The sequence below is a fragment of the Castanea sativa genome, chromosome 9 (genome assembly GCF_040712315.1).
Source record: "Castanea sativa cultivar Marrone di Chiusa Pesio chromosome 9, ASM4071231v1".
NCBI lineage: Eukaryota > Viridiplantae > Streptophyta > Magnoliopsida > Fagales > Fagaceae > Castanea > Castanea sativa.
The window spans coordinates 30,706,737-30,778,825 of NC_134021.1; the positions used below are offsets into that span (position 1 = coordinate 30,706,737).

At 34.4% G+C, this 72,089-nt stretch overlaps 3 protein-coding genes across 5 annotated transcripts; 1 reads left to right on the forward strand and 2 right to left on the reverse strand.

Annotated features, from left to right (window-relative positions):
• Nucleotides 1-21,936: 21,936 nt before the first annotated feature.
• Nucleotides 21,937-22,644, reverse strand: LOC142609035 (putative mitochondrial protein AtMg00240). The gene is made up of 2 exons (XM_075780677.1): nt 22,328-22,644; nt 21,937-22,075 (listed from the first exon to the last, which is right to left on the reverse strand). The coding sequence occupies exons 1-2, from the start codon at nt 22,642-22,644 to the stop codon at nt 21,937-21,939; spliced, it is 456 nt and encodes a 151-aa protein (XP_075636792.1).
• Nucleotides 22,645-41,914: 19,270 nt separating this feature from the next.
• LOC142610923 (syntaxin-132-like) lies at nt 41,915-54,382 on the forward strand. 2 transcript variants are annotated; one of them, XM_075782907.1, is made up of 13 exons: nt 41,915-42,171; nt 43,772-43,882; nt 44,066-44,122; nt 45,987-46,035; nt 46,858-46,946; nt 47,035-47,108; nt 49,792-49,834; nt 49,926-49,986; nt 50,097-50,122; nt 50,206-50,283; nt 50,389-50,469; nt 53,777-53,842; nt 53,982-54,382. In XM_075782907.1, exons 1-13 carry the CDS (start codon nt 42,154-42,156, stop codon nt 54,153-54,155), a joined length of 927 nt encoding a protein of 308 aa, XP_075639022.1. In that variant the 5' UTR covers nt 41,915-42,153; the 3' UTR covers nt 54,156-54,382. The 2 variants fall into 2 exon arrangements, with proteins under 2 accessions (XP_075639022.1, XP_075639023.1); XM_075782908.1 differs by having other exon boundaries at nt 41,939-42,171; nt 53,772-53,842.
• A 3,800-nt stretch (nt 54,383-58,182) lies between these two features.
• Nucleotides 58,183-70,653, reverse strand: LOC142610706 (protein EMBRYO SAC DEVELOPMENT ARREST 30). Of its 2 annotated transcripts, XR_012839860.1 has the most exons (12): nt 70,489-70,653; nt 70,119-70,342; nt 69,927-70,017; nt 69,556-69,626; nt 69,391-69,479; nt 69,052-69,295; nt 66,257-66,369; nt 65,875-65,965; nt 65,479-65,607; nt 60,217-60,770; nt 58,705-59,241; nt 58,536-58,605 (listed from the first exon to the last, which is right to left on the reverse strand). XR_012839860.1 is itself a non-coding variant. In XM_075782618.1 (11 exons), the coding sequence occupies exons 2-11, from the start codon at nt 70,293-70,295 to the stop codon at nt 58,797-58,799; spliced, it is 2,004 nt and encodes a 667-aa protein (XP_075638733.1). In that variant the 5' UTR covers nt 70,296-70,342; nt 70,489-70,653; the 3' UTR covers nt 58,183-58,796. The 2 variants fall into 2 exon arrangements, 1 of the variants encoding a protein (XP_075638733.1); XM_075782618.1 differs by having other exon boundaries at nt 58,183-59,241.
• Nucleotides 70,654-72,089: the final 1,436 nt, after the last annotated feature.

Below are 72,089 nucleotides of genomic sequence, written 5' to 3' on the forward strand. Positions count from 1 at the left end.
AATGTAGGAACCAAAATGGTGTTTTTGCCTATAATTTAATCTCAATTGAATTAGAATAAAACGATGGAAACCCATAAAAAATTCACTTTGCATACTAATTCTTAATTTCTCATGAAAATTGGATCCAAAAAGCACATTCTTTCTTGAACTAGACATATTTCTTTGCATCTTCAACAAACGGTTCGCCAAGAGGACACTTAGATTGAGAGATATCGAATTAGCAAAATTGAAAAAAATGGGCAACTATTAACACTGTATTTTGTTCACCCTTGATTTGTGTTTCAAACCCCAAAAATTCCAAAAACAAAAAAAATCACATTTTTACCTAGGAACCATGGGAATGTCCAGGGTGATGTAGTTTTTCCTGTTTAGGTGTCAGATCACTCGAATTGCCGGTCCAAGTCAAAATGACCAAAATTCCCTTTGGTTGACCAAAAGTTGACTGAAAGCCAAATTTGTACATAGTTTCACCAAAATGCCAATTTTTCATCTTTTTATATCAAAACCAATATTTTCAAAAGATTTTATCAACTTTGACTAAGTTTGACTACTGTCAACCTGGACTTAATTGTAGTTTAACCAAATTTGACTGTTAGATTGGGATAAATTCAAGCCCAAATGAAAGAAATTTAGTTCTCATTAAAATGACTACTCATAGGTCGAAATCGAAGCTAAAGCAATCGAGATTTTTACTAAGTGTTTTGACATATTCAGATAGTTATTTTCTAGAAGCCGTAATATCTTGATGTGTAGTCGTTGAACCAAAAAGCAAGTACTTTCTTGGAGATGACACTTTGCTCTACATTCTAGAAGAAAAGGAATCTTGAAAGCATCTTTGGATTGGCAGAAATCAATATGGAAAATTGGGGGAAAAAAGCATCATTGGGTGCAAAAAATGGTGAGCCTGTCTTCTTCCAAGGCTTGTAACTTTTTAGTACATGGCTTGATTCTCATGAATCTGGAAGTTTTAGAAAATAGGAATTCATATCTTTCCGACGCCATTGAAAATCACTCAATTTGGAGCTTGAAAAGCTTTCAACCAAGCACACAAAGTAAGGGCCAAAGAAAACCAAATCTAGAAATGCTAACGACATGAAGCACCTTTAGGCAGGGACGGACCCAGGATTTCAAGTTGGGGGGAGGAGATAAGCGAAAAAAAAAAATTTCAAATATGCATCTATATAGTATTAATAAATTATCAACCAAGACAAATACCCAAAAATCATTGGAATAGTAAAATACGCATCCACATTTCCTAGAATTGGAATAGCAACATTAGTTGTTGGCAATCTCACGTTGACTTCGGAAGAATTTGAATCTTTTCTTCTGCAAAAATCAAGCATTGTAGTTGATTTTTTCATGATCTACAAATAATATAAGAATTATATATATTATCTCACAAACGGTGGTTGTTACTAACTAAAGACAAATACTAGAATCTAGGTAATATGTATGATGCATTTAATTATAAATTTAGTATTTCTAACTTCTTTTCAATTTATAAATTCATCTAATTTAGCATTATGAGTTAACAATAGGCACAAGTGAATCATTGTTATTTTCTTAAATTTGTGTGACAATTTTCTATATTATATGATTTTTTTTTTCTTTTTGTCTTTGGTCTACCTTTATTTATCTCTTTGTCTTTGTGTTGCACTAACCCACTGACCCAATCCCACTACCGACACTATAAATTTGTTCTGCACTATTAACAAAAACTTTTCTTAACTTTTCCTTCTTCTTCTTTTTTTTGTCACTTTTCCCTATTATGCCCAACTTCCAGTCAACAAAGAACAAACACTGTCTACACTAATATATTCTCCGATCTGAGTAATCTCTACAAACTCTACTCTCTCTCTCTCTCTCTCTCTCTCTCTCTCTCTCTCTCATCTATATAATACAAGAGAGAGAGTCACAAACACAGAGTGACAGAGAGTCACAAAGCCAAAAAGCAAAAAAGCCACACAAAAAAAAAAAAGAACGCCACAGGCAGCACAGATTCAATTCACAATCATCAACATCAGTTCATCACTCATCAGTAAAAACACAAACACCAAAAGTCCACAAGCATAGATTGTTAGATTCTGAGATTCACAAACATTTTATTAGGTTTTGAAGGAAAGGATAGATTAAGGGTCCGTCCGTTTGGAGTGAAAATAAAAATGATGGAAAATATAGGGTGGAAAATAGCACTTTCCACTGTTCGTTTGGGGAAGGAAAACAAGGAGGATGGAAAACCCAAGAGAAAATTTTCTCTCCAGGCCCACAATTATTTTCCTCCCAAATTGGGAGGAAAACATGGGAGAGAATAGTGCTACTTTTGCACTTTTACAAAAAAGACCCTATCCCACCAACTCATTCATGACCACTGAATGTTATCTCTTTTTTTTTTTTTTTTTTTCTTCTTCAACGTTACTGAACGTTCTCTCTCTCTTTCTTTCTTTTTTACTTTTTCAACATTACTGAACGTTCTTCTTTTTTTTTTTTCAACATTACCTGAACGTTTTTTTTTTCAACGTGACCTAATCTAATTTTTACATTATAATAATAAAAATAATAATATAAATTTATATATATGATGTGATAAATTTTATATTATGTAATGAATACAAATAAATCTATTTCTTACATATTATGTACTAAGGGTATAATAGTCAATTTATATAAATTACATTTTCCATCCTTCCATTTTTCTCTCTAACCGAATAAAAGAGTTTTCCACCCTTCCACTTTTCCACCCCTCCAACCGAACACACAAGAGGGAAAACTAAATATTTTCCATTTTCCCACTTTTCCATCCTCCCACAATTTTCCATCCTCCCACTTTTCCACTCCTCCAACCGAACGGACCCTAAATACCTGTGAACTGTGAAGGCTGGAGTAGTGGAGCAACGAAGCTAGGCTAGGCTGGGCAGATCGAGCAACCGAAGCGGTGACAAGATGGGTCTCAGCGTCTCGCGTGGCGGCATGGTCAGCTCTCTTAGTCTTGGCATGGGCGTGGACAGCTCGCTGGGCTGAGCAACAGTGTCACGGCGTGGGCAGCGGGCGGCGTCACAGCTCTCTCGCCTCTCACTTTCTCTATCTCGCCTCTCCCTTTCCTTTCTTTTCTTTTTTCTTTTTTTCTTCGTTTTTGGCTTTTTCGTTTAGGCATTTGGTTTTGGAGTCTTCGAGTCAAAGATGGGTTTTAACTTTTCTTCTTTCTTTCTTTCTTTCTTTTTTTTTTAAAAGGTTTTCATAGGCTCTTGCCTTTGGGCTGGCCAGTTGGGTTGAAGTGAGGGGGGCTGAGCTAAAATCCATGGGGGCCCGAGCTAAAAACCAAGGGGGGCCCAAGCCTCCTGCTCTTTTTTTTTTTTGAAAAGTTTACCTACTAAATTTTTTTTTTTTAGGCCCAGGGGGGCTCGGGCCCCTTTAGGCCCCCACCTGGATCTGTCCCTGCCTTTAAGATCTATTTGGTTGGAGAGGTGAAAAAGTGAGAGGATAGAAAATATTTTATTTTCTCCTTTTTGTTTGGTTGGAAGTGGAAAAGTGGAAGGATGGAAAAATGAGTTTGAGTAAATTTACTCATATACCCTTATTAAAAAATGATGTCCAATTAAAACAAAAAAGTAACAAATAACCACAAAAAAAAGGTGCAATTATCCAAATTTATTAAAAAAAATAAAAATCATATCCCAACAAAAAAAAAACACGTCTAGTTAAAAAAAAGCCCTAGAAAATCAAAAGAAAAAAAAGAATAGAATAAGAAGAGGCAATTGCCCAAAAAAAAAAAAAAAAAAAGGAGGCAACTGCCCAGAAAAAAAAAACAAAAACAAAAACAAAAAAACAAAAACAAAAACAAAAACAAAACAAAACAAAAGGGCAATGGTACTGCCCAGTAGAGAAGAAAAATAAATAAATAATGGCAACTTGAAGAATGTGCACATGAGCATTTTTGTCAATCAAGAAAAAATTCATCCTTACTCAGTTTTATCCCCATTTTGGGGAGAAAAAATTTTGGCAGTCCCGGGCAGAAAATATCTATGCCCCACCATTTATTTTCCTTCCTCTCTACCTAACCAAATAGACTCTAAAAAAGTTTTCCTTTCCATTTTCTCTTTAAGGTTTTTCATTCACCATGTTTCACCTCCAAACAAACACACCCTTAGGGTATGCCTAGACGGTCCAAGCTTATCCATTTTTCAGTTTTATTTATTTGCCATAAACTTGTTTTATTCTAATCTTTTAGTTATTATCAGTTTTTATTATCTATTGTCAATATGGGTAGATGTGATCATTTTATTTTGTTAAATTTATATAAAATTTTTAATTTTATGCAATTGTCATTATCTATTTGCTATTGGTTTTTTTATAAATATATTTTAAACTAAATGACAAAATCAACCCACTAGCATTCTATTAATTATTGACTATACCACCAAACTCATCAATACATAAATAATACATCAAATGTCCACTTATCCAATTAAATACTTGAACAATCACAAAATTTACCCATTTTTTTCCTTAAATCATTAACTTTATAACAAAAAAGTTATCATAACATGATAACAATACACATAAATTTAACAATCTCTCTATATTTTCTAATTACTAAATTATATAAAAGTTATATTATATTTCAACTACACACATGTCAAACAGAGAGACACTACCAAAAACTGGGTCTATAGTAGCGTTCGTGAAACGCCACTAAAAGTCCTAAAAACGCTACTATGGGTCCCTTTGGTCTATATTGGCATTTATGAACGTCGCTGCTGTATTGTGACTGTGGATCTATAGTGGCGTTTATAAAACGCTGCTATAGGGTGAATTTATTTTTTAAGTAGGCTATAGCAGCATTTTAAAATGCCACTATAGCTAACAAAAAAAAATGACCTATAACAGCGTTTCAAACACCACCATAGGGTATAGAAGTTCACTATAGCCTTACAAGGATTAAAAAATAATTGACCTATACTGGCGTTTTTAAAATGCTGCTATATATATGCCCATTTCATTTTAAAAAAAATATAGACCCTATTGTGGCATTTGTGAACGCCACTGTATACCATTTCATTTGTGTGTGTGTGTGTGTATGCACAACCTCTGAAGCATTGAGCATTTCTTTCTCTCCAAAAGACACCACATAAGTCTCTCCAAAAGACACCACATAAGGCATAAATATTACTTCAAATAGAGCATTCCTTCAAATAAAATTTAAATAAATAAATATGGAAACATTTTTTTTTTTTGAGGGGATTAAATATGGAAACATAGATACCCTATTTTTAAAATTAAAATAAGAGTTTGAAAAACTATTTAGCCTCAACTATCATTTTGAAGAAAAAACAAAACAATTTTACACTCATAGAAACGTGCACCCCTATGACGTTGTGAAGTTTGAGATGACCCTGGATATGATACCATAGGGAAGGAACTACAAGAAAATAAGCTTGAACTTGGTGCCGATAAAAAGCTTATACTGCTTGTAGTACCAGGGTAGTTAGTTTCGTACCGTACCGGCCGGTACGGCCGATATTTTCCGTTCCAATGCCTGAAACGGTACAAAGACTTCCTCATTTCGTCCTGGTTTAAATACCGGCAGTACCGGGAGCGTTTCGGCTGTACCGGCAAAAATACTGGATTTCGGCCGGAAAATTGATACCGGCCTGAAACAAAAACACAGATTTCTTTGTAATTTTTCACTCACCTAAGATAATTTCTTAACAAATTTCATGATCTGATGCATCTCTCTTGTATCTCGGTCTCTTTTCTGCTTAGCTTTCCATTTTTCTTCGTGGTCTCTGCAATGTTTGTGACTCTGTGTTCCTCTAATCTTCTTCTTCTTCTTCTTTTTCTTGCTATTGATTTCGTCATCAAAATCCATATCTTCTTCATCTTCAAGGTCTCGCATAAGCTCCTCAACATCGATAATGTCAGGCTCTTCCACTGTCACACCTGTCTCTATGCTCTGCTTCTGCTCTGTTTCTTCACAAATTAACTCGGTCTGAGCTTTGATACTCGGACTCTTGGGGAGAAAGTCAGCATACCCATCTGATGCATTTACTTGGAGAACTTGATCTTGTTTTAGATACCCAATGCTTTCTTTATTTTTCTTTTTTATGTCTTGTTGCAGGTGCCCACGTGATGACTGACCAAAGGTAAGGAGTACTAGCCTTTTGAAATTTGAAATGAGACAAGACCCAGTAGAGTTAAACATGTGGAAGAGATAGAATCAAGATAGAAATAAAGAAAAATAAATTGTAAAAGTAAAAGAGAATGAATGGAGGTGAAAAAAAAAGTGAGTTATTAAAAGATATTTGTTGGCAGAGACTAGTGGAAAATTGAGATACGTGTATCTAAAAAAATTCTTTACAATATTTTTTCAACATTTTCACAATAAGTTTTAAGTTTTAGGTTGTTATGGGTTTTTATTGGTGGAGCAAAAAAGTTATTTTAGTGGTAGGTTCAAATTAGAACTAATAAAAAAATAGTCACATATGATTTGTTGTATTAAGTGTTGAGAAAATATTGTGGACGTAGCACATTTATAATTTATATATATTAAATATATAAAATAGCGGTAAACCCGAAACGGTACACAAGTATTGACCGGTACCCGAAATATATCGTACCGCTGGCCAAACCGGTACAGCCTCCGGTACGGTATTGATTTCCTTGTGTAGTACTGCAAAGTGCAAAGAAGTTTGTTTTTTTTTTTTTTTTTTTTTTTTTTGAGGAACCAAAGTGTAAAGAAGTAGATATAAGCACATCAAACATTTCCACAATATATTAGATTTGAAAATGTCAATAACATTTTTCTGACATGTAAATAAAATTTTATTTGGAGAGAAGACTACATGTAATTGGAGATCAAATACTAAGTAAATTTTAAAGTGTATATATATAAACACTCAGATAAAAATATTAGAGAGCATGACAATAATCAATTTCCATCACAATAAGCCACCAATATCTGACACTAAACCCAAACAATAAATCTCCACGAAAATTAAAATCACATCAAATTTAAACAAGATTCTCAAAGAGAGTGAGAGAGAGTAGAGATCAAAACCAGTTTATATTTATAAAACACAAACCGGGATAATCACTCATAGAAAACAAGCTGATCCTCATTCTAACATACAAGCAGTTATCACTCAACAACTCAGCTTCTATTATTATCTCTTCATTGTTGCAGTCAAAACACTCCAAATTTATACAAGTCAAATATATGACTTAAAAATTAAACTTAATAATAAATAAATAAAAATGAGATACCTTTGGAATCTACAAGGAGTCTCAATTGTGACTAAACTAGTCCTTTTGGAGTATATAGAGATGTGGCTAACAAAATTGGGCTAACAAAATGAGTCAAAATGAGGTTCCATATAAAGATGAGAGATGTGGGGTTCTTAATCCCTTCCCCAAACATAACCCAACTCTCGAACTTGTGTCTTCTAGTACAAGAAAAAAATTTGGATTCTAGTTTAGCTTAGGATCCCTAAATATGTTTTTGTTGGAAAACATGGTTTTTGTATCACATAAAAAACAAGCAACGAAAAAATCGTAAGATTTTCTCCATTCATGTAAGATAACATAGAACTTTGAATTCTAGAGCAAGGGTTAGAGAATTGTACCTTGATGTAGTGAAATTAAAAACAAAGATCTTGAGAAGACCTTCAATCTTTACCCCAATTCCACTTTATACCCAAGATATGTGATCTCTCAATCAATTTTACATATGTTCACTTTCTTTCTTGATGAATATATGCTTTTTTTAAAGAACGATTTTTTTTTCTTTTATTTAATCATACATATGTTTAACTGCTTAGACAGTTTTTTTATTTAATAACTCTTATTAAATAATTAATAGATTATCTAATTAGATTGACTGTATGGGCCAACCCAATTAAGCTTTGGTGCATGGCTTGAAATGAGAGCAAAGAGACATATAAAACTCTAGCTCCCATGAGTTATGGGCTTATATGTCAACTCTTGACATAGTAACACAAAGTTATAATATATAACTATTACTTTGAAAATTGTCATCTCTTGATCTCTGAGTATATGGTTTAATTTTTTTAAGTTATTCATACTTTTTTGAAATTTTAATTCATAAAATATAATCTTTAGTAATTTTTTACTAAAGCGGTTAGGCCTAACACTCTGAATTGCTAATCCCATTAAACTTATCTCAAAGGGTTTATTTTATATCTCTAGAAAGAAACTATGGATTACATCTTTAGAATATGTGTGTTCCCCTCATCACTATTTTTGATTTCCCAACGTACTAAGATTTTGGTTGTTAAAATAGATCTAACTCCTAATATATCAAAGAAAGCAAACATTTCATATTTAGGTTTACAATTCCCTCATATTGAAAGTGTTAGGTTCTAAGGTTTTAGGATTTAAATGTTTTTAGAACTTCAATATGTAATGTTGGCAAATCATGATCAAAACTTAGAGTCTAAATTTAGGCTGCTCAAAGTGATGTATGTGTGAAGTTGGAATCGAGTAATTGCAGAAAATTACTATTCAATTTCTGCAAGACTCAATCGATCGAAAATTAGACTCGATCGATTGAAGCTCGTGCAGAATGTTTTTTTCTGCAAAATTTCCAACTCAGCCCAAGCCCATATGACGTGTAGGGTTTTATATTTTATGTCTCATATAAATAGAAAAACCCTAGCCACATTTTGTGGTTGTTGTTTATGTTGTGTGTGTGAATCTCTCGTGAGATCTAGAGGTATTTGCCTTCATACATACTTAGGGTTATCAAGATCGAGATTGATGTCGAGAGCTTGGTGATCATTTCAGCAGCTACATAAAGAGCTTAAAGAATAACAAGTGGTATACTTGTGGATGCTGTGGATCTGAGAAAGAAATAGTCTGTGGACTCGGAGCTGTCACGTGGTCGTGGTAGTAAATTTTCTACTTAAGGTAGCAGTAGGATGTTAGTGGTCTAAGTCGCTATTGTAAAACTTCAATTCTTTCATAGCGGATATGTCTTACCTTGAAGATAGCTAGGTTAAATTCTTCCTAAGTTTTTTACCAGTTTAGTTTTCCTGGGTTATCATATCGTTGTGTTCTTTATATTTCGCATTGTTTACATGATATGATTGTTATTGTTTTAACCTAGATCTGAATAATAAACCTAAGTATTCACTTGGTTAATTAATTAGGTTAAACAACTTGTGGTTTTTTTTTTTTTTTTTATAGGTAAACAACTTGTGTTTTAAGGGGTCTGAAAAACGTACCAAAAGTTGAAAGTCGTAAAATTTATTATTCAGTTAACAATCATTAATAGAATAATTATTCTCATAGTAGTCTATTTTTAATATATCTTACACACTTAAGACACATAAACTGGAAATCTCCACATCTATGACCAAGATAAATCATCTTAGTTTATATGTTATAGTCTTTACAAATGAAAAACTCAATTTCATTATTGATTCTAAACTATAATTTTGAGTTTACAAAGAATTTCTAATTTTAATATTCTATATGCAAATCATATCCCAACACTTAAATCACATATTATGCGTCTCATATACTATAAGATAATGTCCAAATATTTACGTTACCATTATTTTAGAATATAAAACAACTTTTATTAGCTAATACACAATGTCATACATAATACCATACAATAGGATTTTAGGGTATTAATCTTAATAGCTTCTTAGTCTAAATTAGGAATAACATTAATTAGACATAAGTGCCCAATATCCACTTGATAACCCATGCGTGGTGCCGAATCCGTAAAAAATAAAGGGCAAATTATAACTTACCCACTTGTGGTTTGGCCGAAATTTAAGTTGTTTACCTGTGGTTTGAAATTTGACATTTTACCAACCTGAAGTTAGCTTAGTTAGAGTTTCGTAACCCACTTATGTTAAAAACATAGTTAAATATGTCATTTTACTCTACTTTTATGTCTCTATCCTCAAAAAATACAAAAAACATAAAAATACAAGATCAAATAAAATAAAAAAGAATCCAGCGGAATACTTGCATCATGAGATTTCAAATCATAAGTATGCAACTTAAATTTTGGTTAAACCTCAAGTGGGTAAAGTGTCAAATTTCAAACCATAACTTATATTTCAGTTAAACCACAAGTGGATAAATTATAATTTACCCAAAAATAAAAGTAAAAAGATAAAGATGTATAAAACTGCACATCCACACATAACCAACCTAGATTTTAATCGTCCCTGTCCAATGAGAGTGTCGAAAGGGAACCCATGGTGTAGAAACCCAATATTGACATGCATAACCAAGTTTATTTATTCTATTACATTCAAATTAAATATCTCATCATAAATTGCAACAATTTCTTTTTCTTTTTTCCTAAGTTTTCTTATCAATAAACAAAAGTTTTTCAATATTTACTTCCATTATACAATTTAACTAGAAATAAGTTGTATTTTATTGATGAATTTTATGATGATTTGAAAATTTTACATACTCATACATGTCTTTTTTTTTCACATTTTTCAAATAAGTATCTTCTTTCAAAACCTTTTAATTTGGTGTTTTGATCTAATATATTGTGACCATTTGATCATGTCTTCCCATATGTTCATTTGAAACTATTTCACTGATATGATTATCATTGACTTTTAAGCAAATCACTATGTTAAAATAAACATTATTTTAAAACCTTGTGACTTTTAAGCAAATTACTTAAAATTTTTATGAAACCTTTTGAACATAGCCACATAGCATTGCACTTAATTTAAAATGTAAGGAAAAAAAAAAAGAATCATATGCTTCCAAAAGTCACGATTAATTCTTCTTCTTTTTTAATTATGTAAGGAAAAAAATTATTTTTTTAAGAAAACCATTTACTGTTTAGTGTCTTGTTAGTAAATTGTATATATACTTGAAATTATTATGAATCCTTTTGAACATAGCCCAACAACACTACTTAAAGGCACTTAATCTTGAATGGGAAAAACAGTGTCAGACTTCCAAAAGCCACAATTTTATTCTTAAAAAAAAGTTATATAAGGAAAAATATTTTTATAAAATTATTTATTGATTAATGTGTTATCAGTAAATTGTATATAAGATATAAAGGTTTAAGTCCTAATTTCTATCCTAAATTAATCTTCAAAATAAGAAAAATTGTTTATTGAGAGGAAATCAATGGGTAAGGAATTGATGAGAAAAGTTGTGGTGGTAATCATAAATTTGGTTATTCTTATTCTAGTTGAAGTTGAAGTTGAAGCTAATGGCAAAGATTCCCATCCTTCTGGAGGTTATAATGCTGAAAATTTATTTTATGACTGCCTTAAAGAAAACATTGGTGGTTTTGAAGAAAATCGAGAGTTAAAAGTCCATTGGACTCTTTATAGATTGGGTTACTTCGAGTTTGTCGTACTGCAAAATTTTGTTTGCAACAAGTGAAGAGAAAAAATTGTATCACGAGATTCAAAAGGTAATACTTTATTACTTTACTGCATCACACACACAGATGCGAATAAAAGAGCTTATGCAGGTTGTATTTATGGATGATACAAAAGGATTATAGAAAGAAAGGTCTAAGAACTAGGCATTCTTTCCCTTTGCTAGTTTGGATAGAATATATTGTGTCTGATGTAGACGTTTATTTCAGCATATTTTTCAGTTTCTTAAATAATTAATAACAACGGGCTTGGTCCTGTTTCTCAAAAGGTCTGAGACGTCGTCTATACAGAGATTCCAAGAGGTGGTTTTACCATTATTACATACGGTCAGCTCTCTCTCTCTCTCGCCAATATCATTTCATAGCTAGGTTAAAGCTAGCTGCTATTTACTTAGTTTAAACCCATTTGAAGATTACCCACAAGTATATATTAGAGTGCGAGAAGGGATTTATGATTTATCGAATAAACGTTTTATGAACTATAAAAACGAAATTTAACCTCATAGACAAATTAAAAGTATAATCTATATATTACTATCCATGCTATCAGCTATGCTTATTGTTAGACTGTATGTATGAAAGATTCTAGTTGAGAAGTTCCACAAAAAGAGAGTCTACAAATTTAGGAGATAAAAATAATACCCAAGTTGGCATATATATCCAAGTTCTCCTATACGTGTGTGTTTCTCAAAAAAAAAAAAAAAATGTTGGCATATATACACGACCTTTAATTTGGTCCATCTAAGCAGATTCTTGAAGCATGCATGTGGTTTAACTTTTACTTACGGACAACATAATTGTACCAAAAACTCACTCATTCTATATCTAAAAATGTTTAAATTGGAAAACTGTTTCGAAAGGATATATATTTTTATAATTAGATTTTAAATTGGGATCACCAATACACAATTACCTTAACTCACCGCTAGTAGAACCCTTACTCAACCATGGGTGGAGGCATGGGATTCTTCCTCGTTCTACTTGGTGGGACCCACTTACAGACACCTGGCCTCAAACCATCGGTGTTGATACCACTTGTTGGGGGGATGAAAACACTTTGGGGAGACTTTTTGAGTAGGTAATATAACATATAGAGACACCAATGTTGGACTTCACTACTTAACCAACCAGACTACTCACACATGTGAATATTCCAAAACATACATATCCTTTTTAAAAACGCGGTTTCAGCCCATAAATCACAAAACGCAGCCTAAGACCCAAAAAACGCAGCTACAGACTTGGGCTTGGGCTGCGTTCAACCCACGCGGCTATAAATCAGGTGCTGTGGGTGCGTTTCTGAGAAACGCGGCCCAACTAGGATCTTAGGCCGCGTTTTTGCAAACGCGGCTGAAAAAAACGCGGCCTAAGACCTGCGTTTTTTGTAGTGTAGCTATCTTATTGTTCTATAATGTCAACCCTCCGGCTGTTGGGCCAGGCATCTAGCACCCTTTTGTGCCAAGGTCATTACCTAAGACATAAACATATACTTCAGTCATGGGGACCAACCAACTTCTATCCAAGGTGGGCATTTAACCAACAAGGACAAGGTGAACATCTATTCCATGGAAAAACTGGTACCGTTACCTCTAACGAACAAGCATGAAACATACAGTATGGCATACTCAAAACCAAAGCATAGTAAATTCAATTAATTTGCTTTTCAAGAAATCTTCATAAATAGCATTGTATATCCAGAGTTTGTTCATAATATAAGATAAAGCACTTGATAAACTTAGTATAACCTTATTTATTTTTAAAAGTAACATAATAGATTTTTCCCATTTATTTGGTGCAAGAGAATTATTTAAAACTAAAAACATGAACTACAAAATGCTCACATCACTATCCCTTACCTATAGTCAGAAAGCAAAGAGTCTTCAAGCTGGAAATGAATCAACTTCTATCACTATTGTCACCTAAACCATAATATAGCACTTGTCACTAACATGCTAAGTTCTAACTTGATAAAATCATCAACCCTAATTCACTACTAGTCTACTATATGTACTTAATTCCCTCATTACTCTAGTCTTATTAGACTCCCAAAAAATCTTGAGAAAACTATCCCAGAGCATACAAGGACACCCAAGTATATCCAAAAAAAAAGGATACATTCCTCATGCAACGCACATCACATTGTAGAAAGGCACGAACCTAGAAACAATAGTAGCATGATTTATAACCATCCTTTTGAGAACTAAATAGTAGAACAGAGGCATATAAAAACTCAGCCATGTGTGATACATGCGCAGCATCCATTTTTAAAACAAATTCATAGCACCCATAACATCAACACTAAACCTTAATTTCACAATCCCTCTCAAGGTTCATCAATAAAACGCAATTTAATTTAAACAAGGATTTAGACAATTTGCTCCCCCAAGGGAACCACATAACCAACTTAGCCCCTTATTTTTTATTATTCCAATCCTAAAGACTAGAATCTTAACATTAACCACAACCTAGAACCCAATAATGAAATGAGCATTAAATCTAGGCGTAAATGCACTTTTAGTCTCTACATTTTGACGTTTTTTCATTTTAGTCCCTACATTTTAATTTTACTACTTTTAGTCTCTAAACCAATTAACGCATGTTATTTTCATCCTTATCATTAGTCAACCGACGGAAATAGCTGAGGTGGCAGCCAGAGGCATTAAAATATTATTAAAAATGTCACATCAGCATCTAATTTTAAAAAAAAAATTGATCAATTTTAACTAAATAAAAAAAGAAAAAACAGAATTAAAAACAATAAGAACACAAAAACAAACCCAGAACCAACTAGAACCAAACACAAACTCAAATTTAAAAACACAAAGAACACAAAAACAAATAAAAATGAAGGAATTCAAAATCCCAAAATGGCAAAGATCGGAGTCTTCTCTGCCATTTTGGGATTTTGAACACAAAAACAAACAAACAAAGAACCGCACCCACCTTCTCCTTCTCCCCAGTCCCCTCTCACCACATTTCCACCACTTCCCTTTTACACTACTCTCACCTCAACCCTCTCCTCAGAGTCCTCTATTCTAGCCACAACCACAACCGACCCAATTTCATTGTTTTCGGCGGTGTTAGATTCATCGGCAACCTCGTCGACATTGAGGACCGTTTAGCCGTCGAGATGTACAACCCCGATCTCGATTCCTGGGACATCTGTCCTCCCTTACTCCCCTCTCCACTGCCGCACATGTTGCTTTGTCCTCAACCCCTTCGCCATCGTCGACTTCGCCGCCAAGATTTGGATCTGCCCTTTCTGCTTCCAGCGCAACCACTTCCCTCATTACACCACTATCGAGTACTCCCAAGACAACCAAATCGATTAGTCACTGCCGCAACCGCCGCTTCTTTTCTTGTTCGTGATCAATTCCTATCTCATTGAGAAGAGATGGGGTTTCTAAAGTCTCTGATCTACAAGCTAAGAGCATCTTGAACGTCGCTTAATCCACAAAAATGAGATGTGGAGGTTAAATGGCAAAACAGAGGGATTGAGCTGGGTTTGTGTTGGTATGGTTGAGCTGGATTTGTGGTTGAGTAATCGATTATAATATTACAATATCCTAGGTTTGTGTTTGGTTCTGGGTTGGTGGTTGAGTTGTGTTTGTGTTGAGCAATCAAGTTTTATTACAATATTCTTTTATGATTTTTCTATGGTTAAGCTGGGTTTGTGGTTGGTTCTGGGTTTATGTTTGAGCTGGGTCTGTGGTTGAGCTAGGTTTGTGTTGAGCAATCAAGTTTTATTACAATATTCTTTTATGATTTTTCTGTGTTTGATTTCTGGGTTTATAAGATTTTTTTGGGTTTGTGCTCTTGTGTATTTTGCCATTTTGGGATTTTGAATTCCTTCATTTTTTTTTTTTTTTTTTGTTCTTTGTGTTTTTTAATTTGAGTTTGTGTTTGGTTCTAGGTTGGTTCTGGGTTTGTTTTTGTGTTCTTTGTGTTCTTATTGTTTTTAATTCTATTTTTTTATTTAGTTAAAATTGATAATTTTTTTTTTTAAATTAGATGCTGATGTAGCATTTTTAATAATATTTTAATGCCTCTGGCTACTACCTCAGCTATTTCCGTCAGTTGACTGACGAAAAGAACGAAAATAACACGCGTTAATTGGTTTAGGGACTAAAAGTGGTAAAATTAAAATGTAGGGACTAAATGGAAAAACGTTAAAATGTAACGACTAAAAGTGTATTTACGCCTTAAATCTATTAATTCCCCATCAACAAAATTCATACATTATAAGGCATAAGGTGCCTAATATTAAATCAAACATGGGGCCACTTGAACCATCCAATCAAACGTTTTACAAAATGTCTTATGAGTATTCATGGGATAAAAAGTTGCTAATATCATATGTTATTCTTGGCATTCAAAGACCTAATACCCTAACTTGTTAAATAATGAATATTGAATTTTTAAAAAAAATCAAATTTTTCTCATGAAAAGTAACTTGTTCCAAGGACTCATGTCCATGTTCATTAAGAATCACTAAATTCTTCTTTTGAAACATTTTATCAAACAAGTTAAGTGCATATGGAAAGGAACAATATTATGAGAACATTCAATCTAATCAATACTATTATGAGAACATTGATTTGCAATTTGCCCTATTTAGTTTTTGCTACTTTTTAGTTGTGTTGATGGCAAAATTTGTTGAACAACACTTTTTAAGGAAAATATTAGGTGAATAGCATACGGTTGAACTTATTTAGTAAGTTAGATTGTTTTTGGAACTTGAGTTCCAACCCAAAATCGAGTTTAACAAACTTGATTTCCTCTTGATTTAGTTGTTTGGTGTGGATTTTAAAATTTAAAAAAAAAAAAAAAAAACATGTGGAACTCAAGTTTGCTAAACTTGAGTTCCAATTAATTTCAGCAACCATCCCTACTGTCTCAGCTTTCATAACTCACAAATATATATCAGATCACACACACAAATCAAAGCTTTCCCAACTCTCTCCCACACCCAAACTCTCTTTTTTTACTTCAAACCCAACTTTCATTGATCATTTTACAAAATTAAAAGCTTCATTTTTCTTCAATTTGTAGGTAAATATCTAAACCTTTTTCAAAAAAAAATTTGTTAGACCTGGTTAATTAAGTTTTCATCTAGTAGATATATACACACATACCACTTTTATAGTGTTTATGAGTAATGTGTTATTTGTCCTTTGGTAGACCTGATCCTTTCACACTTTCTGCCACCACATCCACATGGTAATTATTTGAATATAAATATAAAATATTTGACATGCATATAAAGAAACTCCTTGCAAAATCTATTCAGGAAAAAAAAATGCATGTCGAATGATCTTTGTAAAAAAAATGTAACTAGTTGGTGCAAATGCCTGAACAAATGTTTACAGCAATAGTTAAAGATGCAGACACTAACAATGGGAAAGGTGAAAATGTTCATAGGAAATGACTCATAAATTTTCCTATGACTTTTTAGTTAAAGTTCAAAAAATAAGCAATTATAAAACTTCCCCCATCCCATTTTATGTGTTTGTTTGTGAAGACACAATTATAAATAAAAATTTAAAAGTTATCTTCCTAAAGTGTCTTAATTTTTGTTGTATACATAGGTATATACAAGGATAAGTTGTAATAATGATATTTGAGTTTGGAGAATATGGTTTCATGAAGTGAAAATTCAAGTTCTCAAATTTTCTAAGTGAAAATTTGAAAATCTAAATTTTCTGGAAATTTTTGCAGAATTTTCTGGTGACTGTTTAAAAAGGTTGAAGAGGTTTCAATCTTTGTTAACCGTTTTATGAAAAAATAACTAACTCTTCATACGTGCCTTTTCATGAAACATAACCCCTATGGGTATAAATAGAGGCTTATGTTCATTTGAAAAAATAACTAACTGTCCATACGTGCCTTTTCATAAAACATAACCCTAGGGTTATAAATTGAGGTTTATGTTCACTTGAAAAAACTAACTAATTCCACAAAATAAAAAACTAAAACTGAAGTAGAAAATCAAAAATATAGGAAAATAAAGATCCTACGAAGCGATAGAGGTGGTAAATATTTTCCTAATGATTTTTCTACATTTTGTGATGTATGTTTTTAGACCCCTTAAAACACAAGTTGTTTAACCTAGTTATTTAGCCAAGTGATTAACTTAGGTAAATTATTCAACTCTAGGTTAACACATGTAAGTCATATCATGCAAAGCAGTGCAGAAAAATAAATAACACACGATATGATAATCCAGGAAAAGCAAACTGGTAAAAAAACCTAGGGAGGATTTAATCTAGCTATCCTCAAGGTAAAACAAAATCCACTATGAAAGAATTGAAATTTTACAATAACGACTTAGACCACTAATATCCTATTTCTACCTCGAGTAAAAAACTTACTACCACGACCATGTGACAGCTCTGAATCCACGGACTACTTCTTTCTCAGATCCACAACATCCACAAGTATACCACTTGTATTTCTTGAAGTTCTTTATGCAGCAACTAAAACGATCACCAAGCTCTCGACATTAATCTCGATTTTGATAACCCTAAGTATGTATGAAAGAAAAAACATCTAGATCTCACAAGAGATTCAAACACACAGTATAAACAACAACCTAAAAACATGGCTAGGGTTTTTTCTTTTATACTTAAGGCAAAACATAAAACCCTACATGTCAAACGGGCTTAGGCTGAGTTAGAAATTCTACAGAAAAACAATTTGCACGAGCTTCGATCGATCAAGTCTAATTTTCGCTCAATCAAGCTAGCCTTACAGAAAGTGAACAGTAATTTTCTACAATTACTCGATTCCAACTTTACATTAAACATACTTTGAGCAGCCTAAATCTAGACTCTAAGTTTTGATCATGGTTTGTCAACATTACACATTGAAGTTCTAATACATTTAGATTCTAAATCTTTAGAACCTAACAAACTCCCCCATTTGGCAATTCGTGACAAAACACAAAATACAAAATGCTCAAAGTTACACAAACAGCCCATTACATTAAAAATTCCCAACCAAAAAACAATTCAACCTAACCACTATCTATCAGTTGCAAGTGTAGACAGCAGCACAACTGAATCAACCTGTAAATTCCTGAAACACTCAACAAACACATAAACGCATGTGTGAAAAATACAAGTAAAACAAAATAAATTCTTGATTTTGCATAACATAAAATAAAAGACATATAACATGAATAACCTCATAATATAAATCAAAAGCTAATGTAGCACAATGTGAAACAAGAAACAGAAAAAATAAATAAAATGTCTCCCCCTAACATATACATCATCATGAGCCAAAAAGGATATACAAGATGAAGCACCTAGATACAATCTAAAGCTCTAAAGCTCCAAAACAAACAAAAATCTCCCCCTATCTCCATCCATATGTACTCCCCCTTTTTGTGACGAATTGCCAAAGGGCAATCAAGACTCATCATCAAAAGGAGGTGGTGGAGGTGACCGTCTAAAGTTCGTCAACTCTGCACATAAAGCCTGAAGCTCTGTGAGGACATACACCAAAAGCTTACCATGAGCCGCCTGAACGGTCATGACAGTGTTCAACATACAACGAATGCTAGAATCATCCAAAGTAAAAGGTGGAGGATAAGCAGTCGGATCAACAAACGCATCAGCAGCTGGATCACCTGAAGAAGAAGAAGAAGGAGGAGGAGCAACACTCGAAGAAGACTCAACTCTAGGGCATTTAGTGCTAGCTCTCATCTGAGCAGCCTTCTGCTTAAGGAAGGTGGCACCTATAGGAGCTATAATGTGTACAGGCTCAAAAGCAAGAAACTCATCTAAACCTAGATGCAACAAAATTCGATGTATAAACACGGGAAAGAAAAGAGCATGAGCAAAAGAACTACTCCTATGCACCTCAACCAAAGATGAAATGAAAAGATGAGGAAAACTCATAGGAGCATCTATGACAAGGGCATACAAAAATGCACATCTCTCGATAGGAATGGTGTACAAATGTGAGATGGGCTAGATAGAATGGCAAGAAATCCAGAAAAAGAGATAATGAATCTCGGTCAACTCATGAGCAGTGATTCGAGGATCAAAACCCCACTGGATAGAAGTACCAGTGAGATATGACATAATGTCATCGAGTGGAGGAGACTCATCGTAAGGATATACAAGATGCTGGACAGTAGGCACTCCAAGAGCCGAAGACACTACTGAAGGAGTAATGGTAAACTCTTCTCCCCTTATCCAATTCTTCACAAACTGAATGTTGGATGAAGTAGAGTGAACAGAGAGATTCAAGTAGAACTCTCTAATCAAGGAAGCCGGAGGAAGGTGATCTATATCCAACAAAGGTAACCAACCCCTATGCTCAAATTTTCTCCAAATCTCACCATCAAGCTCATCTAAGACAACTTTTCTCTCAGCCCACACAAATCTAACGATGCTCAACTTCTCATAGGTCTCCTGGTGTTTCTCACTTAGAAACCTCTCACTATCAAAAGCTAGAGTAGAGGTGGAGGTGGGTTTCCTATTGGCTCTAGTCTTCCTGGTCATGATGCTAAGGTTGGAAAGGGCAGACAGAAAAGAACCAAAGAGAGAAAACAGAACAAGAAAACCCAAGGACAGACTACATTAGACACAGTTAGAGCAAAAAAATTATAGAAAATAACAATCTATATGATGCATGAACAATATTAACACATGATGCATGCACTAATGTAGTGAGAATAGTTCAATTTCACTTTTAAAAAAATCACAAAATTGGCTTGAACATAGAGTTTATACCAAAATCCCAAATTTTGAAAAACCCACTTTCAATCCCAACAAATTGATCAATTTATCATTACACAAGTTAAATACCAGTATATAATGACAAAATGAATCAACAACACAAGCCAATTTCATCAATTTATGCTAAATTGAACAAAATCCTCAATTCGGGTAGTTTCAAGCCCTAGAAATTTCAATTCTTCCCAATTCATCAAATTGATTAATATCATCCAACAACAAAAACCCATTGATCAATTTTGAAAGAAATCATTGAAAACACCAAAAACCCCAAAATTCAATAGGTTCAAATTTTTCCCTAAAATGCATGAAAAATGCATAAAAAGTGAAATAAAACCAAAAAAATAAAGGGTAAAAGGGTCTTACTGGTGCTAAAAGAAAAAAACCTTGAAGAAAGTCTGAGGGAAAATGACAAAATTTGCTTGAGTTGGATCGATCGACGAGAGAAAGCCAAACAGTTTTTGAAAAAAAATTGAAATAGTTAAGAACATGTGAAAAACTTATGTTTTTTTTATAAAAAAAAAAATTCTCTGAACGAATTTTGATCAGTCGAAAAATAAGTTCGATCGATCAAAAATCTCATCTGATTGATCTAGCATCAATCGAGCAGCGATCGAGCCAGACAGATTCAAACCAAATTTTTAATCGCAATTTCGATCAGTCGAGCAACAGATTCGATCGATTGAAAATCTTGAAAAATCAAATTTTTGAAAAACAAAGCAATTTTATACAGAAGCTCCTCAAAGCATTGTATTTTATGAATGAAATGCATGAGTATGAAATGAAAATTTTTTCAAAAACCCTTGAATTTGACCCACATCATTCAAAAATTCGATTTTCAACCAATTTATCCTCAAAAACACAAACTTTAAACACATTTTGCATCAAAATCAAGGTACTTTCAATCTTGGATGGCCACAACAAGATCACACACAATAATATGTACCAAGTTCAGCAAAGAGTAACTTGTGAAGTATGTGCAACTAGCAAGAGCTTGAGAGACATGTGAGATGATAAGTAAATTGTAAGCAATCACAATTTCTACAAAATTCATCACATAAGTTTGAAAGTGACTATCACCTAAAGAGTTACATCAAATAACTCCTACATCTCCTAGAATAAAAGCTTGCAATCATATAAGTTTCTTCAATTTGCCTCATAATGTACACACCAATTTTATTTGATTTGAAACTTATTAAAATAGTCAGAATAATGTGCACACCAATTTTATTTAATTTGAATTTAATTATAAGCCGATGCTACACCTTATGTTCTTTTTGTACAAGTGTTACACTTTCTCGAGTATAAAATCTTATGATATGCACTAAGGTGTTCATGATTGGTTAGTAATCAGTGGTGAAATGGTTATTTATGCATTTCTCTTAGGATTTTTTAGTCCTTACAATCAAATACATTTGACTTCAAGATCAAGATCATGTGATCAAAAACTATAAACAACTCCCACACAATATGCACTACAAAACTCGCACTAGCAAAGTACAATAGAATAAGCTCATCCAAGCTAAACAAAGTATATAAACAAGTTATGTAAAGATAATATGGCCAACCTTGATTTCAAAACCAAAATAAATAATGCAAAACACATTTTTCTTCCCTTGTTTTTTTTTTTTAAATAACAAAAACAACCTAGCATGAAATGCATAAATGATATGCAATGCAAATCCTAAAAATTAAAAAAAAAATTTTAAAAAAGAAATCCAAAACAACAAAAAAAGAATGGTCACAAAGAATAGAGAGATAAAGCACAAAGACCATGAAAGCCAAAGATGATCAGGGACACAGGATCACACCAATTACTTGATGGAGTGTCTCAAACTTACTTCTATCAAGAGGTTTGGTAAAGATGTCAGCATTCTGACATTCAGTAGGGATATACTCAAGAACCACAATCTTTCTTTCAACAAGATCCCTGATAAAGTAATATCTAATCTCTGTGTTTAGTGTTAGAATGTTGCACAAGGTTTTTAGAGATATCGATAACACTAGAATTATCACAATAAACAACCATGGTGTCTTGCGTTATCCCATAATCACTCAAAAGCTTTTTCATCCAGAGAAGTTGTGAACAACAACTTCCAGCAGCAATATATTCTTCTTCTGCAGGAGACAGAGAGACAGAATTTTGCTTTTTACTCATCTAAGCAACAAGATTAGCTCCTACATAAAAACACCCACCAATGGTGCTTCATCGGCATTGCCGGCCCAATCTGAATCAGAAAATCCAAGAGACAAATTTGACTCTTTTCTATAGAATAAACCATAATCACAAGTTCCACTAACATATTTTATGATTCTTTTAACAGCATTCAAATGTGAAACTTTAGGATTCAAATGCAATCTAGAGCATACACCAACACTAAAAGCAATGTCTGGACGACTTGCAGTTAAATACAAAAGGCAACCGATCATGCTTCTATATAATGTATGATCAACAGACTCACCTAAAGGGTCATTGGTTAGCTTTGCATTAGCAGCCATTGGTGTTCAAGCATGTGCAGCTTTGTCAAGTCCAAATCTCTTGACTAGATTTCTAGCATATTTTGCTTGGTTAATATAAATTCCTGAATCCGTTTGCTTTACCTACAATCCCAAGAAACAAGTTAGTTCACCGACCATACTCATTTCAAACATCTTCTTCATTTAATCTGTAAAATATTAAGCAAGAGAATCATTAGTAGCACCAAAAACAATATCATTAACATAAATTTGAACTACTACAAAATAATTCTTATCCTTTCGTATGAAGAGAGTAGTATCAGTAAATCCTCTTTTGAATTCATGCTCAATGAGATAAGCAGTTAACCTATCATATCATACCCTGAGAGCTTGTTTCAAACTATAGAGAGCTCTCTTCAACTTGAAGATATCATCCAGTCTATGAGGATCAACAAAACCCTTTGGTTATTCAATATATACCTCTTTTTACAACATCCCATTCAAGAATGCACTCTTGACATCCATTTGATACAACTTGAAGTTCAAATGACTTGCTATGGCCAACAGTATCCTAATAGATTCCAGTCTTGCTACCGGTGCAAAAGTCTCATCAAAATCAACCCCTTCCACTTGTGTGTAACCTTGAGCAACAAGTTTTGATTTATTTCGAATAACAGTACCATGTTCATCTGACTTGTTCTTGAAAATCCACTTAGTTACAATCACATTTACTCCTTTTGGTCTAGGAACTAATTCTCACACATCATTCCGAACAAATTGATGAAGTTCTTCATGCATAGAATTAACCCAATTAGCATCTTAAATTGTTTCATCCACCTTTTTCAATTCAAATTAGGATAGATAGCATGATTAAGTAATAACATTCAACGCTTTAGATCTCAATCTCATGTTATCATTCAAACTACCCAATATGTTTGTGGTAGGGTGATTTAACTTTACTCTTGAAGATGGACCTTTGACCAGAGATGTGGAGGTACCTTTTTGTTCTAATGAAGGACTAGACTCACTTTGTTTTTGTTGAGTTCATGAACTGGGGTAGATGGTTCTGAACTTGATGATATTGAAACAGCATCGTTCAACAATAGTAGCTCTTCATCATTGTGCTTCCCAATATAATCATTAAGAATAGAATCATCAATTTCCATAGTCTTTTCTTGAATCGGAGGAATGTTTTCTGACTGAGTTTTTGCAAACATATCATCATTGATCATCACATTTGAAGACTCCATGATTGTTTTAGTTCTCAGGTTTTATACTCTGTAAGCTCTACTAGTAGAGGAGTATCCCAAAATGTATCCCTTGTCGCTCTTTGCATCAAACTTTTCTAGGTTCTCCCTATCACGCAGAATATAACAGTCACTGCCAAATATCCGGAAGTATTTGACAACCGGCTTTTTCCCTTTCCAGAATTCATAAGGAGTTTTCTTGGAATGAGGTCTGAAATACACCCGGTTAAATGTATGACAAGCAGTGTTAACTGCTTCTCCCTAGAAGGACTTGGGCATCTTTTTGTTATGTAGCATGACACAAGCCATCTCTTAAACAACCCTATTCTTCCATTCCACTACCATTTTGTTATGGTGTCTTGGGTGAAGAGAACTCTTGATGTGTGCCTTGATCATTATAGAAGGTAGCCAGCTTTGTGTTTTTAAATTCCCTTCCATGATCGCTTCTAATTCTGGCTATCATTGTTCCTTTCTCAACTTGCAACTTCTTGCACAGATGTATCATCTTTTTAGAAGCTTCAGCTTTATCTCTCAAAAGTACAACCCAAGTATATCTAGTGAAATCATCCACAACAACTAGAATATACTTCTTTCCACCTAAACTCTGAACTCTAGCAGGACCCATGAGATCAATGTGCAACAACTTTAGAGGTCTTGAAGTTTGAACTTCAGTCACAGACAGATGTTTGGACTTCACTTGTTTACCCATTTGACATGGTCCACATATGCACTTTTTTATCTTTTCAAACTTGGGCAAACCAATAACTACATCACACTTGGAGATCTTCTTTAATTGCTTATGACTTGCATGTCCCAACTGTTGATGCCATAGGTCTACTTGATTGATCTTTGCACTAAAGCACTTGTTGCTTATACTTGGAGTTATACCATAACAGTTGTCAGTTGTTCTAACATCAACACACATGCAGTCACCTCCTCCATCAAGTATCTCACATTCATACTTGGTGAAGAGAACATTCTATCCATTATCACAAATCTGACTGATGCTGAGTAAATTAACCTTCAGCCCATCAACATACCAGACATCTTCAAACACCCTGGAATGTCCACAGTTCCAATGCCTCTGTTCACAGATTTGCTTCCATCTCCAAAGGTGACTGTCCCAATCTTTCCTTTAAAGAATGTCTTGAATAGATCTTTATTTCCTGTCATATGCCTGGAACAACCACTATCCAAATACCAAAAACAAGAATCACGTGTCTTTAAGGAGGTTAAAGCAGTATAACACACATAATTATCATCACTTGTAATTATACCAAGATACTCAAGGAAAGACTTAACAAAAGTAACAAGAGACACAAACCAAAAGTAGACAAATTGAAACTTTAGCAATAAGAACTTCCAAGTATCCATGACAACAAGGGTCAAGGATCAACTCTTAGATCAACGAATCTAAACACTAGAGCTAACTTGTTTTGATACCACTTGTACGTTTTTAGACCCTTTAAAACACAAGTTGTTTAACCTAGTTATTTAGCTAAGTGATTAACTTAGGTAAATTATGCAAATTTAGGTTAACACATGTAAATCATATCATGCAAAGCAATGTGAAAAAATAAATAACACACAATATGATAACCCAGGAAAACCAAACCGGTAAAAAAAACCTGGAAATGATTTAACCTAACTATCCTCAAGGTAAAACAAGATCTACTATGAAAGAATTGAAATTTTACAATAGCGACTTAGACCACTAACATCCTATTACTACCTCGAGTAGAAACTTACTACCACGACCACGTGATAGCTCCGAGTCCACAGACTACTTCTTTCTCAAATCCACAACATCCACAAGTATACCACTTGTATTTCTTGAAGTTCTTTATGCAGCAACTGAAATGATCACCAAGCTCTCGATATCAATCTCGATCTTGATAACCCTAAGTATGTATGAAGGCAAACACCTCTAGATCTCACAAGAGATTCACACACACAGCATAAACAACAACCTAAAAACGTGGCTTGGATTTTTGCTTTTATACCTATGGCAAAACATAAAACCCTACATATCAAACGGGTTTGGACTGAGTTGGAAATTCTACAAAAAAAAAAAAAAAATCTGCACGAGCTTCGATCAATTGAGTCTAATTTTCGATCGATCAAGCCTTGCAGAAAATGAACAGTAATTTTTTGCAATTACTCAATTCCAACTTTACATTAAACATAGTTTGAGCAGCCTAAATCTAGACTCTAAATTTTGATCATGGTTTGCCAGCATTACACATTGAAGTTCTAATATATTTAAATCCTAAATCCTTAGAACCTACTTAACATGTGAGGAACATGGTATAATACACCAAAGTTCAGCCCCATATACACCCCAACAAAATGGTTTGGCTGAAAGGAAAAATAAAACTCTTGTAGACATGGTAAATGCCATGATCTTAAGTGCAGAGCTCCCATTTAATTTATGGGTTGAGGCATTGCTTACAGCATGTCATGTGCACAATAGAGTACCTTCCAAGAAAATTAAAGTATCTCCATATGAGTTATGGAATGAAAGGAAACCAAACCTTGATTATATCAAAGTATAAGGGTGTTTAGCCTTTTATGGAGTGGTTAATCCTAAAAGAACAAAATTAGGACCAACAGTTATGAAAAGTGTGTCTGTAGGTTATGCTAAAAATTCAAAGGCATATAGATTATTAGACTTAAGCTCTAATACAGTGGTGGAATCAAGAGATGTTGAGTTTATTGAGGATAAATACAATAAAGATTTCATGGATGCCTTGATACTTACTCAAACACATCAAGGTGACTCTAATCCTAATACTACTTTGAGTGGTACTAAAAGGATTAAAAGTGGTTCACCAAGTGAACAAAGACAGAATCAAAGGATAAGAAAAGTAAAAGACTTTGGTTTAAATTTCATTTCTTATCAAGCTCAATTGCACCTAATTGAAGGTAATAGACAAATGGTCCTAAATAAAATAATCATAGTGTACCCTAAAACATTTGAGGAAGCTATGGCTTCTAGAGATTCAGCTTTTTGGAAAGAAGCTGTAAATGATGAGATAGACTCAATATTATCCAATAATACTTGGGTCCTAGCAGATCTACCTACTGGTTCTAAACCAATTGGTTATAATTGGATATTTAAAAGAAAATATAATACTAATGGATCAATACAAACCTTTAAAGCAAGGTTAGTGGCAAAAGGCTTTAAACAAAGGGAAGGAGTAAACTATTTTGATACCTATGCACCAGTGGTTAGGATCACGTCTATTCGCGTGTTGTAAGCACTTGCATCCATATATAAGTTGATTGTACATCAAATGGATATTAAGACAACTTTCCTAAATGGTGATCTTGATGAGAAAGTTTACATGCAACAACCTGAGGTTTTTGTACTTCCTAGAAATGAAAAGAAAGTTTGCAAGTTAGTCAAGTCTTTGTATGGCTTGAAACAAGCCCCAAAACAATGGCATGAGAAGTTTGACTCACCAATTTTGTTGGATGGCTTTGTGCATAATAGTTCCGACAAATGTATGTATTCCAAATTCACAAAGGAATATGGAGTCATTTTATGCCTTTATGTGGATGATATGCTCATATTTGGTACAAATATGAAAGGTGTATGTGAAACCAAAAAATATCTTTCTTCTATGTTTCAAATGAAAGATTTAAATGAAGTAAATACTATTTTGGGAATCAAAATTAAAAGACATAGTGAGGGTTTTGCACTATGTCAATCTCATTATGTTGAGAAAGTACTTCAAAGATTTGAACATCTTAATATAAAGGAAGCAAATACACCTTTTGATTGAAGCATAAAGTTAGGTGAAAATACTGGAAAAGCAATTGCACAGCTTGAGTATGTTAGTGTTATTGGTAGCATGATGTATGCTATGCATTGTACAAGACCAGACATATCACTTTCATTGTGCAAACTTTCTAGATTTACAAGTAATCCAAGTGTGGATCACTGGAAAGCAATTGGTAGAGTTATTGGTTATTTAAAGAAAACCATAAGTTTGAGACTCTTTTATTCTGAATTTCTAGCTGTGTTGCAAGGTTATTCAGATACTAGTTGGATTACTAGTGTGAGTGATAACAAATCCACGTCTGGTTGGATATTCACTTTGGTGGGGGTGTCATCTCTTGGGCATCAAAGAAACAAACGTGTATTTCTCACTCCACCATGAAATCAGAATTTATAGCCTTAGCGGTAGCAGACAAGAAAGCGGAATGGCTAAAAAATATGTTGTTAGACATAGAGTTGTGGCCACATAATACCAGCCATTTCGGTATACTGCGATAGTGAAGCCACCTTGGGTAAAGCATATAGTAAAATGTATAATGGTAAGTCTAGACATATAGGTCTAAGACATGATTACATAAGACAATTAATAAAATCTGGTACCATTTCAATTGTCTATGTAAGGTCAAATAATAATTTGGCAGACCCTTTAACCAAAGTAGTGTCTCGCTATATGGTTAGGTAACATCCATTGGAATGGGGCTAAAACCCTTCTTTTAAGAGAATCACCAATAGTGGGAACCCAACCTCAAATTGATTTAATCTAAAGAGGTTTAAAGGGTAACAACAAGCTATTGATACGTGGTTAGTAAGAGCACTAGTTTTGTGTCTCATTTAGGATGGATTAGTGCAGATTTTTACGATGTAATTGAGGATGAGTTTTACACTCTTAATGAAGTTCATAAAGAATAAATGTCTGCGTAACAAGGACATAAGAAGGAACTTCACCTTTGTGAATATAGAAGTGGTGCTGCTTCTAGCAAGAGTAAAGGGTTTTCTCTTGTAAATGTTCACTAATAGTGCCATAATAGTGCTAACAACAGTGGATTTCTAAATGTGTTGTGGGTGTTCTCATGTGTGCATTATTTCCGATTTTAACACATAAGAGTTTTGGTCTAAGCACCAAGCCACGATTAACCCTGTTAATTTCTTGAGCAATTACACTAAAGAGAGGTTTAAGTTGAAAGACACCTTCCCTTATGCATGATAGGATATCAATCAAGTAAGACATATATTATTACAACTAGTGGGGGATGTTTGTATATATAGGAATATATAAGGATAGGTTGTAATAATGATGTTTGAGTTTGGAGAATATGATTTCATAAAGTGAAAATTCAAGTTCTAGAATTTTCTAAGTGAAAATTCGAAAATCTAAATTTTCTGCAAAATTTTCTAGTAACTGTTCAAAAAGGTTGAAGAGGTTTCAACCTTTTCATATGTGCATTTTCATGAAACATAACCATATGGGTATAAATAGAGGCTTATGTTCAATTTAAAAAATAATAAGTTTGAGAGAAACACAAGAAATCCTGTGGTCATTCTCCAGAATTGTTATCTATAGAACCCAATATCTTGGTTTATTTCCTAGAGACAAATTTGTGATAACCCTTTAGCAACAAAAGTGTTGGGGGGCAAATATTGTCTAAGGAAAATGATATAATGCCTCCAACCAAGTTATCTATTTTTTGTTTGTCTTTTATGTTAATCTTGTTCTTTCATTATTACTTTGTGTAATATCCCCCAACAGTTTCTTATTTAATATGACAAGGGAATTTCTAGTCCAAACTGCTCATTTTATTGTGCTTGAATTGGGAGGACAGTGAAGAGACCAAATTATGCATTACACTTCACAGAAGAAGTCCTTATGGATTCAGATTCAACGAATCTAGCATAAGCAATTGCTTGACTTTGCAAATTAATCGAACCTAAGGTTTTAAAACTATGATCCTGAGAAACATCAAATAAGACAGATAAAGTAAACACATGACAGCTACAAATTGTAATATCAGATAGAAATTAAAAAAATAAACGAGCATTTTAAAAACTGAAAGTATCATTTCAAATCAATCAAGTCAATATTTTAAAACACATACTTTTTCAATGATAAAGATAATATTTCACTATGAAAAAACATGAATAGACAGCAACTACAAAACGATCCAATAACCAAGTAGGTCCAAACGTAAAAGAGAAAATATTGTACCAATCCAAAGCCATAGTTATTCACTAAATTCCTCAAAGAACTTGTAGGCCCTTACGTCAAAATTAACAAATAAACAAACAATAGCAAAGCCTCATAATTCAGCCTTTAAATGCCTCATTCAAAAAATAAGAGCAATGACTAAAATCCTATTGCAACAGCTAAAGCATGACACTTCTACTGCCAATCTCATTTTACTAACCTTTGTTTTTCTTCTAAGGCTGTGTTTGTTTCGAGTGTAAATAGAATTCAGAAAATATTTTCCACCACCAGAGGTGTTTGGTTTGGCCAAAAAACTAAGTCAAACGGAAAATCATTTCCGTTGACTGTAAATTATGAAGGCTTGAAGTGTAAAATAGATTACACTTCTATTTTACCTTCAAACCATTTTCAGGAAAAAAAAGAACCAAACCGAACCGAACCGAGAAAGAGAGAGAGTGAGAGAGAGCCACCCACCTTTAGAAAGAGAGAGAGGCCAGTCACCTGAACTTGAGATCGACTCCACCGTCGTCTGGGCCGTGCCTCTCACTGCTGATCAAGCGAAACTCGACTCCACCGCCGATCTGCCCTGTTTCTCTCTTCCTCCCTCTTCCTTCCTTGCTCGACTCCACCGCTGATCTACCCTTTTCTCTTTACCTCCCTCTTCCTTCCTCGCTCAACTCCACCACCGATCTACCCTTTTTCTCTCTACCCATGTCGAGCAGACCACCGCAAGACAAGTGACCCACCATGCAATCTTGCCTCCGCCGCCTCTAGATCGAACCCAGTTGCCTATCTCTCTTCCTTCTTCTCTCTCAATTTGACCAGATTTGATGAATTTTTTGGTTTGGTTTTGTTTGTATTGTGTTTATCTATTGAGAAATGATATTATATATTTGTTTGGAAGCTGAGAAAATGTGAGCATCAAGTAAAAAATGTGTTTTCTATAGTATTTTCAAGAACACAACCAAACACTAAGAAATATTTTTCAAAGTATTTTTTAAAATGCCACCAAACACCTGAAAATATTTTCTTTTCCAAAAAATATTTTCACCTGAAAATATATTACACTTGGAAAACATTTTACATAGAACCAAACATAGCCTAAGTAAGTGCCAAGAGGCACAACAAGCTCCTTATCTAATATATAGAAAGAATAGGGCAACCTATCCTCCTGAAACAAGCCATAAATATAGATAGTCATTGTTGTTTGATTCATAGAAACACAAACACAGCCTCTCAACATTTTTCAATTACTAAGGCCACCATTTATAATAAGTTGATCAATTTACCATCCTTGCTATCATATTACAGAATTATAGGAGAATAAGGACTAGCAGTTTTAGTCCCTCAACTTCCTAAATTCAAAGACCTAGAATTTCCATTATCCACAACCCCATAAGGATCCCACTCGAGCAACAAGGATGGTAAATTTCCATGGATATTGCACCCAATACATTTGGTTAGTTGGCAAATAAGGAACAAGATTCAAAAGATTTAGTGGGCTAGTACATTCAATATTCAAACAACAAACAGAAAAGAGAAAACCAACTCAACTTTACCAAATCAAGGAAAAGGCAAAAACCACACATTTTCAAAAAATATCTTCTTTAGGCTGCACCCTCCCCGCGTTTACTTCTTCCAGGTCACATCTATTGTACTATTTGGTTTAGGGTAGCATTTCTATCAATTGGAACTACAACCTGTTCTAATGACTCATTTGGAGCTGTACCTGCTCATAAAACTATTTGTAAGCTTATACAAACAAACAAATTCATACACATAGAACCACAAAAAATAGATGAAATTAAAAAAAACAATAAAGCACTTGGAATACCATGTGGGAACCTGTACCGCATCTCTTTGGTTGGATGGTGCGAGTCGATTTCCATTTAGGTGGAGCGTGATCGTTTGCATCGTGTGGCTACTCAGCTTGATCACGTTGCCCCTGCTCAATGTGTCCATCATGTGGTTACGTCGCTTATGCAACATGTATCAAGGGAGAGGCGGAGGTAGGAGGCAATTGTGTATGACTCGGGCTGGTAGACATGAGCTCAACTTGGGGTGTTTGAAGGCTAGGGGTGGGTATAATTGTCTAGGGGGAGCTATAGGACGGGGTCATGGGTGAGTTGTGGTCAATGGAGGTGGTGTGTGGGGAAGACTCGAATTCAACATGGGTAAACCACAAGGGAGATTCGGTGTCAATGGGAGGGATGGGTGGTATGGGGGGGCCAGTTATGTCATGAGGGGTGAACAAGGGTGGATTAGGGGTCTTAGTGGCAAGATAAGGAGTGGAGGCACATGGACAACGTGTATGCACTGGGGTAGCTAAGCTTGTACTGGGCCCTACATCTGGTGTTTTAGTGTGGTTTACTGCTTCATCATTGGCTGGCACATCTATGCGATCAACCTCATCCACATCCTTAAGGGCTTTCTTAATGAACTTATATTCTTCAGAGTCTTCATTGAACCAGCTAAGGACAGCCAGTTGGTTGGCAATCTGTCATTAAACCACCAGCATTATTAAGTAGGACAAAGGCATGACATCAAACACAACTTGCAATATAAAATAAATTTGTGCACATTATCAAAATTTCCATTTTAGCACTATCGCGATCGATATATAGTCGAGTGATCCTACGGTACCACACCATATGGATGATGACGTGACATCACCTCCTCTATCCTCTCTGCATGACAGATGTACTAGGACTGATCATTCCATTTCTGAATATGGATTGCATGTTCCACCCTACAATTTTTCTCTACCTTGCCCCTCGCATCTATTTTATGCAATTTGCGATCAGTATCAACATCTTCGGGTTGTTCCTGCTTTAGCCCAAATTGTCGGAGGACATGATTAGGTAGGGGGAACTCTATAAGCCAAAAACATATAGTGAGATTTTCGACCGCATATGGCTTCTACTTAACCTACAGTAGCCACCAATAAAAGCAACCACATTAAGCAATTTTCTTATAATTTGCATAACTAGTACAATAGTGGGCAATGAAATACTCTTTTATGATCTTGATTCTGATGGGTGTAAGGGTGTAATTTTGAAGACATAAATTGATATAAACATTGTATATAAACAAGTATTATACCTAGTCAAGCTATGTCGTGGCAATTTGATTGCGATATGCGGAAAGCACGTGTGTTGGAGTGTTCTTTGTACACTTAGCCCCTGCCTACCTACAAGCACGTAACATAGCATGGTCACTAGTCGTTTACGTAAAACTCGAACGATAAAATGATTGTGGCATAATACATCTAATGATAGCACAGTAATTGTGCAATATATACTTACTTCATAGAAAAAGGAATTGGTGGTGGTGGTGGACCATAAACACCATCAAGTGAGAGCACCTTCTGTGGGGACATATGTGGGAACTTAGCATATATCCACAATTGGACCAAAATCAATGCTCTACCAATTTGCTTTGCCGTCTTTTTGGTTGCCTTGCACAATTTTTTGTATGACCATGATAGGGCTGCACTACCCTAATTATAATTGGGTGGATTACGAAGGTTCTACATAAACTCCAACCACATGAGATGGACTTTATCTCCAGACTTGTCAACAAATACCATATCCCCTAGCAAGGCTATTACATAGCAGTGAGCATACTGATGAACCTGCATCTCATTGGCATCCAGAGGCAGCGGTTGTGCCATCTGATCAACAGGCACTTTTATTTGAATCCTTTGACCATATAGCAAGGTTTTATTTTCAGCTGGAATTTGAATTCCAAGCATCTCATCACACAGTTTTCCAAGTTCTTTTATTGAACCCAACCATTGCCTCACCCTCGATGGGTATCCCTATTATAACTTCCACATCTTGCAATGTGATCGTCATCTCACCATGTGGAAAGTGGAAAGAATGGGTCTTTGTGTGCCATCGCTCTACAAATGCAGTGATCAATGTATGATCAAGCTTTATAGATGGGACCATGTGCAGACGCTCTAAACCAAGCAACCTCACTATGGCAATCACACACTCATCTACCATAGGATCTTGACGTGTCAACTCTTCATGGCGACATCGACAATTTAGCATGCCAGAAGGATCTTGCAAATGTTATAACAATAGATAAATATCTTATACTTCGATCAAGTACATAATATGCCATTAAAGGACAACTCAACATCCAAAAGTAATAGTATAATCTATAATTTATTTTCGAATCAATTTTAGTTAAAATCCCGAGTGCCAAACAAAATAGCAAAACAATGTAAAAATAATTTCAAAGTCATAAAGAAAATAAAATTAAATATCCCATGAGTTATCCATATTAGGTTTCTTCTATCACTTCACAAAAAAGTTAATAAATCACCAAATACCATTATGCGAAAAAATTTTACCTGGCCTCCATGGTTCCAAAGTAACTTAGATCGATGATTCACTTGTTCCGTCAAAACGCTACGATCAATGGGTCCCGGATCTACCGTCATGCTGCAAAAAGTTTTTTATGTCATATCAAATAAAAATAAAAGAGAGGAAAAAGAGAAGACACAAGATATATGCATAAATGAGCCAAGTATAAAAGGAAAAAGAGAAGACATAGGATTTAATTTAAACCATACAATATAAAATATCGACTAAAATCCTTTAAATTTACAACATTCAATAATCAAAATAATAATAATAAATAATGCATATGGCTGACATTGCATAATCTTTTAAGAATCCATAGCCGATCCAACAAAAGAAAAAGAAATGGAAGATGTAGTACAAGAACCCCACAAGCCTATATGCTACAATCCTAGACTTATTCTCTGTGTTGTATTTGGGCTATTCTGATGATACCTGTGTAGTGGGTCCTCCATAACTACTATAAGTGATGCTATATAATGACACTTTCAATTAGAATTGTAAGCATCATTTTTTTTATATAAATATAATTCATGTTTGGGTGGCCACCACAAAAAAATTGATCATAGTCTAGATATCACATAAGCAAAAGATAATGAACATGGTCAATTGCAATACAACAACAAATAAATAGAAAAGGAATAAACAATCTGAAGACCTCAAAATCAAAACTAGGAGAAATTCTATTTTTTATATCTATGTAGAAAGTTTGATTCTAGCAAAAGATATACTGCAATGAACCTAATACAACCATTTCTCACATTCTTTTCTATAAAATCAAAAAGGAAGCAAGGTAAAAAACAAAAAGATCTAAACTTTCCTTTTAGGATTTGCGTACATTTTCTCTACAACCCTAACAAAAGTAAATAAATTTAACCCCCAAAATAAAAATAAAAAGGAAAAAGTAGCAATCTTTTTCACATTTTGCTCTATTTGAAGTAATGGGTTTTGTTTTCTTGACCATTTGAAACGATCCAGAATATCTTGAAGACATAGCAAATAGGCCAATAACACTAAAAAGTAAAGAAAAAAAATTCCTAGATAAGAAAAATAGAAAAGTGAGAATGAGACAAACCTTGTAGGCACGACCAAGGTTAGGAACGTGAAATTGGGTCAAAATTGGTGTATTTAAACGAGGGACTGAGGAAGACGTTGTACTGTTGTGAACATAAGGGGGGAGTTGTCACCTAGTTTTTGCAATGGTCTAGGAACTATATATAGCGTCCCTTCGAGAAATGACCTTTTGATCTTACTACCAGAGTATGAGTTCAGAGTTTAGGTATGTTCTTGGGAAGGTGTTAGGCACCCAAGATCGCCCAACCCTAAGGTTGGCCTCCCCTCGTTGTGTCTTAAACCTTAACCTTATTAAAAACAAATACAACACTTGTGTTCTAAACTCGCACACACACTAATCATGCATCTAACAAACACTATGACATTTTTGTCCCTAAACAAACATACTTATCGATCCACAAAGCGAAAAGAGAGCCAAACAACACATAAGAAAACCCTAGCATTCATCTAACATGGCATCAAAGCATATTCAAGGCAACAACATATATAATCAAATCAAGGCAAAAGCATAAGCATAAGGAAAGATTCAAGAAACGTGTGATTCATCCAAACATTCATATTCATCCCCAATTCCAAAACAAGATCATATCACAAATGCATGAACATTTTCAATGCATGACTTACCTTTTTCTTATCTTGCAGCAACTCAGCACCTATGGCATTCATGCGTGAGCATGTGAATGCGTGTTCATGTCATCAAAAGAAGGAAAACACTAAACAAATCCTAACTCTAATATGTGATAGTAAACCAAGCAATTAAACATGTGAAACATGGGCATTGAAAGCATAAAAGTATGGAAGAGAGACTAAACAAAAAAAACATGGGAAAGTAGAAACAAAACAAAAAAACAAAAATTAGGGTTTCTGGGCAACAGCATCACGCACGCTAGAATAGGCTTGCATGCGCAGGTAAGATTATGTGTACGCGAGTCCTTGCCCAAAAAAACCTAAAAACACAAAAATAGAGCAGAACCTAAAACGAAAATCTAACAATCTAACATGCATAAAACATGAAAAGAACTATAAAACTAACCTAAACAAACATGTTATAACAAAAACAAAACAAGAAATAAGATAAAAAACACAAAAAGAAAAGCAAAAAAGAAAAAGAAAATGTTGGACTCAATACCTAAAACAAAAGCCTTAAAATTTTGATTTTGACCGTTCCCATCAGTCAAGTCTATTCACAAACCAATAAGAAAGTGATTAGCAACGTTAAAATAAAAGGATTGGGGCTAGAAAATGTCCCAATCAAATAAAAAAAGACTTAAGGGTGTTTTGCGAAAAAAAAAAAAAAAAATCCTTTTTGATTCACTATTTTCCAGTGAATCTTAGATTTTTCCCATGGGATTTCTGTGTGTTTTGAAAATGTACCATGTAAGGCTTTTTATAGTTGAAAAAATAGGTTTGGAGCAGCTCCCAGACGATGTGGGATACATTCCAAACCTTAGCCATTATTGCAGAAAACTTGTCTTTCTTATGCATCTGAAACCCTAGCTGCGTGAGTGGGAATGTGCCTACGTATGCATGTTTTGGCCCGCGTACGCAGGCCGCGACCCACTTACTCAGGCCGAGGGCCACTTTGGTTATTTTATTTCTAAACATAGATTTTTACTCATTTAAAATGTCATATTTTCCATTTTAACACTCATCAAATCAATTTGATATCTGATTAGGCTCTAAATTGGCCTTAGGCCTTAGAGTTCGAGCATCATTAGGAAATGGGGGCTCGAGTCGTAAGGGGTACAAAATGCAGTGTCTACAACTTCGTGACTGAGAGAGAGGGATGCTCGGACTTGGGAAAAATCACAAAATTGCAAGATTTATACTACCCTAAAACTTGAGTTTACTACACTCGGTTTCCATTATAAAAAAATATTGGAACTCGAGTTTAGTAAACTTGAGTTCCATTTGGAGAAATTTTTTTAACGGCATGGAACTGGAGTTTACTAAACTCGAGTTCCACATGGTTTTTTTTTTTTTTTTTTAATTCCACATCAGAGTTAAACTAGTTGGACCTCAATTTAGTAAAGTCAATTTTGGGTTGGAATTCGAGTTCCAAAAACAGTCTAACTAACTAAATAACTTCAAATGCATGCTATTCAACTAATATTTTCCTAAAAATGTGTTGTTCAGCAAATTTTGCTTGTGTTGATAGATATTTGTGTATTAAAGCATTCAAAGCTTTTAGTTTTATCAACTCTCCTTTAAATTTAATACTATTTTTATATTTTTTGTTAGATTTAAATTTGATTATAGTGGTTTACTATTTGTTTACTTCAATAGTGGTTTTAGTAAATCAACTATGTTTTTTTTCTTATAATGAGGAAAACCAACTATGATTTTGTTATATGTTCATTTATTTTAGCTAATTTTTCTATTGTTATTAATTTAAAATATTTATTTTATATTTTAGTTATCACGGTTCGGCCCTTATCTAACATCAACCTATCACGGTTCAAACAACAGTTTTCAGTGTTTGGTAGCTATATTTTGTTATGGGTGTTTGAGTTACTCTTCTCAAATTAGAGTATTTAAAACATATATTTTTGTAAAAATCGTAAGGCTCATTGACAAGACCAATAGCTTAAAAATTGTGGGGCCCATTGACAAGATCAAACCTTTTTTTTTAATCTTTTTCTTTCATGGGCCCACCCCTTTGTCCTTTTCTCTTCCTTTCTTTTTTATATATAATTTTCTCTCTTCTTGTATAAAATAGTATTATTTATACAGTATTGCTTAAAAAAAACACATACATAGCTAAAGGCCTTGTAGCTGAATTAACATCTCCTCATATACAAAGTGCTTGGGGGTCTGGAAGAAAAGGATTTGAGCTGCGGGGTTAGCAGCATGTTATAATTATCTCTAAAAAAAAACACATACACATGCCAAATACATAAATATCTTATTTGAAATATGCTACCAAACATATTTTTTGCATTATGAATACTTTAAACACATGTTTTCATGTGGGTTCCAGCTAGCTCAACTGGTAAAGTTTCTGATAGTTGCATAAGAGATCTGGGGTTCAATCTTCGCCTACACCAAAAGTTGTGAAACTCTCTCTAAAAAGAAAACACATGTTTTTACAACACTTTTTAAACCACGTTTTTCACATCAATACTTAAATACTACTACCAAGCAGGCCCTAACGTGTCCACTCATCTTATCTCATGAGTCAGAGGGAGCCTTGATTAATTTAAAATTTTGAAAGTAGAAATCTCAGTCCCCAAAAATATAAAAACATCATGCTTGTCTAGAATGCAAGTTCAAACAATCTTTTTTTTTTTTTTAGAAATAATTACAACATGCTGCTAACCCCACAGCTCAAACCCTTTCCCTCCTAGACTCCCAAGTACTTTGTACATGGGGAGGTGTCAATTTAGCTACAAGGCCTTTGACATCGTTTTTAGTATTTAAATATTGAAAACTGTGAGGCAAAAAAAAAAAGTGTTTGGTAGGATTTTTTTTTTTTTAATCAGAGGGCCTTTTGAGTTACAGTTCTCTATTTAGTGTTTAAACACTGTATTTTGAGAACACCTCTAAAGTAGTTTTTAGTTTTTATGTAACAATACTAGATAATATTGTTGTAAATATATTTGAAAAACATGAAACCTGCAACACATAAACCGTTTCTCTCTCTCTTTCATTCTTTCACACTTCTCTTTCTCTCTTTAACAAAGATACAAACTTAGATCTTTCTCTCACTCAGTTCTCTCTCTCTCACTCGGTTCTCTCTCTCTTCACTCAGATCTCTCTCTCACTCAGTTCTCTCTCTCGTTGTTCCTTGATGCATCGCTAATGGTTTTAGTCGCTGGTTCTAGTCATCTCTCTCTGTTCTTCTTTCTTCGTGATTGCCAGCAATGATATTGTTGACATTGTCAAAGCCAACATCTCCCTTGATTCTTTTTTATTTTTTTTCATCTTTTTGGCATGGGTTGATAATTTCATGGCTAGATTTGATATTGTAGTATATATTTGATTTAATTTCTTATGTTGATCTTATTTCTTTTTCCTTTTCCCGATAACCAAGAGAGGGTAGATTTGATTTTGCGGATGGATATAGGTCTATCAAATTGAAGGAGAAAAAGAATAGTTTGGCTAGAAAATTGAGGTTGAGGGTATGGAATGAGAAAACCTGTGAATTTTTCTGTCACTTGATAATGAAGGTGGATGGGATTGGGTTGGTGGAAAAAAAATAATGGTATGGACGGATAGACATGTTTCATTTAAGTAGATAGTGAATTTGGCTTAAAGTGGTTGAGTGGAAATAATGATGGTGTGATTTGAGTAAAACAAAGTTTCTCTCCAAACTAATTTGGAGATAAACGGTTCAAACTTCTCATATGTCTCTTTTTTGTGAGAACTTTGAAAATCTAACCATTAAATTTCATGTTCCTTATATTCTTAACATGCATATCAAATTTTATTCAAATCGGATGTTATTTACTCTTCGATCAATAAACTAATTTTTTTATACACAATTTTAGATTACAAAAACTTGAAATTTTAACATTTATTTAATGACATAATAATTGATCTTTGATCTTCTTGAAATTTTGCAAGCATAAAGAATATAATAAGAACATGCAATTCAACAATTAGATTTTCAAATTTTTCACTCAATAGAAAGATACACGAGGAGTTTGTAAAATTTTCCTCCAAACTAGTTTAGAAAGAAACTTTGTTCATTTGGGTATGTGAATAACCATTTTGCTGCGATTTCTTTGTAAAATTTGTGGGTCTTTTAATGATTTCTAAGAAGAGACGGGGAGAAAAGAGAGAGGCCAAGAAGAGACCCAAAAAGAAGAGAAAAAATAGAGTGCAACAACAACAAGAGAGAATTTCTCTCATAAAATGAAGTAATAGTTCTTTTAAAAATAAAATACTAGTAAATATATTGTTTATACCAGATAAGAACTCAAGTAAAAAAACATAATTATGTGTATATATACTCATACAAAACACAATTATATTTTTTTACTTTTGAAAATATGTTATTAGAAACATTGTACCAAACATATTTTAGGCATTATTAGTATTTTAAACATGTGTTTCAGAATACTTTTTAAATCATCACATCATTTTGAAAACTATTATTTGAACTTAAATTCCAAACCGGAAAAAATTGGAAACTAATACCAAGCCCCAAACAATTTTGTTAGTTAGTAACGTTTCCAAACTATTTAGGAAACTAACATCTCGAGGCTTAGAGACTCAATTTTGCCTTTTGAACTCAAGCCTCAAAGCCTCGAGTTTCATGGTGGAACTCAAATATGAAATAGTTGAGTTCCATATTAAAACGACAAAGAAGAACAAGGCAGCAAAGAAGCCAGAGAACAAAGAAATTCAAAGAAGAAAGAACACAACAAAGAAGGCAAAGATTAACTAAAAAAAGAAGAAGCAAATGTAGATCAACAAAGAAGACGAAGGTAGATCAAAAACAACAAACCCAAACCCCTAACAGAAACAAGGAACCCAGATCTACCTAACCACCCTCGAACCCAAATTGCCCTCGGCTTGGCCCACTATGGATGGCAATTTTGCCCCGCCCTGCTTAATCCACCCCTCCCTACTTCGTCCCATACGGGTTTTTAGTCCCACACCGCGAGGCGAGACAGGGACAAATTTAGACTTTTTAGACCCACCCCGCCCCGCGTTGCTAAGGGTTATCATTGTAATTTTTCCATACCTTAAAACCCTATTATTTAAACAAACATATCAATATTAGCTTATTTTATTCTACCTAATGTGGTTCTCTGCCTTTATTTTGTTATGTGTTATACTATAAGTTTTTTTTTTTTTTTTGTGATTTTCTTGTTAAACACTTGGATATATTATTCAATTTTTTCTAAAAATTAATTTGATTTGATAGGATAAATTTAATTGTAATTTCAAGTATATTTTTATTAATGAAATAGGTTTCATTAAAAAAATTGTATTAACTATTGGGCAAATTAACAAAAAGTAGCGTTTTACGTGGTGGGGCGGGGCTTCGCAGGGTCCTAAGGGGCGAGGATGAGGTGAGAAAGTTTTTCCTGTCATACAGGGCGGAGCGTGAATAGGACAAGACAAAACAATGCGGGGCGGGGACGAAGAACCCATCCTTCAACCCCACCCCCGCTCCATTGCCATCCCTATCGCCCATGAACCTAGATCTCCTTAACCACCCTTCAGCTCAAATTGAATCCAAGCGACAACAACCAGCTCGGACTGAACGGCAAAGGCTCCAAGTAGCGGCGACAAGGGCGACAAGCGAAGGATTTGTTGCAAAGCTTTTCTTCTTCCTCATTTGTTTAGTTTTCCTCTATCTCTTTTTTCTTTAAATTTGCAAAGCAAGAACTCAAGTGTTTCATACTCGAGTTCCACTCATAAAACTCGAGACTTTGTGGCTCAAGTTCGAAGAGCAAAATCGAGTCTCTTATATTTGAGATGTTAGTTTTCTAAATAGTTTAAAAACGTTGCTAATTAACGAAATTGTTTGGGACTTGGTGTTATTTTCCAATTTTTCTCTTCCAAATATGCTCTATACCTCTTTCAAGGTTGTTTATGACACCAAAAAAAAAAAACCATGTTTAAAATGTATTTATGACACAAATACCCTCTATTTCATTCAAAATTTATTATAAACTTGAAACTTCGTTATTAAAGCAATAAATAAAAGACAAAAAATTGCAAGCAAAGCCTGCCTTCACGGTTTGTCACTGATCTGTTCTGTTGGCAACTTTCTCATATACATACATTAATCTCCTTCTCTCTTTCTCTCTCTTCCAAACCCTTCAGACCTGGCTTTTTCTTAAACCAGGTCTTAACCTCACCTAGCTCCGTTTTACTTTTTATTTATTTATTAATTAATTTTCCAGTTTCAAATTTCTCAGCTCCACTTCGACAATGAACGACCTCTTAACGGTAATACTTTTTTTTTTTTAAAATTTTAATTCCGAATTTAATTATTTGACGAAATCTGTGTGATTTGGTTGGCTAGTTTGTTTAAACGTGTTTGGGAGCTTCTTGTTTCATTGGATCGTGTTTTAATTAATGGAATATAATATTTTCTGTTTGCTTGGATTCAAATCTTCAATGAGCTTGTTTAGCGTGACTGAAGAATTCTTGTACTTTCTTTTTCATTTTTCTCACCAACCAAATGGGGATCATTTTTTTTTTTTCCAGTTTGAATTAAGTTTGAGTTTGATAATTGAATTCAATAAAATTATTAATAAATAAAAGATGAGTCAGATACTGAGAATTACTATAACATTTTTTTTTTTTGAATAATTATGTGAAACATTTTCATGGATCTTGTTTTTGTTGGTAATGTGGTGAGATATAAAATAATATTGATTAAGATATATGAATGTTTTGTTTCTGAAAATTTTAGGGCATTTAAAAAGAATATGAATCATATATTTTATGTTATTGTAAGGTAAAGAAAGAAAGAAAAAGGAGATGATTTACCTAACTAAGCTAATTACTTGTATTAGGCTCAGTTAAAGTGAAGATCTTAGTTTCATGGGGTCCTTAAATTTGAAGATCTAGAGCTCTTAAGTTTCGCACTTCCCTAACGTTCTCTCAGCAGTTGCCGCGGGGGGGTTGTTTGGGATTTGATAGGTTTTAAAAAATATTAACATACTTGTGATTTCATTGAAATCCTAGTGTGGTTATTTATTTATTTATTTTTCTGTTAATATTTTTAGTTTATTTTCGGGTCTCAAATGTCTAGCAGCGTCCAATTAATGTACATGTAAGTGTTGTTGCTCCATTTAGCTTGGTTGTGAAATGTACTTCATTTCCAAATATTTTCAACATTCAGGAGTAACCAAAAAAAAAAAAAAGTTGGTGTAATTAAGTGTGTGCTACAGGTTAAAAAATAAACAAAGAAATAGAAAATAAAAAATGAAGAGGTGAAGTCACTTCAAATTTTTGTCACCATACTTTTTTGGTAAGTTTGTCTGTCACTCTCATCTTTTCATAAATCAGCTAAATGCTTGGAAATCATTCTTAGAGCAATGGATGTAGCTACCTTCCTATATTTAGATTTTAGTTCTCTCACCTTGATGTCAGTTTCCTGTATCTAAGGAGCAAATTGGTAAAGCATTCACATAAATATTTTCTATTTAGGTTTACAAGATTGAATCTTTTCAGCATGGTTTCCTCACAAGGACCAAATTACCATTTTAATTTGGAATCCTGTGTGTATATGAGAATAATAGATGAGTCCAGTACTTCTTTTAGGTACTACAAATTTAGAATCTAATAAATGCATGGATAGGCTGAAAAGAACACATTTCCTCCCCTAGCACGGTTACAAACTTCAAATTTTTGTCAATGTCTTTTTATTTATATATTTATTTTTGTATTTTTTTCTTCAGTCTAGACCATTTTCATGTATTTCCTTTCAATGGTTCTGAATGGTTTAAAAGAAAAAGAAAAAAAAAAAAGAAGCATTTATGTAGCTGACTGAAGTTTCAGGATTATGGCTTTTTGAGTTTCTGTTGACTTGATGTTGCAGGACTCATTTGAGATCCCCCGGGGTCAAGCTTCTAGAGGTGGAGATATAGAGCTAGGTGCACAGGCTTCAATGAATTCAGGAGAGCTGGGTTTGGAGAGTTTCTTTAAGCAGGTGCTTTGGCTAGATTTTTGTTTACCCTGAACTTCCTGGGAAGATAAAAGATCAATGTCATTTTCTTCTTTCTCTTTTTATATTTATCTTATAATCCATCTGTATATGGACTTTGTCAAACTCATATCCATGGTATTACCATCTTAAGTCTATGACTTTCATACTATATCTTGGTGTCTCCAGGCTACAGAGATTGAGAAACAATATGGGAAGCTGGACAATCTACTAAAAAAGCTCCAGGTAAGGATTTACATATTCCACATTCTGAGCTGGCCAAGGTTATTATGTCGTTTACCAGCCTGCATTAACTGTTTAGCAAACCATGTTTTTAAGATCTATACTACTATAGAATTGGATAATTTGAATTTCTATTTGAGTCAATTTTACACAGCCTCTAAAATCTCAAAGTTACCTATCTAGTCGCTTGGAACTTATTTTTCTAGATATACCTATCTCAAGATTTCTCAAGTCATGCTTGACTCTCCTGGCCTAACTGCCATGTCAACACCAATATTTATACCGGAAAATATTCTCATGTGTCATTGTTGAGTTGTGTTGAAACGACCACAATGCACCATTGCAAGGTTCACCACAGCACAAATCTATCGGTCTCATCAATCGCTCTTCAGGTAGTGTTTTGGCAGCTGCCTTGCTCGCCATAGCCTTTAATTTCCACCTTTGGAACTTTGCTGATTCAAGCATAGCTTGTATTGAGGTCCATCGCGAAGGACCTGTGACTGTCACATCAACACTGATCTTCTGCTGCTTGATTTATTTTAAACAATAATAAATAAATAAATAACAAATAGGAAGGCCCAAAGGCACAACTGGACTACAAGTGATCTTGGTATGCCCATATGACATTCTGTACACACAACCCATTATTTTGACATGTGTTTGCCCAAGAAGCCCAATCACAAGATGATTAGTCCAGCAGGCACCTTTGCTTGATGGTTATGGATTTTCAACATTTGGTTACATGAGATGGACCAATTCTTTAAACAAATAGATTTATCAAATAACAAGAGGATTAGGTTTGCCAAAATAAAACGCAATGGATTACCGGAATGAGATTGAGAACCTTTGCCTTTTGGACAAGCCTGCTCTTACTTATCGGGAAGAAATAACTGAAAAACTTAAAGTGGAATATCTACCAGTCTTATCAAATGAAATATACTCCCAATCTCATCTTTTTTAGATAAAAGAAACTGTCAGAGACAAGGGAACAAATAGTTAGTAGCACAATTTGAATAAGACAAAATCAGTGTTTGCATAGTTTCTAGTTCTAAGTCTTAGTCTACCATGGAACCAACCCTAAGGAATCTACTAAAGCTGTCCAAGACTTGTCTGCAAAAATCCTCCCGTAGGATGATAGGTAACAATGAAATTACTGATTCCCACACAGGAGACAACTCTGGTAATGATAACTTGGTGATGAAGGAACATCAAGTGCATACCACCAAAACATAAGCTGGAGAAGTACGCATGCTGACAGATGTTTCTGTAATGCTTTAGCAACATAAAGAGTGTACCACAAAGTCTAAAACAACAAGATGGGATATTTGAATTGTGTGTAGTGGACATAGCCTATTGGGGAGTCACTACTTGATGAAAAGAAATTTATACGAGAGAGCAAACAATTAAAGGATACACATGATGTGAAAATTGAGTTTGATGCATATGCTACTAACCAATCCTCCATGGGCCATGAGGAAGAAAAGAGGAAGAAAAGTTTGATATGATGGTGCTTTCTGTGTATGTCTGTATTCTTTTATAAAAGACAATGCAGGTATTCAAAAGTAAACAAAATCTTGTATTGCATTGTCATTTCCTCTTCACATAATAGAAAATTGTATGCAGTTTAACTGAGCCTAATGTTTAAAATAGTAAATTATCATTTTATAGTTTTATAGCACATGATAATAGAAGTTACATAGGGGTAGGGCATTATTGAGAAATTTTGAATCAGCATTAGTTGTAATATCTGATGGGCATCGTATCTTATCCAAAAGAATGTGTAGATGATTAGATGGTGCTACATTCTAAAAATGATGTCAGGTAAAATGTGCTTATGCTCTTATATTCTTGCAAAACTTGTTTGCAGGGTGCACATGAAGAGTCCAAGGCTGTGACTAAGGCTCCTGCGATGAAAGGTAATCTCTACTTGTTGCATTTCTGTTGATATTCATGCAAAGTTTGAGTTTTTCATAATTAGGTATGCGTTGTTTTATTTTTACTTGCTACATCTATGCTATACCCCAAAGGACTAGTCGTGATTAGGATTTTTGATACCTAATGGACTTGTCATGCTTTGAGGACTCTGAATTGTTGATCCTTGATATAAAGTATTTTTTCTTCCATACTCTCCTTGAATGGAGCTTATTCTTACCTTCTTGCTATTCCTTATCCCTCCCTGTTCTAGTTGATCATTGTAATTTGGGTCCTTAATTTTTGCCACTATAGTACATTTCCAATGTACTTGGGTTGGCTATTCTTTGATAAAAAGTTTTTACGTTATTTATCAAAAAAAAGGAAAAAAAAAAGATACTAGAGTGAGAGTATAGTGAGTCTATTTGATATTTACCTTAATCCTAGGGGATCTTTTTGTGTTTTTCCCTTGTTGCTTAAAATAAGCTATGTTTGGATACATTTATTGTGGTTAGCACAAAGCCCAAGTTAATTGATAAACTAGCAATGTGAAGCCAGGTTTGTGGTGTGCGTTGATTTTACTTATCAGAAAGATCATTTTTTCATTATTTTATTAATGATTTTCAAGCAGTATCTACTATATTTTTTGAAGTTAAGGCGGAAATTATTTGAAGTTAGCGATTCTTAGTTTTGAGGAAATATGGAATAATTGATTTACTTATAGAAAGGGGATTATTGTTTTTGAGAAACCATTTTTTCCTTAACTTATCTTTTATTTTTGTTTTTCTTAACGCAATAATTATGATGGTTCCTGTCCTTATGTATAGCAATCAAGCAGCGAATGGAGAAAGATATTGATGAAGTTGGAAAAGTTTCCCGTTACATAAAATCAAAAATTGAAGGACTCGACAAAGAGGTTACACTGTTTGTTGCTTTCATTGGTTTTAAGTGCATGGGTTGCTCATGTGATGTCTCCTCACGCCTCATCTTTCTTTGTGGTCCAGAATTTAACAAATAGGCAGAAGCCTGGTTGTGGAAAAGGAACAGCTGTAGACCGAACAAGAATGGCAACAACTATGTAAGTTACACTCAAATTTAGCCTCTCTCTCTCTCTCTCTCTTCTTTTTCTTTGTGAGCTATGCTATGATGAGACTTGTCAAAAAGGGAAAACAATTTTGAACTGCATTATTAGGAGATCACCAATGATTTGCCCCCAAAACATGCTTGGTAGAGACAGTTATGTTTAATTGCCTTTTTTTTTCATTATTTTTATATTATGCAAGGTGCAGGTCTTGCAACTTTATGACACCTGCAGGTAGTTGAAACCATCTGATTGTTAGGTTATTCTTGGGGATCTCTCAAGTCTCAACCGATAAAATTTCTTAATTTTCAATTATTTCACTAAGGACATAGGTTTTGCTTATTCTGTTTGTGAAGCGTTTTTGGTTTTGTTAAATCTGTTGTATGAACTTAACCCCCCACCCCCCCACCCCCCCTCCTCTCCAAAAAAACAAATCCTTTTAGTTAAATTGGATGTCCATACCAAGATTCTTATTCTATGGTTGGATCTCCTTACTTTCTGCAGTTTTTATTGAAAATAAAAAAGTGTTTTTAGTTTCGATAGAATTTTGCTCTGAAGTTTGAACAGGTCTGGGGGAAAGTTCTTACAATGCACTGTGTGTCAAATCAAACGGGCATTCACATAAGCTGTTAATCACATGACCTATTTAATAGTTATGTTACTTCTTTAAATGATTTAATAAGTCATGTGATTAAAATACATGTGGATGGTCTTATGAACTGCCATGATTGGTTGGAAGAGATACTGCCAACCTGATTTGGAGAAAAACTGTCCTTTTTGTTTCTATTTGTTGTAGCTTAAAATGCCGACTTATTTATACTGCCAGCTTATGAACAACTTTTTTATGCTTAACTTGTTCTAGGCATTGTTGTGCTTTTACACAACTTTTTTTTTTAATTATAAGGGTGGCAAACTTACTTTGTTAAAGAGTACTCTTTCAAGCCTTCCTACCTACTTGTTATCCTTGTTCGCTATTCCTCAAGCAGTGGCCGCTAGATTGGAAAGGATTCAGAAGAATTTACTTTGGGGGACTACTAAGGAAATTTTTAAACATTCTTTAGTTGCGTGGGACAAGGTTTGTTTACCGGTAGAGGTAGTTGGCTTGGGGATATGGAGGGTTGGGTTGTTTAACAAAGCCTTGCTCTGTAAGTGGATATGGCGTTTTGGGAAGGAAGTTAGTAGGTTATGGCGTCAGGTTATAGCAACCAAATATGGAGTGGGTTGTGGGGGCTAGTGTACTAGGGATGTTAGAGGAACCCATGGTTGTGGTATGTGGAAGAATATTAGAGCAGGTGTTGAGAGTTTCTTTGGCAGGTGGAATATGTAGTGGGGAACGGTCATCATATTCGTTTTAGGTACAACCCCTAGAGTGGGCCTGCTCTAACAGATCTCTATCCAGATCTTTTTGCCTGCTTTGTCTAAAGAAGCTTGGATTTTTGATTTGGTTGTTTCTGCTACAGAAGGGGGTAATAGGAGCTAGAATTTACAATTCCACTGAGCTTTTCACAATTGGGAGTTGGAGGGAGTGTGTTCTTTTTTTGAGCATCTTTACTCCAATATGCCAGGGGGTGACGGAGATGATACCTTGACTTGGAAGTTGAATTGGTTTGGTGTTTTTTTTTGTCCGTTGTTTTCATAATTTTTTGTCTATTCTGTCTGGCCCTCCTATTGTTTCTTTCCTTTGGAAGAGCATTTGGAGTATAAAGGTACCTAATAGGGTGTTTTTTTTTTCTTTTTCTTTTTCTTTTTCTTTTTCTTTTTCTTTTTAATGGACGGTTGCTTGGGGTAGAATTCTTACCATTGATAATCTTGTTCTAAGAGGTCTTTCTCTAGCTAATTGGTGTTGCTTGTGTCATTGTGATGAGGAAATTGTGGATCATCTTTTGCTCCATTGTAAGTATGCTTCTGCTTTATGGTGTGAAGTTTTTTTGATGTTTGGGATCCAATGGTTGATATCGAAGATAGTAGCCTCTCTTATTTTTGGATGGAGGAATTGGCTGGGGAAGCACTTTTCTAAAATTTGGAATATGGTTTCAGCTTGTCTTATGTGGTTAATTTGACAAGAACAGAATACTCGTACTTTTGAAGTTACTGGGAGATCTGCAGATGTTTTGAAGTCTTTGCTAATTGAGACTTCGTTTCAGCGGTCTAGAATTTGGGGTTTTACACAATGTATTTCCATTTCTGAATTTCTACTTCTGTTCGTATCTCTTGTATTTATTATAAGCACAAAGTGTTCACCATCGTGAACATGTTGTTCTGTTTATGCAATAAAACTTTGATTACCTATCAAAAAAAAAAAACTAATAAAATTAATCTCATCCAAACACATTGTGATCAATAAAACAAAAGTAACAAGATAATTATTAGAGTTTGACTAGTAAATTTGATTCATAAATATTGAAAAAGAACATTCCCAATGTGAATCCCTAAATTGATTCCAATAGGACCACCCTATAGATGATATGAATAAAATAATGTGCAACTGTTGGATAAGTCAATGAAAGAGTCATTTGTTGTCTTTCTGTCTGAATTTTATCTCTGTTTGAATTTTACATGATTTATTTTCATGGGGTTGGAATCTTTTTATTCACCATCTTTGATATAATTTCTTGTCTCAATGGATTTTATTGATCAAGACAACCAAATATGACTTCTTGTCTGTGATATTTTGTTACAGTTCCTTGAAAAAGAAGTTGAAGGATAAGATGGCTGAATTTCAGGTTGGTGATCAGACATTTTCGTTGGATGGTATGTTTCCCTTTCATTGTTCTTATGCAATCTCAAATTTACAGTTCTTAAAAATGTATGCAGACTTTACGGGAAGCTATCCATAAAGAATATTGCGAGGTTGTTGAGAGGCGTGTCTTTACAGGTTTGAACCTTCATTTGTTACTAATCAATGGCTATATATCTGCTGTTTGATTTGCATCTTCCATGAAAAGGAGTTAACCTCTTTGAATCTCTTGGTGTCATGATTGTCAGTAACGGGCACAAGAGCTGATGAAGAGGTGACATTTGTTCCATTCTTGAAAATTCCTAGTAAACCTATAACCTTTTAAGGTCTTTTTCTGATTACTTGAACAATGATCAGACAATTGAGAGATTGATTGAGACTGGAGACAGTGAACAAATTTTCCAGAAGGCAATTCAGGAACAAGGGCGAGGCCAGGTTAGTCACTCCTTTTACTTCAAATTTAACAGTAAGTTTCAATGTGAAGATAAATTCATTTAAATTGGCCACACCTTGTTTTGTACACTTTGGTTGTGTTTGCAGATAATGGCCACAGTGGCAGAAATTCATGAGCGCCATGATGCAGTTAGAGAAGTGGAGAGGAAGCTTCTCGATTTACAACAGGTATTATTCATTTTTTGCATTGATCTGTATCAACGTATTAATTTATATTATTCCACTGCCATGCAGCCCAGATTTCAATGCTGATATGGTAATGGAAAGGTTTTTGTGACCTAAATAACATTTTACTTTTTGAATTTTGCTTTATGGGCTTCTCTACCATCTCCACATTGTCAATGATGAGTTTCTTATGCTTATGCAAACCTGAGTTTAGTCAAAGTAGCTCTTGAGCTTAGTGTTTTGCCATGTTGTCATCAAGCCTTACTTGGTGGTCAAAAACAGTTATATAGCCTTATCTGACTTGCCAGTCAAAATAGATTGTGAAGCCAAAGTGTTGTAGAGGCTCTTTAGGCAAAGTTAGTGGCCTAAAACAATCAATCAGGATGTACAGTCATTAAAGAGACTTTTTTTTTTTTTTTGGTGATAAACACACTGAAATATTATTAAAACATCAAGAACCAAGTACATCATGGATAAGAGCTTGTTGAATACAACATGGAATCTCTTCAATCCAAATTACATCATTGACAAGGCTTTGAGCTTGTTGTGCTAGAATATGGGCTGGTTTATTACCGGTCTGTCTGACATGAGAATAATCAACAACCCCAACATCTGGACTCAAAACATGAATTCCTTCCACAATAGCTGCAACCAAAGTAGGGGGCTGTGAAACCTGCTTGAGAGCATTAGAAATTATCAAGGAATCTCCTTCCAATACTCCATTCTTCAGCCCCAAATGTCTTGCCAACAATACACCAGCTTCATATGCCTTTGCTTCAACTTCAAGGACCCCCAATTGAGCTCTAATTTTTCTGCATAATGCAACCAACAATCTGCCATGCTGATCTCTAATGACTACACCTACATCAGCCAACTTCTTTGTGGGGAAAAGAGCACCATCAACATTTATTTTGCATAAACCCGAAGAAGGAGGAATCCAGCCCAAGTGTTTAACATCTTCCTGCCTGTCACCGAAGTGCTGAACCAGATCAGAGGCAGTGGGACTGTGCTTCTCTACTGCAGACCAAAACTCCTGAAGATAACAGGCTGCATACCGAGCCACTTCCGGACCAGATTTGGCTTTACCTCCATGATAAATTTCATTCCTATTACACCATAGTGTCGAAGCAATCATAACCAATTGTGAACATTTCACATCCCCATCATCATTAGTGATCCGTTCGTGCCATAACAGATCCTGGAAAGAAATAATATTAGCATCAGGAGGTAACAGACTTATCTTTGAAGCAGCCCAAGCCGCCTGCGCTGTGGGACAACCCCAAAAAAGATGACCATTTGTTTCAGCACTATCCAGACAGCACACACACAGAGTTTCAGTAGTAGCATTGCGCCTCATCAATTTGACTTTTGTTGGTAAAGTGCCGCGACAAGCACGCCAACAAAAGTGACGCACCTTATGAGGAATAGTCAAGGACCACACTTTCTTCCAAAATCTTCTTAGTAGACTACCATCAGACAAAGTTAACTTCCTCCACCGAGTAGATAATTCCTCCATTGAACAGTGAAAAATGACAAAGAATAATGAGAAACAGGACTAAACTGAACAAAATCCGAAACACACCAGGACTCTAAATAACTAAACTGACTACTGTACGAAAAGCACCAAGTCTCTAAGTAAATAAGTATACTAGAGAACCCACCATCCTTCACGCAAAGAAGGGAAACCACATACTACAAGGAAGGGAGTAAACTACCCTTACTTGAGAACCAAGTGGGCCTCTCTGTTTGATAATAAAAGAGTCAGTCATTAAAGAGACTTGAGTTGATTAAAGACATACTACATTTTAAATTCCATTGCCCAAGTGATAGCCAGCAAGAGCAAAGGCTTGTGGGTGTCCCCCCCAGTCTAGAATTAAGGCCTCAGAATCATTAGCTAATAGGCTTTGTCTCATGCCTTTATTCATTCATGATTCGATGGTCTGGTGTCTTAGGCATAAAAGATATACACCAATCTTTTTGCCAATACACTCAAGGGCCATAGGTATGGACACAATTAAGGTTCTAGCTCTTCCAGAGTGGTTTCTCATTGATGGCTCAGGTCCCCCTGGTAGGAGAAGAGTCAAACAAGGTGGTGCAGACAATAAGAGTTTGAAAAAACACAAGATTAAATACCAAAATATTTAAGAATTGTGGTCTAATTTCAATATGATACTTTTTGGCACATTTCATAAGCTATGTTAGTTGTTATTGAATCTTAGTATTAAGAGTTATTTTTTTTGGAAGCAAAGATAAGTTGGGTCTTTGTTGATAACTATCAATGTTTGCGGGTATATCACCTTGAAACCAAGGGGTGAAAAAACCCAGGATTTCCTTGAGCCACACTATCATATCATCTAATTTTTTTGCATGTCTAGGCAGGGCTTGGGCCGTCCTATTTCTGGTTCATAGTACATGTTGAATACTCCATCTGTGTAATGACTGCCTAGTGTCACTTTTATCTTTATTTCACATTCCATTTATCGTTTTAACACCAAAAAACCCATCAAATATATTCAAGATTCAATCTTTTCTTTACCTAAACCCTTAAACATCAAACCTTATTCAAACTCCTCAAGATCTCATCAACAAATCTAATTTAGTGCTGAATCCCTAAAGATCCTTCATCACAAGACCACCAGCGAGAGAGAGAGAGGAACAAAACAAAAGGCATGTGTACTTTAGCTGTCTAGGTTAGTAATGACTGAGTCAAAGAGTCAATAATAAAGTTGCGCAAGCTTATAGTCACATGGGGAATGTGCATAACAGTATTGTTACACATCTCTACTTGCTTATGAAATAGGAGACTGGAGTCCAAATTCATTCTCAGTCTTGTCAAGGAATCATATAGCTTACTAAAACACAAATTATGTTTTTGTATTGAAGTCATCTGGCAAAGGCTGAGGTTTCGCTGCTTTCTTGGGTATTTTGTAGTATGAGATCTGCTGTGTAATGGATAATGAGCTTTTGTCCAAGTCCAAGAGTAGTGATCCTTTTTAGCACTACTCAATCTTCTTCAAAGTTTATGTTAATTTATTCCTTTCTTTGTTGGCAACTTAAGTTTTTTTTAATCAAATGGGAGGTAACTCAAGTTTTATGATTAGTTTGGGAAAAAAAGAAAAAAAAAAACAAAAAAGAGGAAAGATTATTGCTAGTTTTTAAATATAAGTAGATATGGACCATTTTTTGAAATGCAATAAAATGTAGAAAATCTGTCTATTTGTGTTTATGTTGGGCTTAGCGATTATGGTTTACATTTGTGGTTTGTAGCAGAATTTTGGATGATAGGTTTATTGAATTCTGTGAAGTGCAGATATTTCTGGATATGGCGGTCTTGGTGGATGCACAAGGGGAAATGCTTGACAACATAGAATCACAGGTAATTGAATTACTCTCTCAAACAATTATTCTTCCATGAATTTCTTTGAAGAGTTGACAGTTTAAAGCAACATGGAGTGACATTGTATGGGTAGATAACATAATTAACCATGTATGTATGTCTGCACCCTCCTTTGCAGGTCTCAAGTGCAGTAGATCATGTGCAGCAAGGGAATACTGCCCTCCAAAAGGCGAAGAAGCTACAGAAGAACTCCAGGAAATGGATGTGCATTGCAATTATTATCCTTCTTATCATTGTTGCAATTATTGTTGTGGCCGTAATCAAGCCGTGGAGTAGCAGCAAGGGTGCTTAGTGCTTTATCATTTGAATGTATAAATGTATGAGTTGCATACCATAGATAACATTTTGAAGAGCACCCAAGTGACCCAACATTTTCATCTAATTATTTGCAGTCCATGCTTCAAACCCTGCTTCTTGTCATCCATCTATTTTATGATTGATCAAGTGTGTATTAGTTTTAATTGAAAATGTAAAATGTTATGCCCTATATATATATAGTATTGATTTTTATTGTGAAAAGATGACTTTCCTAAGGTCAAAAAGGTTATTTGCCCAGTGAAAGGTATTGCGTTGTTTCAATTTGGCATGACAACAGAAATACAATTCCTGCCAGTTACGTGACAATACTAGGATGATCACTAGCTTCAGGGCAAGAGAACTGAGTAAGGGCTAAGACGAATTTCGCTGGCTGAATTATGACCTTAAAAACCAAAAATTGGAGATATTTTTGCCTTTGAATTTATGGAAAAAAAAAATTGTTTATTTATCTTTAATGGAGAATTGGTGTCATATATTTTAACACTACCAAGTCTCTAATTCTTTGCGTAGTTGGTGAGATCAACAACTTACGGGCTTCTTTTGGGTACGACCAAAAGCAATGGCAAGTGTGTTTCACCAAAAGCCTTGGTAAGTGTTTTTCGCCAAAAGCAACATGTAAGTTTGAGTTTGGGAATCAACATTTTCAATAAATTATGGGTAAGATTGTATATCATTACCTCTCTTAGACTTTGCAAAATTTGAAATTTTGTGCACTAAGTACGACCACCAAGTCCTTGTTGTGGGGTGCGCCCTCATCTCCTTTTTATTTTATTGTGTGTAAAACTGTAAATACTTACTGCCATTCCGAAATCTTATTAAATAATTGGTTGTGCTGCTTTATTATGGTATACTTGGATGAAATAAGCTGAATCAACAAATAGGATATGTTCTATCACTTCAATATCCCCAAACTTTAATCACAAGTTTGGCGGAGAACTTCCCTACATGGGACCTGAGTTCTGTAACTTCTCCAACATACCACAAACCTAATTGACAATGCATTGCAATGCAACTTGACATCTTTGAATCCGCTGATTGGTGAGCCTTGATAACGGACATATATAGTAGCAATTTTCTTCAAGATTACTAGTTTTATGCCTGCTAGATGTACAAAGTGATTTAAAGTATATTATAAATATAATTGTCAAGGATCTTATAGCTTAATTGGAACTTTTGGTTCAAATCAAATCACCCTTCCCCAATGTAACAATCAAATAAAAAATAATAATTAATGTAAATTAAGAAATTATTTTACTAAAATCATGGAAACTTAGAATAAATTAACAATCGTAATAATTAATAAACCACGGGATAAAATTATATAATTGTTTGATCCAATATAAAAGTATAATAGTAGATGGTATAATTGTTTGATTTGGATTACAACTGAATTTGTGTTTATTGTTTAAGAATGATGCTATATACACCACAATTTTTATTTATCTAGTCAGACATTTTCTAGCTCAAGAGTATCTATCAATTCTTGGTCTTTTATACTACGCAATGGTACATATCCTCCTTGTAGCTCACTTCTCAATGGGAAAACTCTTTTTTATTCGATTTAGACAATCACTCACTCTATAATTTGCATCTTTAGTTAAATTCTTGGGTGCAATGTTGTAAATAAGTGGCTCCAAAAGAAAGAAAATTTATTTTAACAAAGGCTATTCAAATTAGCCTAAATTACAGATAAAAAGTCTGGTGGTACGTCTTCCATCCAGACATATATAGAAGAGGAAACTAGTGCTCTTCTCGCAAGAGAATGAGCAACTTGATTACAATGTCGTCTAACACAAACAACATTAAAACATGAAAAATGCGAAGTAAGACAAAATTTGTCGTTGACAATCTGTCCAAAAGGCGCCAAAGAGTAGCTGCTGTTCTTCAAAACCTTGATTAAAATTTTTGAATCTCCCTCGAGGACAATGTTATCAAACCCCAGCTCCAACTAATGCTTCTACTTCAATGACCGTGGATAGTAGCTGAATGAGCTCAGATAGTGATGCCATCACCAATCCTTCATGGTTAAATAGGAAGATGATCAGTGAAAAGAGCCAACTTTCTTTATTTATAGCATAGTATTGCACTAAACAAGCCAACTATTGTGGAACTAGCAATGATGAAAACTTGATATCTATAGCATAAGAAATTTTTTTTATTATATATATAATTTAAAAATATATAAATAAATCCAACGCTCAAATGAAGAAAAAATTGACAATAGTAAATCGATTTAAAATCTATCTAAAAAAGCAACAAATGACATACCATTCCGTAAAATAAAAAAAAATAAAAAATGACATGCCAACATACATAAATACCATTTTTTTTTTTCATTTTGTAGTCACACTAAAATGGTACCCAAAACAGTATTGATTACTTTACATTATACTATTAAAGAAGAAGACCACTTAGCATCCCGGACCTGCTCCTCAAATACACTTAATAATTTCTTGCATTTTGACATTTACAACCTATATTTTCAAGGAGATAGAAAAATTCTACCACATATTAAATAGGATTACAAGAAATAATAACGAATAGTTCCCTAAATAATAATTAATATTATTTTTTTAAATAATTAATATTTTATATTACTGTTTACTTATAATATTTACAAAATTTATAAATAAAAATAAAAAACCGTGCAACTAGTAAAGGAAAAAGATTGATAAGTACAAAAGATATGTTTTATTGAACAAAATCTATTGATGTTTACCGATCAAACAATGCATTTGCACTATCATTTATTTAGATTGTCATGTCGCAAATTCTAAATTTTCATAACATGGAATGGCTTTTAGTCGTTGTTGCAATACTTTCCTAAAAAATTCTCTTATATTGGATTATCACTTAGATTTGCAAAAGTAATAGGTATGGTTGTCTTTTTGCATTCTTTTTTGTGAATTATAGGGCTTTAATTTTTCAACAAAAGAACCTTTTGATCACTTAAAAGTATAAACTAAAAATAATAGAAATAAACTAAATTATAGACACCCAATTTTATAACTTACATTTAACTTCAAATGGGACAAAATGGTTTTTTCGAAATGAAATCTACCTTGATCTTATTGTTTTTTTTTTTTTAATGAAAATCTACCTTGCACTTACAAACATATCTTTTAAAGATCAAATAAAAGTAATAGATGGTTGGGCTCATTCCTTATCCATTTTAGTGTCCAATTTTAAAAATCCTTGGACAAAAGAAACACTATTACATTGCAGCTACCCTTCTGGAAAAAAGAAAAAAAAAACCTAATTTAGTGTCTAATTTTCTTGGATTTGATGAATTCTAATAGAATTACAAAAATCATCAAATAAAAATTTATGGTTATATTGGACAGCCGCTAATTTATGCTAGGTCCATATGGAGACACATTTACTACTCACAACTTGCCATATAGTAAATTGTAACAAAAATTATGTCATTTATATGTCCCTAGCATTACTGCAAGACATAACTCTCTCCCCCCCCCCCCCCCCCCCCTCTCTCCCTTCTTTTTTTCCCTTTGTTTTCCTGTTTCTTCTTTTTTTCCCTTTATTTTCTTGTTTCTTCAATCGCTAAATTATAGTAGGGTCAAAGTCAAGAATTATCTTCCTATTAATCCGAAACTCTTCTTTGTTCCTTTTATTCTTCTTCCAGCTAAATGCAATTAAATGCAATTGTACAGTGTAATTCACCCTAACCCCCTCACAATTTTTTTCTTTTTGACTTTTACTCATTTTGTTATATTTAATGGTTAAGATTTAAAGTTGCTTTTTGTAACTTTAAATCTCAAACATTCATACCAATTGCATCAAGTGCAACAGTCCTCCCTCAAATAATTCAGAACACAGCTTGGCCAAAACTGTTATATTACTGTTGATTGGATTTTATTCTGTTTCTGTTTTTACAGTATCTACTTTCTAGGGATGTAAATTTCGTACTTGAAAAAGTTATGCTACAAATACAAGTTATACATTGAACCTGGACTACTTGCCGAGCAATGGGAGCTTTATACTGTTGTAAATTGTCATGCCATAAAAAAACAGTAATGAAATTTCAATACAATAAATACACAACGTTACTTTCAGATAAAACTGACTGGACATAATCCCATATCAGCACAACTGAGAGAGAGAGAGAGAGAGAGAGAGAGTGTGTGTGTGTGTGTGTGTCTGTGTCTGTGTAACAACTGGAATAAGAAAATCTGTATGCTGTTTTCCTTTCTGTTCTGTGCTTCAAAAATTATTACAGAAGTAGCCAACCCCCCAAACTTCCCCTGTGAAGATCTTCAGAAGTAACACATTTTTTTGTGCTACAAATTGTTATCAGCTTGCCCTAACTTCACCAATCCTTCCCCCAATCATCAACTTTGAAATATTTTTAATGTATAAAGGTATGCATATATTTTTGTTTTCATGTTGCAGGAGATCCATTGAATCTACATAAAAGAATAATTTGAATGCTAATTTCCCTCAAAAGTTTATATCTGGAATAGTGAGATGAAAAAAAAAAATCACTTTTGCATGTTAACCTCTACCTCCAAAACTTATATCCAAAAGAAATCGCCGGAAACTGAATGGCATCAGAAATGGTAAAAAGGAAGATTAAATCATCTGAATGTCCAATTTTTTAGTCATTTGGATCCATTTCCTCATCTTGATCCCAGGCCAGAGTTACATTAATTTTGCCACCACTTTCATAAGATTCTGGTTGTTTATCTAGATCATCTTCATATTCCATGGATTCACTTTCATCCAATTTACCTCCTTCCTCAGCTGACTCAAGGGAAACAGTTTTTTCACGCATCCATTTGGGGCACTCATCTTCCCCTCCATACAGAATTCGACCATCACTGCCTTTTACATGAGTTGGAACCTCAGCAGAAGATATTCTACAAGAGCATTCCGGGAGTGGGTGTGAGAGGAATAATGTTGGTTTAGACAAGGAGGACTGCCTTATGAGACCTTCCTCACCCAAGCTTTTGTTAAGATGTTCCTGCACTAGGCGTGTCCAATTATGCTTGGGATGGTACATATTGTCACGTGTAATGTTGAAAAGTTCTGCAAGAACTTTCCTGTTTCACAAACCAGATAGTGTCAATAATAATTATCGATAAAAACACAGACGAATCTAACCACTTTTCTTGTATAGAAATCTAAATAATTGAAAAGATACAAAAACCAAAAGCAAAAAACAGCTTCATAAAGTTTAGATAGCTTGAAAGCCAATTGGTTTACACAAAGAATAGTAACTACATATTGGCAAAAGAAACACAAATTTCTCATATGTAGAGAGTTAAGATTAAAACTGCTAAGCCTTTTCTCACAGATAGCTAATAGCTAAGACTTTTTGCCCAGACAAAATGAACTTTCTTTCTAAAAGAAAATACTATATATAATTTCCCATGCCAATCTGAAGAGGAAGATTTATTAACAGAGAAGTCCTACAGGTAAAAGACCCAAACACCCTATGAAAGAAATATAATTGAAAAAAATAGTGATGTAGAGTTGCAGACAACCCATGAAATTTGATAACAAAATTTACGAGTCCATGTTTATGTGCACACATATATTATATTATATGCAATGCAAAACACTATAAATAGGAGCACAGATTTGCATATAACCTTATCATCAATTATGGAAATATTATTTTCAAAGCAGATACCATATTGGCAAACAGATAAACATTAGTCAAATCTCAATTGAATACTGAAGTTACAACACAAAAACCTACAGGAGTCCATGGCATTTAGAGTGTATTGCAATTTTCCTGTTAAAAGGTGGGTGACCCCAGAACATTAAAAACCAGGAAATGACACCAATGGACGTTCAATATTTGAACAAGTCAATTTTATGCTAACTCAGGCCTTTTGCCAACTTGCCTTATGGCTTAATGGCACAATCCATCTCCCATAGGAACCTGGGTTCAAATCCCCCCTCCACTTCTTGTAAAAAATATAAATGGGCTTTTAAAAAATCTCAATGTTGTTTTAGGTCACATGTGCACCCATTAACCAAATCACGATATTAGTTCATGTGCATCTTACCTGTCTGGTCTGTATGTTCTAGAAGAAGCAGTCTCGTACAATCGCTGTCCCATGACTAAGCTTGAGAAATCTGGCAATCCACTGCCATCATTGTTAAAACCAGGAAAGAATGCATCTGCTTCCACAGAGACCATATAATCAAGAGCATCCCATAGTAACCTGTGTGCCTGCAGTCTCAGATCCATGGGTGAAGGGTCTGGCTCTGTGTCAGTCTCTGTTATCCAACCATACCAGCCTTCTTTTTCATGTCGATAGATAGGTCTATCAGGAGGTGGAGGAAGGGGCCGAGGCCTGGGACCGGCCTTTTTCCATTCTTCTTTAAGTTGTTTCTCACTTTTGGCTGGAGGCATTTGGAAAAGATTTAGAGGAAGAGGTGTTTCAGGTCCAATCAAGTCAGATAACTCTTTCTTGCTGCAAAGGGACGTACGATCCACTAAGTTGGCAAACATGCCATGCAGAGGGATCAGAACACGCTGACCACCAAAAGTTTCAGAACCTGCCAGGTATATTATTGTTTTAGGAGGGTAGCCCATTGCACGAAGGAGAACTCCAACCTGCAAAGGTTTTGTCAACATATTAAAGCGCTTTAACAAACCCTACTTAAATTATGATAAGCAAAGAGAATGTGTATGTTTGAAATAACATGGGGAGCAATGATACTCTATTACTCTGTTACTTTTGAAGAATTGAAAACCATGAAAGCCACAATTTATGTATAATATAGATTTATTCTCACCACCTTCCAACAAAGTGATAAGTTGCAAGTTCAAGTCTAGGAATCAGCCACTCCGCGAAAGTGGAAGCTTTGTGCACTGGGTACGACTTTTTAATAGATTATTCAACCCACCAGCCTACAAAAATTGTTGCAATCGTTGGCTTTTCTGAGTCTTGTACTTTTACATGTTCAGTATAAAATAGATAAACCAACCACTCTCCCTCCCTCTCTCTCTCTCTCTCTCTCTCTTTCTAGCCATCAAAACCAATGGTAGACCATAACTTTGTTTATCTAGAAAGAATTTATGACAAATACCTACACCTGTTTGTTCCTTCTAAAAGATTTTATTAAAGTGGAGTCCTCCATTTGTCTCAATTTCCATTTCATTTTTGGGTGCAGTTTTGGGTCTGCACTTAAGGGTGTTAGTTTGTGCTTAATATACATTGCCAGGGCCCTTCTTGACAGCTAAAGCTTGTCAGACAATTGGTTAACCAACAAATTCAAAAGAAAATTTGTGCCTGCAATCTACATATTTGAACAACAGATTGTATTAAAAGATTTGAATACAACTGGATATTGAAGCCGGCGAAAAAGGAAGCTTTATAATTATCAGAAGGGAGAATGGGGGTAAATAAAGGACTTCTTTCTCTATGACTTCAATTGAGAAAAAAAAAATCATTTGATTAATGTAGTTCCACTCTCTAAACTGAAAGAACAAAACGAATCACACCTAAATTGACAACTGCAGGAACATTCACTTCGTAACATTATAAAGAGATTTTTCCTTTTTTTCTAGAATATGGAGAAAGCTTGAATACTGGCATCCATAACACCACCTATAACCACCATCTTCCCACATTTTGGCATCAGATTTTTTTTATTGCCTAGATCTTTTAGAGTAGTGTTAAGGTGTAAGGGTAATATTGTCTGGTCCTTCTCATTTAGGTCTTTTATGTAAAGTACTAAGTGTCTGATCTTTCTTCTTTAGGTTCTTTCAGGTAAATTCCTTGTCCACAAGTTTCTAATAGCCACTAAATGCATGCAAGCAAGAGCGTAATGTAACAAACCATTCTCAGGATTGTTATTACCAAAGGGGAGATATTGACATAAGTGTTGAAATTCTTTTTATATAACATTTAAATGAGCTTGTTGATTGATGTCAACATAAGTGAGGACACCGAGTACTTTAACGAGTAAATCATACCAACTTAACCATTTTAATATTAGTGATTACGGGATTGACTCCACTATTTTATTTTCTTCTGTCAAAATGCAACATGAAGCACAATTGGATGATTTTATTGTTTTAAATAAGAAATAATATTTATTGAAAACAGAGGAGAGGCTTAGTACACCCAGGATGTATACACTAAACTCTCCTATAGGATTTAAATGAAAGGAGTTCACTCTCTAAAACAAAGAGAATCTAAGAAATACAACACCAAATGCGCATTACTACATCTAAGAGTACGAGACCATTCAGATAAAGATCTCAAAATGGAGATTTAAGCTCAATGGTTGAAGTCTCCACGTTTCGATGTAAAATGTTTTACGTCGGATATAGAGGGAAATTGCCTCAAACCACAAGAACTTTCAAAAAAACCTGCCGGGGATCCATTCACAAGAACTAAAAAGCAAACGGTAGATATGCAAGCCTTAATCCACCCCCTCCACTTCAACCCAAAACCCATCCTATTCAACAAATAGAATAAGGCATCCCAATTTACATGATCATAGGCTTTTTCTATGTCCAACTTACAAACTACACCTAGTGAATGACACTTCAATTTGCTGTCAAGGCACTCATTTGCAATAAGCACTGAATCCAAAATTTGACTCCCACCAACAAAGGAATTTTGAGACTCCGAGATCAGATTGTCTAACACCACCCTTAACCTATTTGCCAACACCTTAGACAACAACTTGTAAACATTGCCCACCAAGCTCATAGGCCAAAAATCCTTGATATTTATATCATTATTTTTCTTGGGAATTAAAGAGAGAAAAGAAGCATTTAAAGACCGTTCAAACACAGAGTACCTGTGAAAGTACTTAAATACAACCATAACATCAACCCTCCAACATTTGTGAAAAAAAGCCATGATAAAACCATCCAGACCATGGGCTTTATCCCCCTCCATCTCTGTCAAAACCTGTCTAACTTCTTCTTTCAAGAACTCCCTCCCTCTCACGGGACAACCTTTCATCCTCCCCAATACAAGCAAAATCCAACCCATTTGTCTTTTTCCCCTCTTCTTTTCCTTTTGATTATGGAAGTATTAAGTCGGATTTTGAAGAAAACTGAGGATAGTGTTCTGCTTCATGGTTTTCATGTGGGACCAGTTAACTCTATTGGGGTATGCATATCACATTTGTTGTTTGCAGATGATACCATTTTGTTTTGTGATGCTTCTAGAGAACATATGTTGTCCATTAGGATGGCTTTGTCTTGCTTTCAAGCTATTACTGGCTTGAAAGTCAATGTGGGGGAAGAGTGAGATTGTGTCCCAGTTGGGGAGGTTGGTAATATAGGTGCTTTGGCTAACATTCTTCGTTGTAGGGTGGGTAGCCTACCTATGAAATATTTGGGAATGCCGTTGGGTACTCCTCATAAGACAGCATCCATCTAGAATCCTATTTTGGAGAAGATGGAGAAGAAACTATCAGGTTGGAAGTGTCTGTATTTGTCTAAGGGTGGTAGACTTACTCTTTTGAAAAGTACCATTTCTAGTCTTTCTACATACTACCTATCCTTATTTACCATCCCTATAGTTGTGGCTGATAGGTTGGAACGTATTCAAAGAAATTTTTTATGGGGGTCTTCAGAGGAGTGTTTTAAACATTCTTTGGTGGCTTGGGAGAAGGTGTGTTCACCTTTAGAGATGGGTGTTTTGGGGATTACGAAGTTAGTGCATTTCAATCAAGCCCTATTAGGAAAATGGTTATGGAGGTTTGGCCAAGAAGGAACCCATCTCTGGCGGATGGTTGTTGCCACTAAATATGGAGAGGCTCAAGGAGGGTGGAATACTAAAGTATGTAGAAGAGCCCACAGGTGCGGTCTTTGGCGTGGTATTAATGACGGTTAGGAGAGATTCTCCAAACATTTGGCCCTAGTGGTGGGTGAAGACTCTCATATTCTTTTTGGCATGATAGGTGGATTGGGGATATCTCACTTAAAATGTTCTATCCTCAGTTATATGCGTATTCAAATGACAAGAAAGCTTGCATTTCTGATGTATTGTGTCATCAGGAGGGTGGAAATGATAGATTTTGGAATTTGAGATTTTATATGGACTTTCACGAGAGGGAATTAGAAGCTGCCTTCTCTTTCCTTGATTTCATTCAATCTCAGATTCCTAGGGGTGTTGGGTGTGATAGTTCCCATTGGTGTCCTAATGGGAATGGTAAGTTTGATATTCAGTCCTATTACAATAAGATTTGGGGTGCTTCTATCCCTAGTTTCCCTTGGAAGGGTATTTGGAAAGTTAAGGTTCCTAAAAGGGTGGCTTTCTTGATGTGGACAGCAGCTCATGGTCAGATACTTACCTTGAATAATTTGATGCTTTAGGGTGTCTCTTTGGCGAAATTTGCTCTTGTAATGAGGGAACCGTGGATTATCTTCTCCTACACTACCCTGTAGCTCACTCTTTGTGGGTGCAAATGTTACAAGTATTTGGGATCCAATGAGTCATACTAGGTTCTGTGGAGAGTATGGTGTTTTGTTGGAGTATTGGCTAGGGAAATTTACTTCATACGTATGAAATATGGTTCCTGGCTATTCGATGTGGGTTGTGTGGATGGAAAAAAATCAGCGCTCTTTTGAGGCTAAAGAGAAATCGCTTGTTCAGTTACAAGCTCTATGCCAGAGTACTCTTTTTGATTGGTCTAGGTATCACCCACTGAACCCCAAACATTGAAAACAGGAATAAAAGATCACAACTCTTGGGAAACAACACAATGCAATAATAAATGATCCACAATTTCACCACTACATTTACGCATGCAACTCCAATCCACCAATATTATTCCTCTCCTCTTTAAATTTCCCCTGTTAAAATGTTTCCCCAAGTAACCATCCAAATAAAAAACCCACCCTTTTACAACTGGATGATTTTATTTTCATAAACATCCAAGAACCCTTAATTGGTTACCATAAATGAATGTCAAATAGCTAATCCATTGCATGTTACATTTACAATATGCCTAATATTTCAAAATTATCATCTGCGTGGAATCAAAAAAAAAAAAGAAGAAGATTATCATCTACGAAACTTTCTTTGCCTAGGATGCTTAAGGCATTGGTTGTTAGGACACAAGTCAAGTGCAAACACTAATTTAAACCAATGAAATAATGTGTGAGCTTGTACTTTGGATTTAGTCCAAAGTCAATTCTTTTTTTTGAGAGGCTATGAAACTTCAATAAGGACCTAAAATGAGTTCTTGGAATAATCAGCACAATCCAGACAACTAAACATCAGCCAGGACTAAATGTAGTACAGTGCTTAAAGTAACATAATTTGGTAGAGTATTTTTAATACAAAGCATACCTCTTCAGGCATGAGGGGGCATGAACCATTTTCTCTACGCAAGTGAGAGTCCACGCGTAGTTCCTCATTAACAATTCCTCGCTTGATCATCTGTGCCCTCCGATATTGAATCAATTCAGTGTGAACATCCTACAAGAGTACAAAGTTAACAAGATAAATATGGGAATATGTTTAGTTTTTCTGAATCACAAACGAGGTAGAGATGCATATGAAATACATAAAAATATTTTTCCCATAAAAAAAAGTCCAAATAATGAATTTCTTATCAAATTTATGAACAAGGAAAATTTTAAACAATGCATAGACTTGGGAGTAGAAAATGGACTTTTGACTCTCAGCAACGATACATAAGAAAAGAAACATCCAATACAGGAGAAAAAGGCTAAAACAGCTAACCTGAAATAGTTCGGCACAACCATGATACGCTAAGGTGTCTCTTAGTAAGCCAGGATGAAAAGCTAGGAAAGGTTGGCCCCATCCTCGCAACCTGTGGAGAAGTACACAATCATATTCCTGAACTGCAGGCAAATAATTTCTGAGACCTGTGTAGTTATGGGAGAATATGCACAATTACAATAATAATTTCTGAGCAACCTTAGATTGAAAACCCTCTGCTAGCAAGCTAATGCATTTTTTGCACACATAACATCATCATGTTATTTCCCCATAAAAGCAAAGGCCAGAACAAGTTTTAATGTATAAAAAATTGCAGTCTTCTATAGGTCAATATTAACTCCAAGGCATAAAAGTCAAAGCAGTTTTGAAGGTGGCAAGTTACCTCTCCACCATCTGACGTCCAAGAATCTGAATATCTGACCGGAATTGAAGTGCATGGAAGGCAACCCTGCACCTAAGCCTTTGAAACTCAGCCATGCTAGGTGGAAGTATGGACTGAAAAGAAGATGAAGATTGCTTGAAGTAGATTCTTGTAGCTCAATAGTGAAGATAGTTAAACAACCAACAACATAGCAATGAAAAACATTAAAAGCATGCTCTCAGACAACCCCACCCCACCCTCCAAAAAAGAGGCATGCATTCTTGACTTCCTAACCCAAATTGGTCAATCGCCGTGACATATTACAAATTGAAACCATCACAAATGCTAGAAATGATAACTCAGAGAACTAGTATAGATGGACTGGAGGACCACTAGTGCCAAACAACAAAGAACTTACCATAAGGCCAGGGACCCGTGAAACTCAATAGAGGTAAAAATGATAAATAATCAAACATGATTATGACAAAGCAATGAATTCAACATCCTCACAACCAACTGAAGGAGAGACTTTTCATGCACTTATTTTTACAAGTTTAACATTATATCTTTTTAGTTCAGCTAAAGCAATATCCAAGAGAGAGATTATAAACAATAAAAGGTTAATCAAATACTGGAAATTGCCCAAAAAAGCATCACCTGTGTTGAGAGATAGAGAGAGGAAAACATTGAAGTTTATGAAAATCAATACTATCTTAAACGATCACATAACTTCACTTTCTATCATTTTTTCTCCATAATATCAACAACCATGAGGAGCATAAAACATCATATTAGATGTAGAAAATTCAATTAGTGCCATTAGGTGCCTCCTCTCTACATCTCTTATATATATAGTTCAAGACACAATTGGTGTAACTAATTCCTAAATGGCTATCAATTATATTAATATTTTGACAATATTATTTTTTATAAATAAGTAATACTTTACTAATTAAAAAGGAAAGTAACACAAAAAACCAAAGCACACAGGCAGTGTGGTAAGGACAGAACAAAAAAAGTAGAGTGCTTGAAAATTACAACAACCAATCAAAGCAGCTAAACAATCAATAATAAAAAGACCCAAAGCACTTCTCCACTCAAAAAGAGTCTGGAGAAAGAGCCGCCTCAAGTCATGAATTGATCTGTCATCTCCTTCAAAAGTATGAGCATTACTTTCTCTCCAAATACTCCACATGAGGCAATGACGAATCATGGCCCAAATAAAGAAAACACCAAGCTACACAACTCTCTAGCTACAATATTTTGACAATCTTATTGTTGGATCACACATTCTCTTTGTACAAAACACACATACCTAATTTCATATTACTCAGATGTCAGTTACCATGCAACCCATACATCAAAAAGAAAATTGCATATTTTTTTAAATAAAACTAAAATATAAACATTTTATAGATGAGATAGTTCTTAATCTACCATCTTGATATTTTGTAATCGTTAAGAGTACAAAGAGACAATATAATCCAATGGTGGGTTTGTTAAAAAAATCATCCAAGATAAAGTTTTTTTAGACAAGTAGAGTTATAGCAGGTAACTCGAAGCAAAACTATAATTTCAAGTAATTGACATGTTCTAATGCTTCTTTTAAACTTGTTCCATTCAAGCCTGGTTATCCCAAGACCCAATGTAAGTTTTTCTATTTTGACTTGCTCTCCTGCCGTGATCAAATGAGAATCAAACGTGGGATTGAAGTGAGGGGATAGGGATGGCCATATTTCTGGGAGAAAACTCCAGGCAAATCTGATTATTGAATCAAGTTGGCAAAAGAACACACAGGCTGCACTCTAAAATTCCCTCTAGTTTATTGATCATTACTTTTCCCCAGCAAGTCCCTGCAGTCTTTATCATACTAAACTAGAAATGGTGAAAGAAAAAAGTTTACCCTATTTAGATATCAATGAAGAGTTACACTAACATCAAGAATATCAGCATTTTTCATTGGTAAGTAACTCATGCAGCCAGTGGATTCCAAACCCACAACCTATCCTCCACCCATTCATTATTATCAATATTTTTCATAAGCCATTCATGCATATCAACATGTAGCTTGTCACATATCTTGGCAGATCAAGATCACTGAAGAAAGTTTGGGAGAAAGGAAGGTAAAGATAAAATCAATTTTCAGGTCAATAGATGATGTTTAAACCTCAGGGAAAGCTCAAGATATGACCAAAATCACAGGTGAGGCCAGCTAGATATTCAAATCCTTCATTTTAGAGTCTCTGGTATCTACCCATAAGATAAAAACATGAAATCACTTGACAAATCATTTGCCACATTACATAAAGCAATCTCAACATAATTGAAATCCCAGAATTAACACAGCATCTGAATATGCTAGATTTCAAATTTACTCAATCAGACCACATATTAACATAAAAAAATTAAAAGAGAAGAAGAAAAATGACCCTCAAGAATAGAAAGGGTGGACCATGGACCTGTTTCAAAATGAGTTCAGTGACAGAACAGGCAGACGCCTTATATTATCTTAACTAGTTTTTTCTTATGATGATGTCCTGATAACAATTGGCCCTAGTGTCTCACATACTTGACAAGCACAATGAAGAAGAAATGACTAATCAAAATGTGAAACAGTGAGAAGAAGCAAAAACATAAGTACCAATGAATTTCCATAAAAATTCACATAAGGAACTAACCAACTTTACCTCAACTAGATAAAAGTTTTCTAGAGATCTTATATATGTTAGTAGAATCCCTGTGCTTTCCCAAATAAGAAGACATGTATTGCAAACTGACTCAAGATAATATAGATTATTGTGCAACATCTAAAATACCTGCAGGCATCCACCATCCGTAAGCACCAATCCAATAACGTGGGCTTTCTTTAACTTCGGTAGAATTTCTTCAATATAATAGTTTGGAGAAGCTGAACTTTTGGGCCTAAAATTAGGAAATTCATTCCTTTTCCTCCCTGCCTTTAGATTGTCAGGCAGACTCTTCACAATGATTAAATCATTTTTGAGTGATGCTATAAACTCTTCCTCATCATAGAGATATGAAAAACTCTTGAATTTATAACTGAATGAAAATAAAGTGTAAGATCAAGCACCTACACAATGAATTGCATAGAAAATTAATTTTGAAACAACTGATCAAGTAAGCACGCAGGATACCTAATGCCTTTGGAGCGGGTACTTTCTTGAATCTCTGGAATGACTAGTGTAGCATTTAAAAGCCTAGATATGGTGACCAGATCGCATATCTAGAAAATAACAGAAATGTTACGAACTCCTCATAGGAAATTTTTAGAAGAGATTTTGTACATTAATGAATCATACCGAGGATCTAATCTGGGCAAACCCACCAAAAATTTTTGCATAAATGAAACCATTACTCTGCTCATTTGGAACTGCAAAGAAAAGAAAACATAATTAATCGATTTAGAGATGTAAAGTTGAAGTTAGATTCTAGATACAAGTAAATAAATAAATCATGGCCTTTGAAGTATCCAACTTTATTATATTCACTAAATTTTCAATGGTATAATTAAATTAGATATTGGTAGATTATCCATCGTCATGAAACAAAAGATAGTTATTTACGATAGTCGATAACAAAAAAAAAAAAAAAAAAAATGAACTCAATTTTGTCTTTATAGAATAAAGCAAATATATGATGAAATGGGGGGTGTTTGAGCAGAATAAATTACCAGGATAGCTGGTGCTTCTGGGGTTTGCATAAGGTTGCAAAGGCTGTAAGGACTGGACAAGCCCCCATATCTTCTTTTTATTTTTAATAATCTGTAAAATTGCATATATGAAAGAAAAGTGTATGAGTAAGAGAGACAGAGTAGGAAGGAAGCAATGAATGAATGAAAAAGAAAACACAAACACACACAAACCTGTGTTGGTGTTCCTAAGACATTAGCAAAATCGTGCCGCAAGGCGTCCATGGCACTGTACTGGACCAAATTGACAGTGGAAAACTTTGTGACAGAAAGGTGGGCCAACAGAGAAACGACAGATAAAGTGAGGAGGGAAAGGGTAACCCATTTCGTCTTCTTTGATTTTATTATCATCTTCTTCCTCTTCCTCTTCTTCTTTTTCTTCTTCTGAGCTCCCTCATCTATCAATCCCAGACCATGAAACAAACAAAGCTCATAGTTAACAAATATACAAATAGCTATGATATCATATAATAATAATAATTAAAAAAAAAAAAAGACAAGATCAAGAACATAATAATAATAATATGAGAGGAGAGGAGAGTACCTGAAAACTGAAATCAAATGTGATTCTTTTTGTTTCCTTTCAATTCTTTTTGGTTTTGGGGGTGTGTGTAAGTGTAAGTCGATGTGAATATATATAATAGTAGATACATAAAAGCCTATAACAAGAAGAAGGAGAAGAAGAAAGCAAGATCCATATTCTCATTTCTCATTTATTATTTATTATTTATTATTTGTTAATTAATTGTGTTGTGTTCCCAATCACCATCAAACTGATTTCAGTCAAACCCGTGTTTTTTATTGGGCCCAATGGACTGATCTTATTTTGAGATGTTCCAAAGCCCAACTCAAAAAATAATAACTAAACATCTTTAAAAAAAAACATATATATATATATATATATATATATATATATATATAGAGAGAGAGAGAGTTGAGTTGAAGTTACACCTTGTGTAACTCTAAGCAATATTACATCATTCAATATTTTTTAATTGGATACAAATATTGACAAATCCACCGTCAGATTATATTATCTTTGTATATTTTTTATGCTTGCAAAATTTCAAGGTGATCAAAAATTAATATCTATGTCATCAATCAATTGTTAAAATTCAAATTTTTGTAGTTTAAAATAATGCATAAAATATGATTTTATGGATCAAATGATAAATAGCATCCGATTGATATGAAAATTGGCATGCATGTTAAGAACATATAAAACATGTAATTCAACAATTGGATTTTCAAAATATTAATTACATTGCTTAGAGTTACACCAGGTGTAACATTACTTTGAGTTACACCAGGTATAACTTGAACCCAATCTCTCTCTTGGTGCTGGATCTCTCGTCTCATCACCCTTACCAACTAACACAAAACAAAACAAATCTATAGAAGAAGAAGGGCATTCCAAAGTAAACTATTTTGGTGCATACATATATATGTACATGTATATATATATATATATATATATAAGAAGTGTTACATCCATAATATTTTCACAACAAATTATAAGTGATTAGTTATTATTGGTTCTAATTTGAATCTGCTATTGAAATTACTTTTTTACCCCACTAATACCAATTATAACAACTTGACACTTAAGAGTTGTTGTGAAAATATTGTAGACTTAACATTTCTCTATATATGTTGCTATTTACTATTCACATTTGACCATTTGAAAATTATAAATTTGATTCACCAAATATGGAAGTCATTTGTCACTATAAATATAGCAGTTATCCATAGCTTTAAAACGGTGAAAATAGCCAAATACCACCAATTTGCAAAATTTGTAGCAATTTACACTGTTTTGGAACTAATTAGCAATCTACCACTTTTCTAGTACTCGAGTTTTTCAAACTCAAGTTCTAAACGATACTCGAGTTACTAGTGTGCATGCCACTACGGCACTGGCTGAGCTGGATTTTTGAGCATTAAAAAATGCCAGCTAATATTCGAGCTTCATAAAGTCGAGTTGTGTGTGTCTAGTACTCGAGTTTGTTGGACTCGAGTACTATGTTATTGAAATACACAGTACCCGAGCTCCTTAAACTCGAGTATGGCTCGGGTTGATTACCTCTACGATCCAAACTCATACCCGAGTTCATTGAACTCAGGTATGGCTTGGGTTCAACCTAG

Bases quoted from the DNA above. Each gene is read 5' to 3' on its own strand.
- LOC142609035 (XM_075780677.1), bottom strand. From the start codon at position 22,644: ATGGCTGCTAATGCAAAGCTAACCAATGACCCTTTAGGTGAGTCTGTT. The intron at 22,076-22,327 runs GTAGGAGCTAAT...TTACTTTATCAG, and splicing joins CCATTGGTGGGTGTTTTTAT to GGATCTTGTTGAAAGAAAGA.
- LOC142610923 (XM_075782907.1), top strand. The intron at 49,987-50,096 runs GTTTGAACCTTC...CATGATTGTCAG, and splicing joins TGAGAGGCGTGTCTTTACAG to TAACGGGCACAAGAGCTGAT. The intron at 50,284-50,388 runs GTTAGTCACTCC...TTGTGTTTGCAG, and splicing joins AGGAACAAGGGCGAGGCCAG to ATAATGGCCACAGTGGCAGA.
- LOC142610706 (XM_075782618.1), bottom strand. From the start codon at position 70,295: ATGATAATAAAATCAAAGAAGACGAAATGGGTTACCCTTTCCCTCCTC. The intron at 69,296-69,390 runs GTATCCTGCGTG...ATTTTCATTCAG, and splicing joins ACCCGCTCCAAAGGCATTAG to TTATAAATTCAAGAGTTTTT. The intron at 65,608-65,874 runs GTTAGCTGTTTT...GTACTCTTGTAG, and splicing joins GTTGTGCCGAACTATTTCAG to GATGTTCACACTGAATTGAT.